The sequence below is a fragment of the Zingiber officinale genome, chromosome 5B (genome assembly GCF_018446385.1).
Source record: "Zingiber officinale cultivar Zhangliang chromosome 5B, Zo_v1.1, whole genome shotgun sequence".
Taxonomy (NCBI): Eukaryota; Viridiplantae; Streptophyta; class Magnoliopsida; order Zingiberales; family Zingiberaceae; genus Zingiber; species Zingiber officinale.
The window spans coordinates 25,367,225-25,439,313 of NC_055995.1; the positions used below are offsets into that span (position 1 = coordinate 25,367,225).

At 39.1% G+C, this 72,089-nt stretch overlaps 1 protein-coding gene across 1 annotated transcript; it reads right to left on the minus strand.

Annotated features, from left to right (window-relative positions):
- Positions 1 to 24,129: 24,129 nt before the first annotated feature.
- Positions 24,130 to 33,800, minus strand: LOC121984258 (dipeptidyl aminopeptidase 4-like). Its single transcript, XM_042537104.1, has 5 exons — positions 33,221 to 33,800; positions 32,825 to 33,019; positions 27,988 to 28,017; positions 26,786 to 27,895; positions 24,130 to 25,002 (listed from the first exon to the last, which is right to left on the minus strand). The coding sequence occupies exons 1-5, from the start codon at positions 33,674 to 33,676 to the stop codon at positions 24,451 to 24,453; spliced, it is 2,343 nt and encodes a 780-aa protein (XP_042393038.1). The 5' UTR covers positions 33,677 to 33,800; the 3' UTR covers positions 24,130 to 24,450.
- Positions 33,801 to 72,089: the final 38,289 nt, after the last annotated feature.

Below are 72,089 nucleotides of genomic sequence, written 5' to 3' on the forward strand. Positions count from 1 at the left end.
CGAATTCAAATTGCTTAAATTACTCATACATGTGTACAAGAGTCACATACTCTTAACGGGTGATGCTTTGGCTAAAGACTTTGAGTAATAATCCTAACGAGTGGTCATAGGGTATACGTCTCCTCGCAGGAGCGATGAATCCTCTACAGGTTATCCAAACATCTTCGGACACTTCAACTTATACCCAATCATCTCCAGTCCACACCTCAAAGGAGATGCTTGCTTAAAATGTCAAAGTGTAAGCCTCCATGACCAAGGTGACGTGTATACCTCAAGTCTAAGGAAACTTGCACTCAAACTGCAGTAAGAACTTCATAGACATATCCATATATATATATAAAGAACCATATGAAGTCTTACAGTAGGTTACTCCAATGCACTAGTTATTATAACTAGCATATGTTGGCGCAGCAGACCAGCAAGAGGGGAGGGGTGAATTGCCTGAAACAGAAAGAGATACCCTCCTCGTTCTTTCAACTCTTCTTAAAGTGCAACAACAATAATAAAATAAAAATGACAAAACTGAGGAAGAGACTCGGGATTGACTTGGTTACAACCTAGGTAGTTGTTAATCCAAGGTGGTTGCAAAGTTCACTAAGAATCTCCTTTCTCTGAAGGCGGAGAAGCATTTTACACACAATGAAAGCTCGAACAGTTGCTACGAAGTTAATACAAAAGTTGATGTTTTATTCCCTAGCTCCAAGGTCCTTTTTATAGCTCATGGAAACTCTATCCACAGCTTGAGGGCGCCTCCCAAGGGCATGGAGGGAGTCTCCAGCGTGGCAGCAGTGGATAAGGTTTTATCCACTACAACGGCTAAAAAACTGGGTCGAGGGCACCCTCAATAAGCATGGAGGGCGCCCTCTATACATCATGGAGGGCGCCCTCTATACATCATAGAGGGCACCCTCAATATCATGGAGGGCGCCCTCAATATCATGGAGGGCGCCCTCCACCTGCAGCATATAAATAGCTCTAGCTTTCCTTTGGATCTTCCGTTGCTCCGTTCGCTTGGGTGATTGTGGCCAACCGAAATAAGGCTCACCCGAACCTAATTTTTGGTCTTCTCCTCAAGATGGCTTCCACTCTGGCTTCTTGTCCCTCGAACATCGCGTATGTTCTTCTTGTCCACCAGTGTACTCTTCGGCAACCCTTTCGTCCCTCGGATGCACCGAGCTAGTCGGCTCCCTTCCCGTGTCATCCTTCTCGCTAGTTACGTCTTCCGCTCGACTTCCTGCTCTCCTAAGCTCCTGCACACTTAGACACAGGGATCAAAATTCAAACAGGACCTAACCTAACTTAGTTGATCACATCAAAATAACCACGGGGTCCAACAGCATCCACGTTTAACTTTCGACATCTCAATGCCTCCAACTAGTGAAAAATAGTTGCTTGGCCTAACTAAGGAGTATAACCTGTGCTATTCTTACAAAATTGATGATGTCCAAATGCACCAATTCAAGGATTAGGAAAATTCTAATGCGTTCATAATTACACATGTAGAGATAATCACAAGTTGTGATCCAATCACAAATTCTCTCATGCTATGAATTATATTACAGACATTCAGTAAATGAGTTTAAGACTATTCAAACATATAATATGTACTCAAATAGTGAATCTATATTTATCAAATAAATAGTAAAATCATAAGATAATAATTACTTTATGGCATCTCTCAAAATCTAACACTCCCACTTAGCTTAATATCAATTAACACGGTGTCCTAAACCTAAGCACAGAGGTGACTCTCAAGCTTTCTTTATAGTAGAGTCTTTGTCAAAGAATCCGCTAGGTTCCTTTCAGTGGAAATTTTCTTAAGTTTTATTTCTTTCCTACTAATGATCTCCTTGATTACATTATAGCAGCGAAGCACCTGTTTGGTTTGCTTATGAGACCTAGGTTCCTTTGCTTGTGCAATGGCTCCAATGTTGTTACAGTAAACAGATAATGCTTCAATAGTGGATGGAACTACACCAAATTCTGTAATGGACTTCTCAATCCAAACTGCTTCTTTTGTTGCTTCTAAAGTTGCAATGTATTTCGCCTCACAGATAGAATCTACAATAGTGTCTTGCTAGGAACTCTTCCAAATAACTGCACCTCTATTTAATATGAATATAAATCCAGACTAGGACTTAGAGTTATCTTTGTTCATCTGGAAACTGGCATCCGTATACCCGCTATGATCGTATCACCATTTTCATATACCAAGAACATATCCTTAGTTCTTTTCAAGTACTTAAGGATTGTATTGATAGTCACCCAAAGATCCATTTCTAAATTTGATTGGTATCTGCTCGTAACACTCAGAGCATATGATACATCGAGCCTTGTACATAACATAACATACATGATAGATCCTATTACAGACACATAAGGTATCTTATCTATGAAAATCCTCTCATCTTTTGTACATAAGCACATAGACTTTGAAAGGTTAATTTAATGCCACATAGGTATGAAACCTTTCTTGAATTCAGACATGCTAAATCATTTTAGCACTCTATTTATATATGTCGACTGTGAAAGACCAAACAACCTTTTTAGTTTATCTCTATAGATCTTCATCCCTAGGATGTAAATTGCTTCTCCCATGTCTTTCATGGAGAATGTCGTGGACAACCAAACTTTAACTGATTATAGAACTGGCACATCATTTCCTATAAGTAATATGTCATCAACATATATTATTAGGAATACGACCACACTCCCACTAACCTTTTGATACACACAAGGTCTGTCTGGATTTTATGATAAATCAAACTCTTTGATTGCCTCATCAAAATGGATATTTCAACTCCTGGATGCTTGTTTTAGTCCATAAATGAACTGTTTAAGCTTGCATACTTTATTCTTGTTAACAGATGTGAAACCTTCGGATTATATCATATACACGTCCTTGAGCAAGTTTTCATTAAGGAAAGCTATTTTCACATCCATTTACCATATCTCATAATCATTATAAGCTAATATAGCTAGGAGTATTTGAATAGATTTAAGCATGGCTACAGGTAAGAAGGTTTCGTCATAGTCAATACCTTACCTTTGACGATAGTCTTTCACTACCAACCTTACCTTATAGGTAATTACATTATCATCCATGTCAATTTTTTTCTTGAAAACTCACTTGCACCTTATAGGCGTAATGCCTTTAGGTGGGTCCACGAAATTTTAAACTTAGTTTTCATACATGGAATATATTTCCGACTTTATGGATGTAAGTCACTTGTCATTCTCTGAACTATTTAGAGTTTCTTCATAATCAATAGGTTCCTCATCCACAATGAGTAACACGTCATTCGATTCTCTTACAAGAGATCCACATCTCTCAAGAATATTGCGTGTCCTACTTGATCTATGAGAAAATTGTGTCATAATCGACTGCGATTCTTGGCTAGACATCTCATTAGTGTTGGGGTTGCGAGGTTGTAAATATAGTCCCACATTGGAAACACATGGGAAAGATCATGGGTTTATAAGAAAAAGATATCTCCATTGATATGAGACCTTTTAGGTAGAGCCCAAGAGAAAAACCATGAGGGCTTAAGCCTAAAGTGAATAATAGCATACTATTATGGAGATATCTGAATTCTTTTGGTCCTAACAATTGGTATCAGAGTGAGGTCACTCTTCGTCGGACTAACCGTCGGAAGAAGTACGAGCTAGAGCAATGATTCAAAATTGAATCATGTGGGTGAAACCTTGAACAAAGTAGGGGAGGCCCTGAGCAGGTCAGTGACCAGATGCCTGAGGGAGGCCCTGAGCAGGTCAAGAGTGACCCAATGCTTGAGGGGAGGCCTTGAGCAGGTCAAAAGTGACCCGATGCTTAAGGGGAGCCCTGAGCTGGTCAAAAGTAACCCGATTCTTGAGGGGGACCTTGTGGTCCTTTGTTTGAGGGGGATTATTGGAGTTGTAAGGTTGCGAACATAGTCCCATATTGAAAACATATGGGAAAGATCATGGGTTTATAAGAAAAAGATATCTCCATTGGTATAAGGCCTTTTGGGTAGAGCCCAATAGCAAAACCATGAGGGCTTTGGCCCAAAGTGGACAATATCATATTATTGTGGAGATATCTAAATTCTTTTGGTCCTAACAATTAGTGTCTATTGGAGTCTCTTAAACTTCATTAAGTTCAACTATACTCTTACTTGCTTCCTACAAGAGAAATTCTTTCTTTAGGAATGAAGCATGCCTTGAAACAAACATCTTTTATTCTAAGGGGTAATAGAATTGGTAACTCTTAGTTTCCTTAAGGTATCCAATAAATAAAAACTTATCAGAATTAGCGTCCAACTTATCTGATACAGACCTCTTCACATAAGTAGTACATCCCCATATTTTTAAATAAGATATGAGGGGTTTTTTACTAGTCCATACCTCATATGGAGTAGTTGAGATTGCCTTCGTCGGGACTCTATTTAGTAAGTAAATAGTTGTCATGAGTGCATAACCCCAAAAGATTTTGGAAAGATTTTCACGATCCATCATTGACCTAACCATGTCCAACAGGATTCGGTTACGTCTTTCAGATACACCATTGTGTTGTGGCATATATGCCGGAGTCCATTGAGACAATATACCATTTACCCTTTGATAATCTTGAAACTTTTGGCTTAAATACTCACCACCTCGATCGGATCAAAGTATCTTAAGACTTTTACCAAGTTGTTTTCCTACTTTATTTCTGAATCCTCTAAACTTTTCAAATGCTTCAAACTTATGTTTCATTAGATACACATATCCATAATGAGAGTGATTATCAATTAAAGTAATGAAGTAGGAATAACCTCCTAGTGCATGAGTTGGCATTGGTCAACATACATCGAGTATGTATGAGCCCAAGTAAATCATCAACTCGTTCATCCTTTCCAGAAAAAGGTAACTTTGTCATCTTGCCTTTTAAATATGAATCACATGTATCAAATATATCTAATTTAAATGATTCAAGAACTGCAATATTTTACAATTCGGACATGTGTTTCTTGCTTATATGGCCAAGGCGACAATGTCACTAGTAAGAGGTTACTTGATTATCTATTCGAGCGTGTTTATTGCTCATTTCGATATTGAATACGTTACCAGATATATCTAATGCATAGATGTCATTACATAAAGTTCTAGTATCAAAAAGAACATCCTTCAAAGTTATATAACAACAATTGTTACTAAAAGTCAAATGGAAACCTTTTCTATTTAAGCAAGAAATAGAAATAATATTCTTTATTAATATAGGAACAAAATAACAATTATTCAGTTCTAGGACAAGTCCACTAGGAAGCTTTAACAAGTATGTTCTAATGGTGACTGTAGCAACCTTTGTTCCATTTCCAACTCGAAGACTTGATTCTCCCTTGACGAGTCTTCTGTTATTACTTAGTCCCTATATGTCATTATATATATGTGAGTTACACCCAGTATCCAATATCCAAGTGTCTGAGAAATAGCATGACAATCAATAACAAAAATACCTAAAGAGGTTGGGGCATTGGATGTCTTATTCTTCTTCACGAACTTAAGATAAATCTTGTAATTTTTTCGCCAGTATCTCATCTTGTCACAATGATGGCATGGACCCTTTTGTGCTCATTCTACTATCTTAGCCTTTTTGTTCTTCCCCTTAGCTTGATGTTTTAGCTTCCTTTTAGAACTTTTCTTGGAGGAGTCTACTAACATCATAGTTTTCTATTCACCTTTAACAGAAGACTCCACAGTCTTGAGAATATTAATCATCTCGGGGATAGTCGATTCTAAATTGTTTATCTGATAGTTCATCATAAATTGTGAATGAATTTTTGGCAAACTATGTAGATACTTAACTCATGATCCATCGCAAAATTGAGTGATGTTAAACGCTCTATGTAGCTGTTCATCTTTAGTACAAATTGTACTGCAGACAAACTCTCCTACATCTTTGAGCAAAAGAGAAGCCTGGAGACCTCAATACCTTTCGGATCTAGCTTGCTCATCAAGCAACCCACCAAGATGATAGATAATATCATAAGCATCCAAATGCTCATGCTATTTTTATAGTTCAGGAGTCATAGCGGCTAGCATGATGCAACTTGTAATTACAGAATCATCCTTATATTTCTAATGGGCCAACAATTGGTCTGCAATTACATCGGCATCAAGACTTGTGGGAAGAGGCTCTTCAAGGATATAAGCTAGCTTCTTAGCTTTGAGAACAATTCTTAAACTTTGAAACCAGTTTAAGAAGTTATGTCCAGTCAGTTTGTTCGAGTCCAAAATTGAACGCAGATTAACAAAAGTTATAATTAAATGATTACCCTAAAAAATATAAAAATGAGAATGTATTAGAGACATGATTTTATTTATGTAAATAATTTCCATGTAATAAATGTTTGCTTATTTATTAAATTGAAATACCCTTATTTTGAATTCGAGGGATGATAGATTTTCTCCAAGTGGCTTGATATCCACTATAAATAAAAATAACTTTGACTTTGGCCAACAAGCCATTATTAGCTATAACGGTAGGTAATAAGTTTACCGATTGCATATCGCTTATATGCAACAATCACATTATGCTAGAAACTAATTAATTTTTATATAAACATCGGGTTGTTAACACATTAACAAGTATACATCAAATACATATTACCCAACTTCACCTCTATCCATATTGATTATGGCTTTGGCACAACAAATCAACGCTTTAAGTTTAAAATCAACCCGTTAATTATGAGATTACATCTCCATGGTTTGAACATATTTAATTTCAAGTTGAGCTTGACTTTGTCCAACAACTCAAACAAAAATTTAAACTCTAGTTCTTACTATATTAACGGAATGTGTAGGTTTTAATATTGTGTAAGAGATTTGTCTCATCTACATCATGTAAATATTCTATCTACATAACAGTATATGCAAGGCATAAATGATCACATAACACATCACATATATGACATAGATGATGGGACATTACATATTGCATGCATGACATAGCATGGCACATCACACATATGACAAGATCTAATCACATTACACACATGACAAAATCTAATCATGCCATAATTAATGTATCTATATGGCATATAATATGACATGAATATGACATAAATTTAAATATGTTATAATTCTATTTTGAAAATAAAAAAAGTTATAAATTTGATTTTTAATAAATCAATATTTATTTAATCAAATTAGAAAATTAATTTCTAAATTTAATTAACATATCTCATCTAGAATCTTTCTATCAATCAAGAATATTTAATTATTTTAGAAATAAATTTATAAATTAATTTTCTAATAATTTAGGAAATAAATAATTAATATTTCTTAATATATTATAGAATAATTTGAATCTATATTTTTTTATGATTTTTTAAATCTTTCCAAATTTAGTATTTCCTAACAACTTAGGAAACTTTCAAAAAATAGAATATTTTTAATAAATCTGAAAATTCAAAAAAAAACTATTCCTATAATTTAATTCAGATTATCTCAAATTTATATTTTTAAAGAATTTTATAATCTTTCCAAATTTGGTATGACCTAATGAATTAAGAAATTTTCTAAAAATGACATATTTCTTAAAATTCCAGAAAATTATAAAAATATTAATTTCTAAATTAATAAAATATTTCTAAATTTAATTTTCTAAAATTATTTTAGAAACTATCTAAAAGTGTAATTTCCTAATAATTTAGGAAACTTCTAAAAATAGAAAATTCTTAATAATTCTAGAAAAATTCTAAAAATTAATTACAACACTAATTACGAACTATAAAATAATTTTATGATCATATAGAAGCATGATCGGGTTCTGATACCACTATTGCGATATGGATGAAGCAGTGTATGCTAAAAACATGTTTTGTAAATATGCACAGCGGAAGATTTAATAATAACACACACATGCAAGATATAATTGTTGGGATGTATACTATAAGCCTAGCTTTTGTATGAACATCTGTTTTGAAATATTTTGAAATGAGAATCACTTTGGTCAAATGTTTGTATTTTATATTTATATATAGGTCAATGCAGTTGTCCATTTAATTTATATTGTAGATAACATGGTGTGTGGTGCCACATAGAAGATCATGTTATCGGTTCCTTATAAATTATAAATAGTCGCTCACAACCAAGATGGATTGGGACAAACCATTGGAACGATTGTAGTATAATTTGGTATTAGTCTGTCTTGACTATAAAATTACACTAGTACACTATGTGTGTATTGAGCATGACCGTTTGAGGTTGTTTGATTTATACTGACTACATAAAAGAACAGAACATCTGTTATTATGGATGTGCATCCTCTTAATCCCTATATAATAACAAGCATGTATACTTAGTATTTATTTCTTTAACTTATCAATGGGTGAGATTTATTCGTTAAATCAATAGACCCGATGAGTTGAGAAATAGTACTGTTTATATGATGTGTTGTTGATTATAGAAGGAATCTGTGTGCTAATTATTTAGGTTGATGATGTCCCCTTGAGGAACTCATAAGGATTATCATGTAAACCTTGCAGGTGGACTTAGTCCGGCATGATAATAAAGTTGAGTGGTACTACTTTGGAATCAGATGTTAATTAATTGAGTTATCAGTAACTCATTTAATTAACGGACATACAATATCTTAAACACAGGGAGAATAAAGCACTCATGATAAGAAGGAGCCCATATTGTAATATGGGATTGGTGCGGTAGTTCAATAATAACCCTTTAGTGGTATGGGTTATTATTGATGGACTTGAGTTGGGTGTTCGGGCCGAACACAGGAAGCCCAAGCCCATCAGGAGGCCTAAACCAATTCCTCCTCTAGGTCCCTGTTGTAGCCTCTATATAAAGCCTCGCATCCACCCATCCACAACATGGTTTTGGTTTGGTTTTTCTCTTACCTTCCTAGGGTTGGCGACAAGCTTATAAAAGGAGTAGGTGGTTCCCCCTAAAACCTAATTTTCCACAACTCTCTTCTCCTCCTTGTGGTCGGCGCCCCTCCCCTTCTTCCCTTGCTTAGGGTCGGTGCCCCTCCCCTCCTCCTTGCTTAGGGTCGGCGGCCTTCCTCTCCTCCTTGCTAGGGTCGACGCCTCCTTGCTAGGGTCGGTGCCCCTCCTTGCTAGGTTCTCTTGGTGGGCGACGGATTGGAGAAGAGGAAGAAGAGGAGAAGGAAAAAGATTAGAAGGTGCCTATTCTAGAGCCTCATTTTATGGCTGACGGTTTGGAAACAAAGAAGAGAAGAAGGGTGGTTTTGTCTTGGTAGATCGTCACCCACACGACGTCCAAGAAGAGGAGAAGAATACGACAGAAGATCAAGAGGTCTTTAGCTACAAAGGAAAGGTACAACTAGTTCTTTAATTCCACTGCGTAATTAGTTTAGTTTTCTTTGTATCAATTTTGAATACCAACATAAGAGGCCAGCAATCTTGTACTTCGATCAAGGTGTGCTTTGATCCGTCAAGAACTTGCTTGATTGATCAAACACATATCTGATCGAACATGCGGGTTGCTAGGAAAAGTTGTGTACTTATATAATTTCTTTGTACAGGGAAATTGAAACAGAACGGAATTCCAGCGCCTTCAACAATCGCGTAGACAAAATCATATAACAAAAAAAATTGAATAACAATTATTCTAGGTATACCTTACGAATGATCTATAACGAGAAGGGTATCAATCTTTTACGACATTATCGAACCTTGCCTCTATTCATATCCACGCAAAGCTCTTCAAGATAATTCCAAGAAAATAAGCTTCACTTTTGAAAGGTACTAGCTACGAGCGAAGGTGAAGGATCAAGAAGAGAAAGAAGAAGCAAAAGGAAAATCTTCTTCCTTTGGGTGGCTCATGGCAAGAGAGAGGGAGAGGGAGAGAGGTATTGGGTTTAGGTTTCCTAAACCTAATTAAGCCAATAATGAATTGTGTGTTAATTCTCTCTTAACCATATCAATATATAGTCCTCTTTAATAAGTTGGATTAAAAATCTCAAATCTGACCCATTATGTCTTAACCAAAAATTAGCTCATTAACCCTTTGATTTGGTTCATAACTAAATCAAATTAGTTCATGACTAAACTAAATAGGGTCCAACTCTTTCAGAAAAGACGTGGTCCATCCGCGCTTCCATTCTGACAAATATTTTCATGTTTATCTTATGTATGGTCCAACCAAACATTTATCTCTTGATTTGAGAATCATATTCTCTAACTTATTTTACGTCTTTTAGTAACTCGTAGTGCGTATGACCCAATAAGTTCCCGGTTTATCTTGGTCACCCATAATTAACTACTTTGGAATGATCATGAGTGGCACTTATTAGTACATCATGATCCCTAATTAATCAAAAAATCACAGTTGATCTCAAAACTAATTATGAACCTTTGGCTCCTTTCACTCGTCTTATACCCACTTGGTTCAAATCTGTGTCTGCCCCCACTAGATTGACTATGTCACACTTAGGCCAAGTAATACTTCCTCTTTTTGCATATTCAAATTACTCATACATGTGTACAAGAGTCTCATACTCTTAACATGTGATGCTTTGGCCAAAGACTTTGAGTAATAATCCTAACGAGTGGCTATAAGGTATACGTCTCCTCGCAAGAAGTGATGTATCCTGTGTGGGCTATCCAAACACCTTCAGGCACTTCGACTTATACTCAATCATGTTAGGTTTATACCTCCAAGGAGATGCTTGCTTAAGATGTTAATTTATTAGTCTTCATGACCAAGATGACTTGTATACCTCAAGTTGAAGGAAACTTGCACTTGAGCTACAGTAAGAACTTCATAGACATATACATATATGTAGAGAACCATATGAAGTTGTACAACAAGTCACTCCAATGAACTAGTTATCATAACTAACATCCACGTTTAACTCTCGACATCCCAATGTCTCCAGCTAGTGAGAAATAGCTGCTTAGCTGAACCAAGAAATATAACCCGTGCTAGTCTTACAGATTTGATGATGTCTAAATGGACCAATTTGACAAATAAGAAAATTCTAATATGTTCATAATTACACATATAGAGATAATCACAAGTTGTGATTCAATCACAAATTCTCTCATGTTATGAATAGTATTGCAGACATTCATTAAATGAGTTTAAGACTATTCAAATATATAATATGTACTCAAATAGTGAATCTATATTTATCAAATAAATAGTAAAATTATAAGGCGATTATCTTAGGACAACCCTTGAAATCTAATAAAATTTGTATTATTAAATGGACAAATTAAAGAAGAGGTGTATGTAAGTCAAGCACCAGAATTTGAAGACTTAGAACATCCAAACCATGTCTTTAAACTAAAAAAGACACTATACGGATTAAAATAAGCACCTGGGGCTTGGTATGAGAGACTGTCTAGTTTCCAAATTCAAAAGGGTTTAAAGAAGGTCAAATTAACCCTACACTTTTTATAAAAACCCTTGACTCAAACATATTTATAACCCAAGTATACATAGATGACACCTAGTTTCCTAAATTCAAAAGGGTTTAAAGAATAAAACTTTTGAACGATTATATTAAAAAATGAATATAAAAGAAGGAGAAAAAGATGTTTATAGAATAGATAAAGTGAGAGAAAGGAAGACGAGAGTTCTTATCTAAATAAAATGTATTAAAGATGAATGTAATAGGGTACTAGTAAACAATAGAGAAATGAAAGAGCGGTGGAAGAGGTATTTTCATCAACTTTTTAATGAAGGTTTAGGTAACCAACTTAACTTAATAATTTAAGTAGATCAAATGAGTATAAAAATTTAAATTTTTATCACAAAATCCAAACTTTAGAAGTAGAACAAACTTTAAATGGGATGTACAATAAAAAAAAATTTATTGGACCATATAACATTCCGATAGAGGTATGGAAATGGCATTGAATGACTTACAAAATTATTTAACATGATATTGAAAATAGAAAAAATATCTGATCAATGGAAAGTAAGTACTCTAGTTCTATTATATAAGAATAAGGGAAATATATAAAATTGTACAAATTATAGGGGTCTTAAACTAATGAGTCATACCATAAAATTTTAAAAAAAATAATAGAAAAAAATTAAGGAAATCACGGTGATCGAAAATTAATTTAGGTTCATGCCTAGAAAGTCAACAATAGAAGCTATACATCTTCTTAGACAACTAATTGAAAAATATAGGGAGCAAAAAAAAAGATCTGCACATGGTATTTATTAACTTAGAAAAAATTTATGATAGAGTCCCAAGAGAAATTATATGAAGAATTCTAGAAAAGAGATGTATTAGCATAACATATATTCAACTAATTAAGAATATTTACGAGGATGTAATGACCAGAGTAGAGACTTTAGGTAGAGTAATTGAAGTATTTCTAATAAAGATAGGATTATATCAAGAATCAGCTCTGAGTCCATATCTTTTTACACTAATTATGGACGAACTTACTATACACATTCAAGGCACAATACCGTGGTGTATATTATTTGCAGATGATATTATTTTGATAGATGAAATATATGAAGGAGTAAATGTTAAATTGGAATCTTGGCAGGAAACAGTAGAAGGGAAAGGTTTTAGGCTTAGTAGAATAAAGATAAAATATATAAAATTTAAGTTTAGTAATATTAGACGCAATGAGACAATTATTAAGATAGGAGATAATGAGATGCCTAAAACCGAGAGCTTTAAATATTTAGAATTATTTTTATAAAATCATGGAGGAATTAAGAGATATGTCTTACATAGAATACAACCAGGATGATTGAAATAGAGAAGAGCGTTTGGTGTTTTATGTAACCGTAAAGTACCTCTAAAACTTAAAAGAAAGTTCTATAAAACCGCAGTTAGACCTGTTATGTTATACGGTGTTAGGATCGATTTGTAGCTAGAGGGGGGGTGAATAGCTCTTCGCACTTCGTTGACTTGCTTCGTGATGATAATGTGCAGCGAAAAACACTCAAGCAACACTAACTCTAGGATTTACTTGGTATCCACCTCAAGAAGAGGTGACTAATCCAAAGATCCGGCCCTCACTCACTCATCCACTAATAAAAACACTCCTCGATAACTACCGAAGGCGGAGAAGCTTTGTACTACCTCTCAATACAAGAAGAAAGAAAAACAAGCTTATACAATACAAATCTTACAAGATTTACAAAACCCTAGCTTGCTTCTCCTTGTGTAGAACGCCTCTTGACCTTGGAAGTGTAGCAACAATTTACTCCAAGAAGTTTCAAGATTTGGTGTGAACCTGTGAGAAATTATCGCAAGAAGTGGAGAGGAAGAGATAATAGAATCACTGCGAGGAAGACGGCTTTAAACCCGAAGCTTCTTTCGCAACGGTCATAACCCAATCGATTGACCAATCGATTGGGGAGGCTTGAATTGATCAGTTGATCGATTCAGAGCGCCTCTGTGCTCTGCTGGAGAATCCTGAATCGATCGGTCGATCGATTCAGCATTTATTGCGACTAGCGCAATAAACTCATCCCCAATCGATCGAATGATCAATTGGGCAGCTCTCTGTGCTTGCGACATTTTCTCCCAATCGATCGGCCGATCGATTGGGCTGTTGCTTGTCACAACACTCTCCCAATTGATCGGCTCAATTGGGCTTGGATCAATCAATCAGCCGATCGATTATCCCAACCTTGACTTGCCTAAACTCAAGTCCAAGGTTCTCAAATCCAACATCCGATCAATCATGACCTGTTGGGACTCCTTCTGCCTAGCATCTAGTCAATCTTAACCTGCTGGGACTTCTTCACCAAGTGTCTGGTCAATCCTTTGACCCACTTAGACTTTTCTCCTCGTACCAAGTGTCCGGTCAACCTTAATCCACTTGGACTTACCGTCTCGTGCCAAGTGTCCGGTTCTCCATGACCCACTTGGACTTCCATCAGATGTCCGGTCACCCTTGACCCATCTAGATTTCCCTGTACCAAGTATCCGATCAATCCTTTGACCCACTTGGGCTTCCCAACATCAAGTGTCCAATCAACCTTGACCCACCTGGATCTCCATGTGTCTGGCTTCACTCACCAGGTCTTTCCATCTGTCTGGCTTCACTCACTAGGACTTTCACCTAGTTTCACTCACTAGGTCTTTCACCTAGCTTCACTCACCAGAATTTTTCAACTGTCTAACTTCACTCACTAGGTCTTTCACCTGGCATCACTCACTAGGATTTTTCCTTGCCTAACCTCCAGTTAGGACTTTCCCAATCAAGTATCTAGTCAACTTTGACCTACTTGACTCTTCTTCACATCAAATTGGTCATCCTTTGACCAGAGGGGAATTGCATCAACAATCTCCCCAATCGGGCGATTGCATCTGCAATCTCCATGTATTATCAAACATCGAAACTCAAACATCAAGACTCAAGCTTGAGCTAACTCAGGCTTAGTCAACTAGGTCAACCTTGACCTAGGGATATTGCACCAACAATATCCTCCTTTTTTATGTTTGACAATACCTTTAAGTTAGACTAATCTCATAGCCTCAACTTATTCTTCATGTCAATGCCCTTTGGATAATGAAAGTATAATTTAGATCCTACATTCTCCCCCAAACTTTCCTTGAGGGACAAAGGCCTAACTTAAACCCTACATTTCTCCCCCTATTGCCACATATCAAAAACTCTCCTCCTGAAGAGTTAGATGTTGTTCACAACATCACAATGAAGGTTCCATACCCTTCATTGTCTTCAATGCTCACCCTTGAGCATTAACCAACTTCACACTCACAATAAAGGTCTCATACCCTTCATTATATTCAATGGTCATCCTTGAGCATACTCATTTTCTACAATAAAGATATCCAATCCTCCATTGTTCCCCAATGCTCAATCTTGAGTATTTTTCCAAACGAAGGATTTACCACCTTCAATGGTTTCGGAAAAATATTTCCATGTTTTTAAAGAGTAGCTCCCCCTAAAAATATGTTTCAAACTTCTGTCATTGCACCAACAATAACTTGAAGTTCCCAAATCTTTAGGAATCCCAAAATTTGAAGTTTTGAGATTTGAAAGATTCAATATTGAAACTAACATCATCCTAAACTTCAACCTAGTGTTCTTTAACCATTTCTCCTTGTTTTCACCATGAAAACTCCCCCTATATGTATACAAATGTGTTTCAAGGGGTTAGGAATTGTTAAAGGGGCTAAAAATTACTTGAAGTGCTGAAATCAGACTTCCCCAGCCAAAATCATTCTTTTTAATCGATTGGGTTGGGACTCAATCGATTGACACTTGCTCAATCGATCCATTGATCGATTCAGAGAGGTTCTGTTCGCAGAAACTGCGTCTGAATCGATTGCCTAATCAATCTAGGCATGAATGGATCAATCGACTGATCGATTTTTTGAGCTACTGTTCACGGGAAACACATCCCAATCGATCGGCTAATCGATTGGGGCTCTAATTTCTTGAAACTCAATTTCAGTGAAATTCAAAAATGTCCTAAAAATTCTACAAAATTCTAAAAAATATGAAAATTGTTGTAGACATTATTTAGGGTATATACTATTAAGAAAAAATAGTTTTCTAAGAAAATATATCTTATTTTCAAAGATTGATATAAAATTAAAAACTTGTAAAAACTTCAATGTTTCTTCCAAGTTTGTGTCTAACTTTTTAATGATGATTATTATCAAAAGATAACTTTCACCAAGGTTTTCCAAAGTATATTTAAAATGGTTTTCAAAACTAATTTCCAACCATGTTCTTTGGGCTTAATGGACATGACTTGTACATTAGCTTTCCCAATGATTGGAGTACACATAACTATGTGTTTTGATGAAATCAAAACTCAAATAGATGCACTAAATCAATATCTTGAGTCTTGTTCATCATCCTAACATTTCACTTGTATCTAATGTGCACTAAAACACATACAAGTCAACTTATAGTCTTTGTGAGATGTAGATTTTGGTTTACCCTAAACTAGGGAGCATGCATATCTATCTAGGTATTTTAGGAATTATGAGCAACTACCTAAGATGTCACTTGTTAGTAAATGTCATTGTCCTTAATTGTAAGGAATTAAAATGATGCATAATGAGTTATGGCATACATCAAAAAGAGATAATTTTCAAAAGAAAATATATCAATGCTACATGATGTATGTATGACATGACATGGTATTTTTATATTTTTCATAATAAATATAAATATAAAATATGATGTCATGGCATATGATGGGCAAACAATCATGGCAATTTAGCATAAATAAAATATACCTAGATATTCTATCTAAGTATCCTTAATTCCTTAGCTAAATTAAAATCTAATCCTAGATTACCCATATTTCTTCAAGCAAATGTCAAACCCCAACTTGGCATTTCTTTTGTCTTTCCTTAGTTGTGTCAATTTAAATTATATGTAATTTCTCAAGGTTTGGCACATTTTACTCTTCCAAAGAGTAATTACTTAAATTAAGACTTAAATTTGCCCTTAACTCCTTAAGAAAATACCAAAATCTCAACTTGACATTTCTTATACTTTTCTCAAGTGTGTCAATTTAAATTAAGTTCAATTCCTCAAATTTTGGCACATTTTACTCTTCCAAAGAGTAATCAATTTATCCTCTTCATTTTCAAAGGTTAACAAAAACTTTGAAAATGCTCTCCAAGTGCCAACTACATCAAGGTTGGGTTAACCACCCTTCCAATTTGAGTTGATACTCTCTAACCCTCTAGGGTGTAGAGAATATGCTCCTAGGAACCCAACACATATTGGTGCTCCTTGGATGTTCAAGGTATTCACTAGGGATAACTTCCCTAGATACCTTCCTAATGACCTTTCTAGACTTCTTAGAAGCCTTGGTCACTTCCTCTAGTTCAATTGTAGGGATAGCTTCCTTTGTGACCTTCTTAGTGACTTTCTTTGACTTCTTAGAAGTCTTAGTCACATTGTCTTGGCAAAAATACTTCTAGGGATAACTTCCCTTGTACCTTTGACTTGACCCCTAGACCTAGGGTTGGTTCCATAGTTATATGGAACCCTATGATAAGATGTCACATCCTTCTTAGCCTTAGGTTTGTACCCCAAACCTCTACGGCCATAGGATGGCTCTTGTTTATCTAAACCTAGATTTTGATTCTTGGACCCTTGTGTTTCATTTGTAATTTTTCTAAGAGTCCTCTCTAATTTATCAAGTCTTGACCTCAAGACTTGATTTTCTTTCCATAACTTCTCAACCTTAGATTTTTCACTAAAGCCTTAATTTTTCTTTTTCTTAGGCATATATTTAAAACCCTTAGAATTATTGCTTAATTTTTTATCTACCTTTCTAATCTTAGGTTGAGTGTTTTTAGCATGATAAGCTACATATTTTTCTTTAACACTATCATGCTTCCTATTTTCATGATAAGTAGTATTAAAATTGTTGGAATGTATACTAAAAGCCTAGCTTTTTGTATAAACATTTACTTAGAAATAAGAATCATATTGGTCAAATATCTACATTTATAAGTTTAGTTGTTCGATTAATTTATATTGTAGATAACATGGTGTGTGGTGTCACACATAGAAGATCATGTTATCAATTCCTTATAAATTATAAACAGTAGCTCACGACTGAGATGGAAAGGAACAAACCATTGGAATAGTCGTAGTGTAATTAGGTATTAGTTTATCTTGACTGATAAATTACACTAGTACACTCTAAGTGTATTGAGCAGAACCATTTAAGGTAAGTTCTTTTTATACTAACTTAATAAAAGAATAAGACCTTAGTTATTATGGAAGTGTGTGCTCTTAATCCTAATATAATAACAAGCACATATATATTTAGTATTTATTTCTTTGACTTATCAAAGGGTGAGATTTAGCTCGATAAATCAATAGGCCCGATAAGTTGGGAAATGATATTACTTATAGTGTGTGTTGTTGATTATAAAAGGAAACTGTGTCCTAGTAATCTAGGTTGAAAATGTCCCCAAGAGGAACTCATAAGGATTGTCATGTTAAATCCTGCAGGTGGACTTAGTCCGACACGACAATAAGGTTGAATGGTACTACTCTTAGACCCAGATATTAATTAAAGAGAGTTGTCAGTAACTCATTTAATTAGTGGACATTCGACATCTTAAACACAGGGAGACTAACACACTTATAATAAGAAAGAGCCCAAAATATAATTTGGGATTGGTGCGGTAGTTCAATAATAATTCTTTAGTAGTATGAATTATTATTGATGAAATTAAGTTGGGTGTTCGGGGCGAACACGGGAAGCTTAATTTCATCGGGAGACCAAAACCAATTCCTCCTCTCGGTCCCTATCGTAGCCTCTTGTATATAGAGAACTATACCCATCACATACCCACTTCTTATCCACCTTTATACCCATCCTAAGGTGGTCGGCCAAGCAAGCTTGGAACCCAAGCTTGGGTCGGCCAAGCAAATAGGATGAGTCAAGTTGTATGGCCGGCCCTAGCTTGAACCCAAGCTTGGTGTGGTCGGCCACATCATATTAAAAGAATTTTATTTAAAATCTTTCCTTATGTGGAAGCCATGATTTAAAAGAGAGTTTAAAATTAAATATTTCCTTTTATAAGTTTCTACAAAAGATTAAGAAAAGAATTGATATCTTTCCTTATTTGTAGATTGAAAGGAAGATTTTAATTTTAGAGAAAACTTTCCTTTTTTAGAAATCATCCACATGTTTCAATAAGAGGGATTTTAATTTATAAAATTCCCTTTTATAACCAACCATGAAGGGAAAAATTATTAGAGAAATTTTTATTAAAAATTTTTGGAAACAAATTAGGAAGTTTTAATTCTTATGTTATTAAAACTTTCCTTGTTTGGAGCTATGAGGTGGTCGGCCATATTGTTTAAGAAAAGGAAATTGGTTTTAATCAATTAAAATTTTCCTTTTCATGGCAAAGGAAATAAGGAAGGTTTTATTTAAATTTTCTTTATTTGTCAAGACCAAGGATTATAAAAGAGGGGGTAGGGGTGCCTTCATGATACACAACTCTATTTTATTTTCCTCCCTCTCTTCCTTGGTGGTGGCCAACCCTAGACCTTGCTCTTCTCCTCTTCTCTTCTTCTTTAGTGGCCAATTTTCATCCCTCTCTTGGAGCTCTTGTTGATGGCCGGTTCTAGCTAGGAGAAGAAGGAGAGAAAGAAGGCTTTGTTTCTAGCATCCCTTGGAGCTTGGTGGTGGTGGCCGAAACTCTTCATCTCAAGGAGAGGAGCTTGTCCGAAACTTGCAAGAAGGAAGAAGAAGGGTTTGGGTGGTTCTCATCTCGGTAGATCGTTGCCCACACAACGTCCGAGATAAGAAGAAGAATACGGTAGAAGATCAAGAGGTCGTTGCATACAAAGAAATGTATAACTAGTAATTATTTTCCGCATTATACTAGGTTTCTTTGTATAGTTTTTGAAATACCAAACACAAGAGGCTAGAGATTCTAGATTTTCGGATTTGTAATTCGAAGTTGTGTTTCTTTTATTTTACTTTTTTCGATCTTGTGATTCGATTGTTCTTTTTGGTTAAACCTAGAATTACTATAAGGAAATTAAATATTGAATTTCGTTAAGAGGCTTTGACGAGGTAGTGGTGGATGCTCTCATACCCAAGAAGGTCATGTGTCTCGCCATGTTTGACCTGGGAGCCGATTTCTGAAATAAATATTTAATTGAATTTGTAACATAGGTGGATTTGGATCTATAATGTTAAGTATCATTTGCGATCCAAGTCTAAACCTCTAAGAACAGATAAGTTAAATTTGGAATCAATAATGTTAAGTTCCGTTTACGATTCCGAATTTAATTTCTAAAGAACACAATGTAGGATCGAAAAGAATTTAGATATCTCCACAATGGTATGATATTGTCCACTTTGGGCTTAAGCCCTCATGGTTTTGCTCTTGGGATTTACCCAAAAGGCTTCATTCCAATGGAGATATCTTTTCTCTTATAAACCCATGATCTTTTCCATGTGTTTTCAATGTGGGATTATGTTTGCCCCAATAATCCCCCTCCCCTCAAACAAAGGACCACAGGCTTTCCACGTCCGATCCTCGACCCACCAGGTCTTCCTGCCCCTCGGTCCACCCGACTTACTAGGACTTCCTTGCCTAGCCGCAACTAGGACTTCCTGCCTGGTGTCTGGTCCTCTTGATCCAAACATAGGAGTCCCCCTTTCTTTGTTCAAGGTCAATATTATACCCACATGGCTCAATCAGATCATAGCTCTTGTGCACGGTGGTTAAATCTTCTGGCAGTCCAGGATCTTATACCAATTGTAGGATCGAAAAGAATTTAGATATCTCCATAATGGTATGATATTGTCCACTTTGGGCCTAAGCTCTCATGGTTTTGCTCTTGGATTTTACCCAAAAGGCCTCATTCCAATGGAGATATATTTTCTCTTATAAACTCATGATCTTTTCCATGTGTTTTCAATGTGGGACTATGTTTGCCCCAACACACAATAGGTTGTTAGGAAATGTTCGACACTTGTACAACATTTTTGTACAGTAGAACCGGTACGATATTCCTAGGATCAACCAACAAAAATAATATAAACTATTCCTAGCATGATTTTTTATCATTACTTAAAGGGATAGGCTCAATAAATGATACCTTGGATTTTACCTTGGAAGCTCCCCCTTGACTGACCGATATTCTCCCCTTAGGACATTGACTCCAATAATATCCTTTTTTATTGCAAGAAAAGCACACGATGTGCTCCTTACTCTTCTTTTTTGTGAGGGTGGTCTTCTTGGGCTTCTCCTTGCCCTTAGGTGCCACTTGGCCCTTCTTCTTGGCCAATTTAGGACATTTATTCTTGTAGTGTCCATGTTCCCTACACTCAAAGGATATAATATGATTTTTATTTTTAATTGAACTAATTGTACCTTCACGTGTAGGGATGGCACTCGATCCTCCAATTGATTTCGCTTGACTTGTGGATGTTGCCTCATCCTCGTCTTCTACACTTGACCCGGAAGTAGAAGCCTTTTCTTGCTCCGGTGTCAATGATCTACACTCCCCCTCAATCCTAGAGGTGGAGGCTTCATCATCATCATCCTCATGTACATTAAACAAGGAGTATGCTCCCTCCTTACCTTTTTCTTTGCATTCCTTTGAGGATGGGGGTTCTTGGACTTCTTCTTCGAAAGTTGAGCATCTCTCAACTTCGAAGTCCTCTTCCTCTTGGTATTGCTCCAATGAGTCGCCCTCTTTGGATTTCTCTTGATTTTGTGTGATGGAAGGTTCTTCATGAAACTTGGCCAGTTTGGTCCATAGTTCATTTGCATCCTTGTATTCTCCAATTTTACAAATGATTGTGCTTGACAATAGACTAACCAATAATTTGGTTACCTTATAGTTCGCCTCGCACCTTTGAGTTTGCTCCTTGCTCCATTTGCTTTTCTTGAGAATTTTACCCTTTGAATCTTTTGGAGCTTCAAAATCTTCGATTAGAGCAAACCATTGCTCTATATCCATCATGAGAAATTTTTCGATCCTTGATTTCCAAGAATCGAAGCTCATTGATATGAATGGTGGAGGTACCTTGTGTCGAATCCAAATTCATCTTGGAATTTCATTTGAAGTTGAGCCTTTTAATGAAGTATTCAACTTTTGAACTTGCTTCAACTTCTTCTCCCTCTAGCTCGTTACCTCTTCCGGCGATGATTCCGGTGAAGAGAGACCTCGCTCTAATGCCACTTGTTAGGGTTGATTTATAGCTAGAGGGGGGTGAATAGCTCTTCGTGCTTCGTTGACTTGCTTCGTGATGATGATGTGCAGCGGAAAACACTCAAGCAACGCTAACTCTAGGATTTACTTGGTATCCGCCTCAAGAAGAGGTGACTAATCCAAGGATCCGACCCTCACTCACTCATCCATTAATAAAAATACTCCTTTTCGATAACTACCGAAGGCGGAGAAGCCTTGTACAACCTCTCAATACAAGAAGAAAGAAAAACAAGCTTATACAATACAAATCTTACCAGATTTACAAAACCCTAGCTTGCTTCTCCTTGTGTAGAACGCCTCTTGACTTTGGAAGTGCAGCAACACTTTACTCCAAGAAGCTTCAAGATCTGGCGTGAACCTGTGAGAAATCGTCGCAAGAAGTGGAGAGGAAGAGATAATAGAATCGTTGCAAGGAAGAAGGCTTTAAACTCGACGCTTCCTTCACAACAATCACAACCCAATCGATTGACTAATTGATTGGGGAGGCTTGAATCGATCGACTGATCAATTCAGAGTGTCTTTGTGCTCTGCTGGAGAACCTTGAATCGATCGGATGATCGATTGGGGCAGCTCTCTATGCTCGCGACATTTGCTCCCAATCGATCGGTCGATCGATTGAGCCGTTGCTTGTGGTAGCACTCTCCTAATCGATCGGCTGATCAATTGAGCTTGGGTCAATCGATCAGTCGATCGATTGCCCCAACCTTGACTTGCCTAAACTCATGTCCAAGGTTCTCAAATTCAACATCCTGTCAACTGTGACCTGTTGGGATCCTCCTTCTGCCTAGCATCTGGTCAACTTTGACCTGCTGGGACTTCTTCACCAAGTGTCTGATCAATCTTTTGACCAACTTGGACTTTTCTCCTCGTGTCAAGTGTTCGGTCAACCTTAACCCACTTGGACTTACCATCTCATGCCAAGTGTCCGGTCCTCCATAACCCACTTGGACTTACCGTCCCTGTGCCAAGTATCCAGTCAATCCTTTGACCCACTTGGACTTCCCAACACCAAGTGTCCGATCAACCTTGACTCACCTGGATCTCCATGTGCCTGGCTTCACTCACCAAGTCTTTCCATCTGTCTAACTTCACTCACCAGGACTTTCACCTAGCTTCACTCACTAGGGTTTTCACCTGACTTCACTCACTAGGATTTTCCCACTGCCTGCTTCACTCACCGGGACTTTCACCTGTCTAGCTTCAGTCACTGGGTCTTTCACCTGGCTTCACTCACTAGGATTTTCCCTTGCCTAACCTCTAGTTAGGATTTTCCCAGTCAAGTATCCGGTCAATCTTGACCTACTTGACTCTCTTCACATCAAACTGGTCATCTCTTGACCAGAGGGGAATTGTATCAACAATCTCCCTAATTGGACGATTACATCTGCAATCTCCATGTATTGTCAAATATTGAAACTCAAACATCAAGACTCCATGTATTGTCAAGTATCCGGTCAACCTTGACCTACTTGACTCTTCTTCACATCAAACTGGTCATCCCTTGAACAGAGGAGAATTATATCAATAATCTCCTCAATCAGACGATTGTATCTGTAATCTCCATGTATTGTCAAACATCGAAACCCAAACATCAAGACTTAAGCTTGAGTCAACTCAAGCTTAGTCAACCAGGTCAACCTTGACCTAAGAATATTGCACCAACATATGGAGCTGAATGTTGGATTATAACTCGAGCACATCAGCAGAAAATAAGTGTTGTTGAAATGAGGATATTAAGATGGATGTGTGAACATACGAGAATGAACATAATAAGAAATAAGAGCATTAAAGAGAAAGTCAGTATTGCATATATTGAGGGAAACTCTAAGAGACACATTTAAAATTGTAGGGGTATGTACTTAGACGATAAATAAATACTCCAGTTAAGCGATGTGAAACTATGACAAACACATATATCAAATAAGAAAGAGAAAGATTAAAAAAATTTATTTAGCAATAATAAAGCAAGATAAAATTTATTTAAGTATAGATGATGATATAATAAAAGATAGAACTCAATGGCGTTAAAGAATCTATATAACCGATCTCATCTAATAGGATAAGATTGATATTATTATATTAACATTTATCTTGCAATATATTTTCCTTTAAACTTACTCCCGTAAACAAATAACTATTCAAAAATTATAATAGATTTATAATTAACACATAAATTATATTGTACTATGGTAGGGCCTTGTTGTTTTTTAGCTTTTCAATATATTAACACATAAATTATTGTTTTACATTTACAATTCAATATCCTATAATATTAATCATAAAATAAAAAGACTTATTCCAAGTGTAATCATATACAAAATTAATAACTTAAGTTATTATATCGAAAAATAGTAGTTTGCCAGAGCTTACCTTTCAGCCTTATCAATTTGATCAGGATTGATCACTTTTGGGGACTTATAACTTTGGTTTTATTGGATCGAGGAGCTAAGTTAAATGGATCTTATTCATACATTTCTGTTGTTGAAATACAACTTTCCAACAGAAGCTTTTCGAGAATAAACAGTACATACATGAAAGGACCCTCTCAAACTCCGAAGTCCAGATAACATCAATCCAACTCCCGATATAGCGTATTTTCCATGGAGACCCTGACGAAACGGATCCTCGCTCTTTTTATTTGAGAAAGTCTGGAAGGTTTGGGCCCTTCCTTCCAGGCTTCCACAACAGAATCACCAGGCTAATGATGGTAGAGCTACATGCCATTCAACTCACATTTGACCTGCCAGAGGAAAAATAACATGGCCACTCACAAGTTTCTCTCTATGAATTCCCAAATCCTCTCCTCCATGTAAACTCGATCTCGTAGTCGACGTGGCATGTGTCTTTCGTCTGGAAAGAGAAGAAGCTCGTATGGCTTGCCAGCAGCAATGAGTGCGTTTATGAGTCTGGCTGTGTGCCTATAGTGCACATTCTCATCGATCATTCCATGAACAAGTAGCAGCTTCCCTTTGAGTTTGTGCACGTGGTGCATTATTGATCCACACTCGTAGGCTTCAGGGTTTTCATTGGGCAAGCCCATGTACTTCTCGGTGTAGAATGTGTCGTATCCATCCCATGAAGTCACAGGGGCACCTGATACAGCACAGCAGAAAGTGTTGGGAAACCTTGCCAGGCTCATTGCTGACAGAAAACCCCCATAGCTCCAGCCATATATACCAATATGACCTGATCTGGCAAGACCTTGCCTCACAAGCCACTCTACGCCTGTCACTTGATCTTCGGTATCTACTTGACCGAAGTTGTGTTTCAGATGACCCTCAAACTTCAATCCTCGCCTTGCAGTCCCTCTGTTATCTAGCTGCAATGAAAAAACAATCAATTTCTGATACAGCAACCATATCGAAAATGGAAAAGATAACAAGATCATTGTTGATCGTAACAGAAAAAAGGGGTCAGATGAAATTCGTTGTTTTTTCTTGGAGCATTTAGGACATAAACAGTCGTGCAACTATTTACTATGACACCAGATGGAGATTCATATATACAGTCAACCAAAATTTGAAGTATTTCAATCTACAACCCAAACAACACATTTCATGCCAATATATAAATAAAAGGGTTAATTATATAAACACTGTTGGTAGCTGACTTGTATTAATCCATGTGACTCCTATTTTTCTCTAAAATCTCCACTTCGGTCCATAATGACATAAGTTTATGTATGTTAACTAAATAATTTTTGACTAAATATGATTGTAAACAAACAACATAGAAAAAATAATAAAAACATTCAGATTATATGATATATAAATTAACTAATATTAAATTGGATTCATCTGATAATATTTACACTAAAGCAGAAATTTAAAAGAAAAATGAGGTTTACGTAATATAGATAAACTATAGGTACCTAAGTAAAAAATGCACACAAAAGAAGATAAACTATAACCTATGCTAAACAGTCACATACTTCAGTTATCAGAAAAGCAGGCATACTATCACATGATTGTGGGAATATTACCACAAACAAGTTCTAGATGGGCACATCCAGATTCAGGGAGGTTAAATAAGGCTATAATGAAATCTGGAAATAGATTCCCATAGAATGTACAAGTAACAACAGAGATCATGAAGCTTGGATCTACTAATCGATATTAAAGGAACTAAGCAAGCTCAAGAGACAGATTTGAGTGATTGAGTTTCTACTCCAAATTCTGAGAAGAACTGGTTTATGAGGCAATGGACTAGCTTGCAAAGAGAAGTGAAAGAAAAGATGAATCATGAGGATCAGACTATTTTGTAGCTTGTAGGTGAAGAAAAGAGATAGAACTGTATGCGAATAAACACCATAGAAAGATACAGTAAATGTGAAGTTAAAGAGAAAGGCAAATTGGCTAATAATAGAGTTCATTGGGACTCTTCGATCTCATATTGAGTGATTAGATCATTGGTGCTTCCCATCTATTGGATTTCTGCTCAAAATAGTTTAACTAAAGTACCTGAAAAAAAATATATAAGACATGCACACTAGAGTTAACAGGACAGTATCATCGCAAGCATGCATTTTCTCAAGATAGACAAAATCCAGCCTATCCTAATATTGGTTGTAAACTTGTAATACAAGACACAACATGGATATGATTCATTTTTGCAAACTAAGCTTCCAGGCTGATTTATATATTCTTCAGTGAAGAAAAATATACAGTATAAAATATAAATGTGAATTGCACAACAAAATCTTCACAAACCACAGTTAAATAGTTCACCATATTCAGACTAATGTGATCAAGTCATCAGAGGAAGGTAGTATTAGTATCACATGAATGAACAACTATAAATTTAAAGTAATTTGATTTTGAAGGATCTTTTCTATAAAACCCCACAATTTCAAGAATCCATGAAAAACAAGTCTAAAAAATGACAAACAAAAACAAAAAGAGTTAAATATGTTTTAGAAGTATACATGGTACTAAAGTTCAGCACTGGTAGTACAAACATGGTCCATATTAATCATATCCTGCTATTGAATATGCATCTTTAATATAAATGTACTAGTTAAAAAATAAATCTGATGGTGGAGCATAGACAGTACATTCTAGTCTAGAAATTTTAAAACAAAACACAATAACAAAGGGATTTACCTTCCACACCAAGATTCCCTTACTCCGAAGGTACTGAGCTCTCATGTCAACTGTATTTATCCATGAATCAACCACCAGCTGGACACTAGGGCCACCATAAACACCGACCAATGTTTTATACGGAGGTGGCCCAAACTTTTTTGCATCAGGTTTGTATAAAGCCCCATATAAAGTTGTACCATCTTTAGCAGATATTTGCACAATCTCTGGTGACAGAAGTTGTAACTTTCTGAAACGAGGGACACTAAAAGGCTGCTCATATAAAGGAAGTGTGGCAGTCCCATCATGTAAGGAACAAAGAATTACTCTGGGAGGAGAATTTAGAGAATCGTGGACATCAACAAATCTCTGCATTTGATGATCAAGGATAACTGCATGTCTTCCACTTCCCTGAGTCAACCTCCTTGGTGGTTGTAGAGGAGCATTCTGGTCTGGAAAAAGGCTGGTGCAATATAAGTTAGATTCCAGTGGCCCATCCAAGGTGCCAGTAAAGTAAATAAGACCTGCATTTTCATTTACACCCGCAATTTGCTCAACCATCCAACTACCATGAGTAATGGGTCCTAAGCAAACCCCACTCTTGTCATGAAGGTAGAGATGCCTAAAACCAGTCTTCTCACTTGCCCAAATGAAACCGCCAGAGAAATTATTCACACCTTTATCTAAAGGTGTGAAGCAATCATGCAAGTTTATCCATATATGGTTCTCTTCAACAAGTATGGTTTCCTTTTGCCCAGTCTGAATATCATACTTAAAAATCTCTAATTTGGAATGGTGCCTGTTCAGGACCTGAGCAATAAGAGAATTATCTGGCATCCAATTGACTCTAGCTAGGTATTCTGCATCTCGACCAACTTCACCCGGTAATCCACAATTAAGGTCCATCCAAGTAACTTCTCCACCAGAGGCAGGAACAACCCCAAGTCGAACCTTGACATTAGCAGCTCCTGTAAATGGGTATGCATGGTCTTCCTGTGCATCTGAGCCAACTGAACTTTTCCCTTGGTGCATAATTCTGAAAAGAGGGATCTCAGTTGAATCAACTTCAGCAAATGCAATATACTTGCTATCAAGAGACCACCAGAATCCAGTCTTCCTATCCATCTCTTCCTATGGACAAAGAAATAATCAGTAGAAAAACAATTTGATTTTCAATGGTCTATTGAGCATGTTTATAATTTCAGAGAGGAGAAAAGTTGCACCTGAGCAATGTATTCAGCAAGACCATGAGTCTGAAAACAGAACAGAACAGATCAGATCTGTTAGATGCTCTATATAAAGATGCCAAATACGAGATTCATAAACACACAATAAGTTTCTTAAGAGAAACAGCATGGGTGTGAAAGCAACCATGAATATGTGAGAGCATATAATTCAAGCTTACGGAAGGGGAGCCTTGGCGCAACGGTAAACTTGTTGTCATGTGACCAAAAGGTCACGGGTTCGAATCCTGAAAACGGCCTCTTGCAAAAAGCAAGGTAAGGCTGCGTACAATGGATTCTTCCCCAGGACCCCGCATGGCGAGAGTTTCGTGCACCAGGCTGCCCTTTTTTTTATATAATTCAAACTTCCAGCATATACAATATGCAGATTGCAATTGTGAAATAATCCTAGCTTATAAGAAAATCAGGAAAAGACATTGACAGCTGTACTGCTTTGTGCATGGCGCACCTTAATGCAAAGAGTTGACTCCAAATCAGTTAGCAACATTCAATGTTTCTTCATTAGCATGTCCCAAAGATATAGATATCTTTATCGTTAACATACCTCCCAGCTATCAGCACTTATGCAACTAAATGAACTAGGAGTTTTTCAATGAGTATACTAATGCATCAACAGAAATTCTTGGAGCTTAGGTATTGCCACAATATTTCAATTATCAGTCATCATGGACGAAGCCAAGTGTGAGACTTACTTTTTGATGCATTACAACTTATCTATTATAATTCTTGTTGGACACATGGATTAGCATAAAAATTCTCCTTTCCTGCAAAGGTAGCATGTATAATATGGACCTTACTAATAGCCCAACTTCAACTTGATATTAACAGTGTGTTCATCAAAAACCAACAGAACAAGTATTACAACACGATGAAATTCAACTAAAGGACCAAATCGAGAAGTTCACCAATCCTAGCTTGAATGAATCAAATTTGCTGAACCTACGTGCATTCCATGCACAGTGAGGAGGGAACTACTATACTGAACACGTTCTATGGTATATTTCAGAAAGTAAATGGACCATTTTATAAAATAGAGAGGTGCTTACTGTAATTTACAAAATAATAGGGGTGTTTCCATAAGAATACTGAAGCATTCAATATCATCTCTTTGATTCTTGCTTGTGTCACAATCCCCTCCTCACTGTGATGTAATTGCAACCCCTATCTCCAGTTTCTTTATCTCAGACACTTAAATCAGTATGCATTTAGTTGACCTGTTCAAAGTCGCCTAATGTGTTTCCAAGTCCCAACACTTCCTTGCCTTCTACCCCCTTCAGAGACGGAGCTAACAGGGCAACATGCTCCAGAAAACTTAGACACATGATTTTCTAATTAATTGGTGGCAGTAAGATGTGTCTAACTGGACTTTTTTGCAAACTTATTATAAGTGAGCTTTTGGTCATCAAATTGTGTACTGACCAATCGAGTATTGGTTTGCTTAATGAGAGTGGCCAGTAGAAAAGAAAGTAAAAGAGTTTCATCAATAGTTGAGTTTGTGGCTCCTCTATCGAGAAAAGCATGGAGTGTAAGTTCAATGTCCTTGAATATTTAAAGTACATTGAACTTGAATGTCTATTAAGTGTCAGGAATTACAAATGCTGGGGGGTTTTATGAAAGCCAGAGATAACAATGCATTTTCCTTTACTGAAAGGACCTATGTTGCGAGGGTTGTCTTTAAGACTGACAATATCAGCCTCAAGTAAGTTTATGCGGGTCTCAAGAACTGGTACCCTAGTCTCGAGTAGTACATTTTGAATATTTCCTCTAACAGAGTGAACAGGCGGGATGGTAATATCAAAAATCTGCTTTAGACATAGGTTACAGATTTGTTTCTTACAAAGTTTACAAGTTCCTCTTTTATCTATAGATGAGTAAAATAAACAGATAAAACAAAGAATATTATATGTTCCTTCTTGGAGCATCCAATCATGAGGACAACCCCTTTGGTAAGTCTGTCTGATTTCAGGGAATAAATTGAGAATACATGAAATCAAGATCACTACATTGTATCTGATCTAGCTGATCTTCTAATTCCTTAAAATCATTTACAGATCCACTTATAAGTTTAGGAAGTTCTTTGGAACTCCAGCAAAGAAACATCTTCCGGATCTTAGACCATATAACTAATAGCTTGGTACAGCAAAACTAGATATTAGTTGAGCTTCAGAGGAATCTAGATTATCTTAAAGAAGCTCAAGAATTTTTAAAAAGAACTTTAAGATTAGATAATATTCCTACAAAACAGGGCATACTAGCCCTATCTAAGTTAATTGAAGAAAATAAACCCTGACACTTAGAAACTCAATCTAAAGCCCTCTTACTGCAAATCAAAGGACTGATTACCCGTAATAGGACGCAGATTGACGAAGAACTTACAACTCTTCATAAAATACTTGATGAAATCAAGTATAAATGAACAAAATTCAGTTTGAAAACACTCATTATGAAGCTTTAGAATATACAAAATAATTTTAAAATCAAAGTCACCGATATGATTGAAGCTTTTACTTCAAAAAGAATATATTTCCTTAAACCTAGAAACTTTAATTCAGAAACCTTAGCAGGATTAGAATGGAATATCGACTTAGAAAATGCTGAATCCACACTTCCACCAACAGTTTTCATAATGTATAATGACAGAAATGGAAGCTTAATGGTTAGATTCTCAAGATATCAATCTTCTAATTCACAAAATGAAGAAGAAATAGAAGAAACTGTAAACTTGATGAATGTAGAAGAGAAAACTCCTCTACAATTACTTAAACAATTACATGATAGACACATGAACATAGTAAGACAAACTAAGATTCAACATGCCAATCAAATGGCATATGACTTAATGAATAGGTCAGAAGAAATAACTTCTTTCTTTAAAGATCTAGATAAATATTGGAATGAGGAAGTTGTAACTCCATATTTCTCAACTAACCCATAGGGATTGGAAATAAAGGAATTGACTAGTGTATAGTCAGAAGAAGAGGGAATGTCTTCCATATCTTCAACGGAAATAATAGAGTATATAGAAGATGCATCTAATACATAAGATTGTACTTCTACTAAGTCTAGGTTAGTGCAGCCAACTAATTGGGCTTCTCTAGTATATAAGTTTTTTCACGTTAGGACAGGCAGAACATGTTATTGTGTTTACATAAGTCTATTTGGGGTTTGAATTTCCTAACATGTTTTTCTTTATTTAGATAAGGCCTTTTAGCCTTACTCTTTCTCAAATAATAAGTTGTTTTTGGCTTATGTTTTGGTTTAGGGGTTAACATGGGTCTTCGCCGTCTTCTCTGGTTTAGAGAACCATATAGTGGAGCCACAAACTCCACTATTGATGAAGCTCTTCTACTTTCTTTTCTACCGGCCACTCTCATTTAGCAGACCAATATTCTATTGGTCAGTACACAATTTGATGACCAAAAGCTCATTTGTAATAAGTTTGTAAAAAATATCCGATTACGATTTTATACTAACTGTGGCACTTTTAGCACACCTATTACTCTTAATCAACTTTGGGTTAGACTCCTTAATCATCGCCACATTCATCATATTTTGGGACTCAATTTCTTGGTCCCCCGATCATGCATTACGCCTTATGAAGGACTATGTCATCTTTCTTTCTACACCTATAATCTCCCCTATTCTTTATGAATATCCATCAGAGGTTACTACACATAAGCATGGTGATGCCCCTTCTTCTTCCACTTCTACTTCTACTTCCAATAAAGAAAAATGTCATTGCACATCCTCGAAATGTACTACTCGAGACTAGGGTATCAGTTCTTGAGACCCACATAAACTTGAGGTTGATATTGCCAGTCTTAAAGACAGCCCTAAACCCTCACAGCCTAGATCCTTTCGGTAAAGGAAAAGGCATCGTCATCTCTGAGGATAGGGTTTAGGATACAGATATGGTTTTCATAAAATAACAAACCCAACATTTGTAATTCCGGACACTCATTTCATTCTTTGCTAATATGATTAATAAGAATAGAAGAATCCATATCTACAAATCAGTGGAAATATGGAATAGATCTCAATTCAAGAACCATACTGAAAACAACCTTTATTCTAAATAAACATTGAAGTCAGAACACTAGAAGAAGCAAGAACATTTTCTGCTAACAGATGCAGGATATATGTAAGATATTGAGGGTATAAATGCTAAATGATATAATATGTTATTCATTGATCGTTGGATGCTGAAGAAAAGGGAAATATGTTGTACATCTGTCCTAGAGATGCTCCAAATTAACAAAATGAGAAGATCACTTCAGAAAAAGTATCATTTTGATTTTTAAATACAGACTTGATACCAATCTTTTTATCGAAAAAAAAATTGTATATTTTTTTGGCACCCTACGAGCGAGAAAATCCTAGTTCCACCATTATGAATAGCTGAAATAATGTGCAAGAACCCACATGTTTACCCAAGAACCATCTTGATCTGTAGAATCTTCTGAATGATTTTTGCTGGACATTGAAGAAAGAGAATTTTGAAACAACTCAACAGGTTCCAGTGACCTGCTACATTTTATGATGAGACAACCAAGCTACATAATAAACAGGAGAGAACTTGAAGACTCAACATAAAATTATAATATTCTCCAAGTAACCTTTACCGCCGATTATTTAGCTTACGAGACGGTAACTCGTCCCAACAGTTATGTCAAGTTAGAAGACAATCCCAAGTATTGGAAGTTATCAGAACAAAAAAGACAGTAAGGGATACATACCACTAGCACATGACAAAGAATTTCCAAGTTACAAAAACTATAATCAATCTGCAACACATTAAACAAGAAACGAATCCCACCTTTCTATTTGCAATTGCTCCAAAAGTTAATTGTTTAGGCTCCCCACCAGACGGGTTTAAAACATGGAGTTCATCATCCCTGACATATGCAAGCATGCTTCCATCTGGTGACAGATGCGGGTCAATAATTGGCGAGCCAGCACAACATGTAAGCTTGAGCTCTGGCTCTGAGCCTGATATTTCCTGGAAATATACCTGATGAAACAGATAGTGATCACTTAATATATCATAATCAAAGAAGAAAGTTTAAGATCAACAGGTAGAAAGGCACGCAGAATAGCTACTTGTGATGAAGCATTTTAATGTTCAAAACAGAAATTGCTTCAAATACAATTGACCTATTAGCTGAATGTCAACACTTGCTCATTAAATCAGGAAATAGGGCAGAGCACAGACCCCATTTGGCAATGGCACCATGATAGTGGGTTTCCCTGGAGCGGAGCAAGAAGAGGACCTCGATTTCCACTCGTACCTCGTGACTCCCAATCCCCTCTCCCTTGACCTCTCTCGCCTCAGCTTCTCTTCAGCCGAGAGATTACTCTCATCGAGGCCGCCTCCGTCAGGCGGGCAAAACACAAGCTCCTGCCGCCGTGAGGAAACGTCAAAGGCGAAGACTTTACGGTGGAGGGTACCATCTGGGCTGAAGAGATAGGAGATCAAGCGCCCATCGGGGCTGAAGCTGATGGAAGAGGGAGCGACGTATCCCGGAAGAGGGTACTGGACGATCTCCTCCACGGGAAAGAGGAAAGAGTCTTCCTCGGAATCAGTAAGGGGCATCTCGGCTTCGCAGTGGCGCGGCTTCTTCGAAAAAGTCTCCTTCTCGCCGTCCTCCGCGGCCGCCTTGTCCTGCATCAAGAATGGAAGATACGCAGGGGGAGAGGAAGGGCCGGAGAGGCCGCCGGAACAAGAAGGAGCCGCCGGACGTCGAACCCTAGGAGTTCGGATGGCGATCGGATCGGGGAAACGAGGGGATCTAGCTCTCACTTCACTAATATAGTAATGGTGCTAGGCACCTTGTCTTTTAAACATTTGTCCCATTTATTTTTCTGGGATCTAAATTAACGCCCTGGAAATGTCACTTTGCCCGTTGTCCGTTGCAATACTACTCGAGAATGATCCTCACTTAGCTTTACTTGTGGGCGGGCATTTGGATTAAAATTATAGATATAGATGATAATTTTATCTGAATTTGACGGAGGATTTGACATCCGACTCGAATGAAGGAGGGTATGAAGGAACTATCAATATTTGATACCCGACCCGAATATCTGATTAAATAATATATATACATATATTAAAGAAAAAAAATTTTTCTAAAATCAATTTACTATTTCTTTTGTTGATATTAGTAGGCCTATATAAATGTTTAATCCATTTTTTTTAATTATATATATATATATATTAATAGGATATTAATTTTAATATATTTTTGTTGAATGATAATAACTCAATAGAAAGAAAAAAAATTACACGAATAGAATATATTCGATCCTTTAATAGGTATGGGTGTACCCATTGGATATCCTATACCCAATGAATATGGGTACGGAGGATATAGGATCTAACCCGAATCCGACTCATTGCCATCCTTATTTGTAGAGGACAAGTTCAATTGTGAATAACATAAAATGAAGGTGAAAGGTGTTAATTTGATGACTTAAAAGAAAAATCTCATTTAAAAGAAAAATATATACAAGTGGTAAAATAGGATTACGTTTGTCCCAATGCTTCCATTAATTTATCGGACCAATATAAAAGAAATAAATAAAAGATAATGATAATATTTCATATATTAATCACTGGATCGTTGCAAGAGGATAAGAGGATAAGAAAAATGTATACAAATACATTATGTAAATGTCTAAATGACAATATGACATCCTGATGTTGCACCGCAGCGCCGAGTAGAGCGAATTTAGATTGTCAATTTGATGACTTAGTGGACGCATGTTGGATTCTTGTTCGTGTTCCACGTGGAGAAGGGCAGGCAAGCTTTTTTATTTATTTTTTATATCTTTTTTTATTATTTTTATTTTTTTCGAGGAATTGGCACATTTAAAGTTTTCAAAATTCCTAAAAAGCGCACCGTATTTTAATTTTTATCAAAAAGACACACTCACTTTCAAAAATACTATTTTGGTCTTTTAGCTTTAAATAAAAATTAAAAAAACCAATTCAATTAAATTAAACTAAACCAAATCCAACAAAATCCAACCCAAACCAAATCAAATCTAAGAATTTTATATAAAAATATACCTAAAATTTTAAAAAAAATAAAAATACATCATTGAATTCATGATTATGTCTAAATTTATTCATATTTTTTAAAAAAAATAGAATTTAAATAAAAAAGTTAATAAAAATTATAAAATTAAATAAACATTAATAAAAGTAATATATAAAATATATTTTGTTTTATCTTTTTAATTGCTAATTGATCCTGTCCGAAAATAAAAAGATGGAAAATTAGATATATGGTGACTTCGCTGATCGACTGTAGACCTCATTCCGCTTTGCAAAACAAGTAACGTCAGTGTTGAGTCAGGAAAGAGATCCCCGGCATTAGCCCTCTAACGCTCAAGTCAATTACCGGAAGTGGAGAAGAAGTGGAACAACAATAAAACTAGCATCAAACAGTAATCACGCGTACCTCCACCGGTGATGGACCCCCCTTATATAGAACCCTGGTGGGCGACGTGCGCATTTCTTGAGGCATGGGCATGCTCTCCAATATGTCCTATGAAAGAATCTGTTAGGAAAGTACTTCTGACAACATACCTTAACAAGGCATGCATATTTCTGACAAAACAGTAGAAGCTTCCGCCGTACAATCCGTCTGTCGACCGTGCCTCGTGTCAGCGACACTACCTCCCAAAAGGATGTCGAGAGATACTACAATGGTCCCTTCGCTTGGGCGAGCGAGGTAGCCGCTCAACCGGGACCCTTCTCCTTTCCTTACGCCCCTTCGGCTGAACGTGTAACAACCCGCCTCCTACTGTCTAGTGCGTAAGGCTGGATCGTCACATTATGCTGTGCTAAACTATAAGGTGCGGAATACTGATCTGATTTAAAATTTTGCTAACTACTACTATTTCTTCTGCTGATTGCTATTAGATCTGAAATTCATGTTTAAACTACATCTTGAATGTTGTTCCTATGCTAAAGGAAGTAATCTAGACTTCACATATGAACAGGGACTGAAATAAGGGGTTTCCAGCTGTTATCAGGCCTCCCAATCGATCGGTGGATCGATTGGAGTGGCCTGATCGATCCTTGGATCGATTCAGCGTGCTACTGTGCACGGAAGAATTTATAGATCGATCGGTTGATCGATCCAGCTACATCAATCGATCCACTGATCGATTCAGCGTGCTACTATGCATGGAGGTCCCGTTAGGATCGATCGGTTGATCGATCCGGTCTGGCCGATCGATCCAGTGATCGATCCCAGAGCTCTCTGTTCTTGACAGAATGCGTCCAGATCGATCGGCTGATCGATCCAGGGACTTACTGTTCGCAGAACAAGTTGCCCAATCGATCCGCTGATCGATTGAGGAGCCTCCAATCGATCGGTTGATCGATTGGGGTTTCTGATTTCGTACCAGGAGTCTGATTTCAGCACTGTTTCGTGCCCAAATCACATGTATCAACTCTAGAAGCATAAAACAAAACTACTAGTCATAACATTACTCATAGGGTGCTATATAATATCAAATTTAATGCATACTACACAATTCGTGTTACTCAAACATTCTAAAATGTAGGAAAGTAACTAAAATCAGAAATGCTAAGTTCAGGTTTGCTAGTTTCTCCAAGGATCTTTATTCCAAATTCCTGCCCACACACATCTTCGTAGCATTGTCCTCCAGCCTCCGCTAGTCCATCATTCCTTTACCTTTATCTGCAGTATAAGGAAAAGAAGTATCTGTAAGCTTACGCTTAGTAAGAAACCATCTACCTCACAAAACATGCATACGATGCAATTTATGCTTTTCAAACATGCTATTTGAAATATATGTTGAACATTGCTAAACATGGATTCTAAAACATGGCATAATCACATACAATACATGACATTCAAAACTAAGCAGAGAACTATCATGTGAATCCATAAGAAAACTAAACTGAAATGAAAGCTGAGCTGAACTAATATCAAACTAATGCTAAAGCTGCACTGCATTCACATAACTAATTTGTGAAGTTTGAAAACTATTTATCATAAATAGATAAAAATACATAATCATGTTGCTGATAGGCCCGACAACTGTACTTGCTGTGCGCGCATCCCTAACTAAACCCGGGGTTGCAAATTTCGAATCTAGTAGAGTTTACTAGGTTATCTAAACCTAGGGACGACTATGGGAGCCCAACCTAATGGACATCTAGTCCAATACAGTGCCACTGCTGAAAATAAAATACTGGTTATAGCTGAATTTTTCTTATCTTGCTATTTCTAGGTTATCTGAACCTAGAGCTAGGTTGTCTGAACCTAGAGGCGACTGTGGGAGCCCACCCATTGGACCGTAGTCCCATAGAAGCTGAAACGAGACTGAACATGCTGTAAAAATGCTTCTATTGCATTTACTGAGTTATTAAAATGCCTATGGCGGCATTTAACTGAGCTACACATTTTATCAAACATATGGTGTGCACTAGTTCACACCCTACATCCTAAAATTCTGTATACGACTAAACTAATGCGTAAAACCTTGAAAAGAGCTACTTATACTGCAAGTGAGGGGTTTCTTACCTCCTGCTCGAAGTTTCTTACAAATCTAAACGCTAGGTTTCCGGTGGAGAAGATCCCTTCGTTGATCTCCTCGCGTCTACGTGTTCCTCTCGCGGAGAAGAGCGTTCTCGTGCTGAAGTCGTCGCCGGAAGGTGCTCCTATGGCCCTTGGAACGGAACCCTAGGTTCCTTGGACTTGGGCGCCGAGAGGGTGAGGGAGAGGGGTCGGCTGGTGTGTGAGGGTTTGAGGGAAAAGTTTTCTCGTTTAAGAAAATAACAATTCCTCACTTAAATTCCCTATTTATATTAAGTGGGTAATTCGGTCCAACTCAAATATAAATATAATTGTTCCCCTTTCTTTTCAGCACGGCCCTACTGGGTTCACTTGGTTACTAAAGTTATCTAAAGGTTATCGGACCCGATAGGTCCCGGGTTCGATTCCCGCTTAAGCTATTTTGCGTTTCTATTTATTTTTGTTATTTCCGCTATTCCAAAAATTCTATAAAAATACTCTAAAATTCCAGAAAAATCATAGAATATTCCTAAAATTGATTTGAGAATTTTCGGGTGTTACAATCCCCCATACCTTATAAAAAGTTCATCCTCGAACTTAGAATAACTCTGGGTACTTCTGTCTCATACTGGCTTTTGTCTCCCAAGTTGCCTCTTCTGCTGTGTGACTTTGCCAAATAACTTTTACTAAGGGTACTTCTTTATTCCGCAATTTCTTAACTGCTCGGTCTATTATCTGAATAGGCCGATTATCATAGCTGAGGTCTTCGCGGACTTGTACCGACTAGAGCTCAAACACCTGGGTGGCATCTGGGATATGCTTCTTCAGCATAGAGACATGAAATACATTGTGGATAGGTGACATCTCCTGAGGTAGCTCTAGCTCATAGGCTACCTTGCCAACTCTTCTGGTAATAAGGTAGGGTCCCACATATCTGGGACTTAGTTTGCCCTTCTTCCCAAAACGCATTACTCCCTTCATGGGAGCTACTCTGAGGAATACTGTATCCCCAACTGAAAATTCTAAGGGTCTGCGCCGTGTATCAGCATAGCTTTTCTGGCGGCTCTGAGCTGTCTCTATCCTCTGGCGGATCTGCTGTATAGCTGTCGTGGTGTCTGCTACTAAATCTGTCTGAAGCTCTAGTTCTTTCTGTTCACCACTCTCATACCAGCAGATTGGAGATCTACACCTCCGTCCATAGAGAGCCTCATAGGGTACTATACCGATAGTGGCCTGATAGCTGTTGTTGTATGCAAATTCTGCTAAACTCAGATATTTGCACCAACTTCCCTTGAAGTCTAGGGCACATGCTCGAAGCATATCTTCGAGTACCTAATTTACTCGCTCCGTCTGACCGTCTGTCTGAGGATGGAAAGTTGTGCTAAATTTTAACTTGGTGCCCAATGCTGACTGTACACACTCCCAAAAGTGTGATGTGAATCTACTGTCTCTGTCTGAAATAATGGTTCGTGGGACTCCATGCAGTCTAACGATCTCCTTGAGATACAACTGAGCTAGCTGTTCCATGGAGTAGGATATCCTGATAGCTAAGAAGTGGGCTGATTTAGTTAACCTGTCAACTATTACCCAGATGGTATCAAAACCATTCATGGTTCTGGGTAGTCCCACTATGAAGTCCATAGAAATGTCTTCCCACTTCCATTCTGGGATCTGGATAGGCTGTAGAACTCCTCCTGGTCTCTGGTGTTCTGCCTTGACTCTCTGGCAAGTTAGACAGGTGCTAACATATCTAGCGATGTCTCTTTTCATCCCAGGCCATCAAAAATGTTTCTTTACATCTTGATACATCTTGGTGGAACCCGGATGCATCGCATAGGGAGTTCCGTGAGCCTCGTCTAAGATCTTCCTCCGTAGTTCCTCCTGATCTGGAACACAAAGTCTATCACCAAAATATAATGCCCCACTATTTGATACTCTGAACTCTCCACTTTCTGATTTTGCTAACCCTTGCTTGATTTTCTGAATTTCAGGATCCTGTCCCTGAGATGTCTGGATGTCACCAAGCAAGGTGGATTCTAATGTCATAGTAGAGAGTTGTCCCACTATAAGTTCGAGGCTGAAATCTGTGATCTCCTTCTGTAGGGGCGGTGACATGGCTGCTAGTGATAGTAAGGTGGCGCTGGACTTCCTGCTAAGTGCGTCTGCCACCTTATTGGCTTTTCCTGGATGGTAGAGGATGTCTACATCATAATCTTTGACCAGTTCGAGTCATCTACGCTGTCGCATATTCAGATCCTTCTGAGTAAAGAAGTACTTCAGACTTTGATGATCTGTATACACTCTACACTGAGCTCCATACAGGTAATGTCTCCAAATTTTGAGGGCGAACACGACTGCTGCAAGCTCGAGGTCACGAGTAGGATAGTTCCTCTCATAATCCTTGAGTTTTCTGGAGGCATAGGCGATCACCTTACCTTCTTGCATCAGTACTGCTCCTAGTCCCAATTTAGAGGCGTCACTGTAAATATTAAAGCTATCTGTGTTTCCTGGTAGAGTCAGAATAGGTGCGCTGGTCAATCTCCTTTTTAACTCGCTGAAGCTGTTCTTACAGTCCTCTGTCCACTGAAATTTTCGGTTCTTCCTGGTAAGAGCTGTCAGTGGGGAGGCTATCCTGGAGAAGTCCTCTACAAACTTCCTGTAATATCCTGCTAGTCCCAAAAAGCTTCTGATCTCACTGGCGTTCTTGGGTCTTTTCCAGTTACTCACCGCTTCTATTTTACTGGGGTCTACCATAATACCATCCTTGGAGATAATGTGACCCAGGAAGGCTACCTGATCGAGCCAGAATTCACATTTCGTGAACTTGGCGTACAGCTGGTTCTACTGAAGGGTCTGCAATACTATCTTCAGGTGCTCTGCGTGTTCTTCCTGAGTTCTGGAATAGATAAGGATGTCATCGATGAATACGATAACGAACTTATCTAAGTATTCTCTGAATACCCTGTTCATGAGATCCATGAAGGTAGCTGGAGCATTTGTCATGCCAAAGGGCATGACTACAAACTCATAATGTCCGTATATGGTCCTGAAGGCTGTCTTAGGTATATCACTTTCTTTAACTCTAACTTGGTGATATCTTGATCTGAGATCTATTTTAGAGAACACTGCTGCCCCCTTTAGCGGATCGAACAAGTCATCTATTCTGGGAAGAGGATACCTGTTCTTAATCGTGACTTGGTTTAGTGCTCTGTAATCTATACACAGGCGCATGCTCCCGTCCTTCTTCTTCACGAACAGTACAGGCACTCCCCATAGTGAGTGACTAGGACGTATGAAGCCCTTGTCAAGCAGCTCCTGTAGTTGCTCCTGAAGTTCCTTCAGTTCTGCTGGAGCCATGCGGTAGGGTGCTTTGGAGATGAGATTTGTTCCGAGAATAAGTTCTATCTCAAATTCTATTTCCTTGTCTGGTGCTAGGCCTGGTAACTCCTCAGGAAAGACTGCTGGGTAGTCACATACGACTCGGACCTCCTCTAGTTTTCGGTCCTTGTCCTGGCTGGTACTGACTACATGTGCTAAAAATCCCATACATCCTGAATCCAATAGTTTATGTGCTTTCAGAGCTGAGAGAAACTTCTTGGCTCTTCTCTTTGGCTCTCCGCTGTACTCAAACTGCACTCCTGCTTCGGGTTGGAATATAACCTTCTGTTTACGGCACTCTATGGAAGCACCGTACTTGATCAGAAAGTCCATTCCCATGATGACATCGTAGTCAGCCATATCTAGCACTATCAGATCGCCAAAAAGCTCTATGTCTGCTATAATGACTGGAACTGCTCTAAGCCAGTGTGTATATGCCATAATTTCTCCCAAAGGTAGTGTCGTCAGAAACTGACCACTGAATACCTCTGGGGGTACTGTTAAGTTTTCGGCGAATGCCCTGGATATATAAGAATGGGTTGCCCCAGTATCGAATAAGACAGTTGCACTTTGCTGTAAAATACTAATCTGACCTGTAACAACTGTCTAGGCATTCGCTACATCCTCTCTGGTGAGTGAATAGATCCTTGCGTTCGTCGTGGCTGAGGGGGCTTCTAGTCTGCCCTGGCTGATGGATGGACCGTCTAAAGCAGCCTGCATCTGGTGTAACTGGGCTGGCTGGCCTCCATGCTGAATTGGCTGTGGTTGAGGAAAACCGGTCTTGTTCGGGCACTACTTAGCCATATGCCCCTCTTGTCCACATTCGAAGCATCCCCGTGTGCCCTTGCGACAAACTCCTGGGTGGAATCTCCCACAAGTGGAACACTTGGGATAGCTGGGCTGTTTACTAGCTGGTCCTCCTTTTGGGTAACTCCCTGGTTTGTGTTTGTTGCTGGAGTTCCCTTTCCAATTAGAGTCGTGGGAGCTGTGGCCCTAGTGTTTCTGAGTACCTGAGCCTCCCTGACCTTTGGACTCTGAGAGAACTTGCTTCTGCTGTCTGATATTGTTCTGGTAGTGCTCGGTGGTCAAAGCACTGCTTACTAGTTCTTCAGTGGTTTGCGGCCTGTGGACGCCGCTGGTCACGTTCATTGCTATTTCCGGCCTTAGCATCTTGAGCATCAACCGGACTCGTTCTTTTTCAGTGCTGACTAATTCAGGGCATAGACGAGCCAATCTGTTGAATTTCTTCACGGCTTCCTCCATTGAAAGGTTGTCCTGACGAAATTCAGTGAACTCATCGTAGTGGCGGTTTGTAACCCGCATGTGAAAGAACTCTTCAAAGAATTCTCTCTCGAAGTCAGCCCATGTCATCTGGTTCACTGGGCACTTCGCTTTAATTCTCTCCCACCACATACATGCATCCCCTGACAGGCAGAAAGAGGCACATTTCACCTTCTCATATTCTGGCCAGTCCAGAAGCTCCATCGTACTCTCCAGTGTTTTGAACCAGGCTTGAGCATCCCATGGTTCACTGGTGCCTGAGAAATTCTCCGGCTTGATCTTCTGCCACTAGATCAAATAGGCTTCCCTCATTGCCCCTGCTGCTGGGGCTACTGGTGCTGCAGGTTGGACTGGTGGAACCTCTATTACTGCTGGGGTTGCCAAGTTAGGTTCCGGAGTGACAGTGGGAGTGTTCTGCTGACTAGCCCTTAAGGTGGCTAACTCCTGCTGTTGTTCAGCTAGCTATTTCTGTAACTAAGCCACTACTGCGGTAAGGTCTGGGGGAGGCATTGAGTTGCCTGCATCATGCTGGGGCTCAGTAGCTGGTGTCTTTCTAGCTGGGCGTCCTCGTACCATTTTCTAAAGAATAGAGGACATATATAACTAACAGAATCATATTGCATAACTATTGTTATCATGTTAGGCACTATCATACATATATAAGCATGCTTTAGTTATCTAGGAACATGAAAACAAACAAACATAAATGAAGTGAGAGATGTTCTTACTTGGAAGCTGCAGGTTCAATGCTGATGTGTGTGTGAGGAAGTATGGAACTTTTGCTCTGATACCACTCTGTAACGACCCGCCTCCTACTGTCTAGTGCGTAAGGTCGGATCGTCACATTATGCTGTGCTAAACTATAAGGTGCGGAATACTGATCTGATTTAAAATTTTGCTAACTACTACTATTTCTTCTGCTGATTGCTATTAGATCTGAAATTCATGTTTAAACTACATCTTGAATGTTGTTCCTATGCTAAAGGAAGTAATCTAGACTTCACATATGAACAGGGACTGAAATAAGGGGTTTCTAGCTGTTATCAGGCCTCCCAATCGATCGGTGGATCGATTGGAGTGGCATGATCGATCCCTGGATCGATTCAGCGTGCTACTGTGCACGAAAGAATTTATGGATCGATCGGTTGATCGATCCAGCTACATCAATCGATCCACTGATCGATTCAGCGTGCTACTGTGCACGGAGGTCCCGTTTGGATCGATCGGCTGATCGATCCGGTCTGGCCGATCGATCCAGTGATCGATCCCAGAGCTCTCTGTTCTTGACAGAATGCGTCCAGATCGATCGGCTGATCGATCCAGGGACTTACTGTTCGCAGAACAAGTTGCCCAATCGATCCGCTGATCGATTGAGGAGCCTCCAATCGATCGGCTGATCGATTGGGGTTTCTGATTTCGTACCAGGAGTCTAATTTCAGCACTGTTTCGTGCCCAAATTACATGTATCAACTCTAGAAGCATAAAACAAAACTACTAGTCATAACATTACTCATAGGGTGCTATATAATATCAAATTTAATGCATACTACACAATTCGTGTTACTCAAACATTCTAAAATGTAGGAAAGTAACTAAAATCAGAAATGCTAAGTTCAGGTTTGCTAGTTTCTCCAAGGATCTTTATTCCAAATTCCTGCCCACACACATCTTCGTAGCATTGTTCTCCAGCCTCCGCTAGTCCATCCTTCCTTTACCTTTATCTGCAGTATAAGGAAAAGAAGTATCTGTAAGCTTACGCTTAGTAAGAAACCATCTACCTCACAAAATATGCATACGATGCAATTTATGCTTTTCAAACATGCTATTTGAAATATATGCTGAACATTGCTAAACATGGATTCTAAAACATGGCATAATCACATACAATACATGACATTCAAAACTAAGCAGAGAACTATCATGCGAATCCATAAGAAAACTAAACTGAAATGAAAGCTGAGCTGAACTAATATCAAACTAATGCTAAAGCTGCACTGCATTCACATAACTAATTTGTGAAGTTTGAAAACTATTTATCATAAATAGATGAAAATACATAATCATGCTGCTGATAGGCCCGACAACTGTACTTGCTGTGCGCGCATCCCTAACTAAATCCGGGGTTGTAAATTCCGAATCTAGTAGGGTTTACTAGGTTATCTAAACCTATGGACGACTATGGGAGTCCAACCCAATGGAGATCTAGTCCAGTACAGTGCCACTGCTGAAAATAAAATACTTGTTATAGCTGAATTTTTCTTATCTTGCTATTTCTAGGTTATCTGAACCTAGAGCTAGGTTGTCTGAACCTAGAGGCGACTGTGGGAGCCCACCCATTGGACCGTAGTCCCATAGAAGCTGAAACGAGACTGAACATGCTGTAAAAATGCTTCTATTGCATTTACTGAGTTATTAAAATGCATATGGCGACATTTAACTGAGCTACACATTTTATCAAACATATGGTGTGCACTTGTTCACACCCTACATCCTAAAATTCTGTATACGACTAAACTAATGCGTAAAACCTTGAAAAGAGCTACTTATACTGCAGGTGAGGGGTTTCTTACCTCCTGCTCGAAGTTTCTTACAAATCTAAACGCTAGGTTTCCGGTGGAGAAGATCCCTTCGTTGATCTCCTCGCGTCTACGTGTTCCTCTCGCGGAGAAGAGCGTTCTCGTGCTGAAGTCGTCGTCGGAAGGTGCTCCTATGGCCCTTGGAACGGAACCCTAGGTTCCTTGGACTTGGGCGCCGAGAGGGTTAGGGAGAGGGGTCGGCGGGTGTGTGAAGGTTTGAGGGAAAAGTTTTCTCGTTTAAGAAAATAACAATTCCTCACTTAAATTCCCTATTTATATTAAGTGGGTAATTCGGCCCAACTCAAATATAAATATAATTGTTCCCCTTTCCTTTCAGCACGGCCCTGCTGGGTTCACTTGGTTACTAAAGCTATCTAAAGGTTATCGGACCCGATAGGTCCCGGGTTCGATTCCCGCTTAAGCTATTTTACGTTTCTATTTATTTTTGTTATTTTCGCTATTCCAAAAATTCTATAAAAATACTCTTAAATGCCAGAAAAATCATAGAATATTCCTAAAATTGATTTGAGAATTTTCGGGCATTATTGAATGTCCTGACGTTATCCAGATTTCTTGAAGACCGTGTAAATCTCTGATCAATATGGTCGAACATGCGGTCATACCTTTTAATTAAGTCTCATTAATGACTCCCGGTGATTGAGCGCCACATGTCCTCTTTTTGCCTCCGCATGTTTGACGTGACAGGCAGATATTTGCTAGCGATGTGACAGGCGTCTTTTCGAATTCAACAGCTAGATCGTCTCCTAGTTTTTCATAACCCTAGATCAGACGACTCTGGTTGATCGGTCGTGAGATTTATAAACCTTACGTGTATCATCGTCTTCTTCATTTCGCGTGTCTTCGTCTTCAAGCTCCTCCACGACGATTCACCTTCTCTTCTTCTTCGGTAACACTTTCCTGTAAGCTCCCTCTCTTTTTCTTGTTCGAATATGTTCGTTGTTCGTCGAGTCTATTTTTAATGGTCAGTTCTTGGCAACCTCCCTTCACTATCCTTGGGCTCTGGTATACTTCCATCGAGTCCAGGTTTGATGGGGGCGATGTTGAGAGCCTAACCTCTACCTACCAATTTCCTCCCGGCTACCAAATTAGCGTTCCTTCTGCCTTTGATCGGCTGCATGAACCACCACCGGATTTTTTATGTTTCTTTAGAGACCAGTTCACCGTCGGTCTGTGGTCCTTATCCACCCTTTTTTCTCTGTAGTCTGTAAATATTTCTGTATTTCCCTTAATCAATTAGTGTTGAACTCCTTTCGGCTACTGTGTGAGATAGTAGTTTTGTTCCACCTGCACGACATTCCTTTGACTCTTCGGCTCTTTCATTACGTTTATTATCCGAAATTGTCCGAGCCGGGGACTTTTCTATTCCAAGCCCGAATGAGCTTGGTCTTCTTGGATAAAATGTCATCCTCCAACAAGAATTGAAGATACCACTACTTCTTTGTTCACTTTCCCAAGCGGCTAGAGTTTTTGACCAACTGGCAGCTAGAAGTGGCGAACCCACCACCGCTCAAGAATTACAAAAGCCGATCGGGCTATCTCCGGGTAGTTCAAGCTTGGTCGGTTAGAAGTACCACATCCATAAGTTACTGCTGGAGGGCGTCCTCTACGTGTTTGGCTTGAGTCCGATCCGCACTTAGGTATACTTTTTCTTTCCCCAATCTTTGAATCTAACTGATTTTTTTCTCCTCTTTTGCAGCTTGAATCATGTTACGAGCACGTCTGGCCAACAAGTGTAAGCTCACGGACATAGAGATCAATGCTACGGAAGTGGCCGAGCTGGAGGGTCGTGGCCTGCAACCGGTTGGCTCCCACGAGGATCTGCTCTGCGACGAGGAGGGAACGCAAGCGCTAGGGAGCGGAAAGGGAGCCAGCCAGATGACTGCTATTGGAGCGGTAGCTACAACGGACCTTCCGCCTGAATGACTAGCGATGATTCCAATCGTGGTCGCCTCGGAGTCAGCTACTTCCGGCGAACCCCTGCGACAACACAAGAGACGTCGCGCCGAAGCGTCCTCCCGTTCTGTGACTTCTGCCTTGCAGACCCCAACACCTACCATCTCTCGACCCTCCTCCAAGTGGGGAGAGACCTCCATTCCTCCTCTCGAGCAGGGAGTCACAGATCTTTCGACTTCCATGTCCTCTGATCGGACACCCTCATTGTCCGTGTTGCCTTAAGAGACAATTTATGCGCTGTCGGTCACCTTCATGCTACCATCATTGCTGGCGGCCCAAGTGTCCCGCATTTGACCAGTTCCAACATCCCGGTCTTTGAGTAGGGTGACTTTAGATCCCTCTAGCATGAACAGTCAGAGGTAAATAACTGTGATTATCTATTTGCCGACTGACAAGTATCGTAGTGTGGACGACTCGACGTCCCTCACCCCTGAGCACCAAATAAGGATTCAAGGGCCACTCGTATAGATATGGGTTAATGCCCGGGCCCATGCGGCGGGCATCTCTCCGGGGGAGCTCACCAACAGTCACAATCAGATATCCACTGGGTATGTACGCTGCTTTTGTATTTACTTTTTATTCGTTCGACACTTACAATTTTTTTGTTGCTACAGTTCTGGGTCGAGAGCCTGGACATGTGCCACAGGCTTGCCTATTTAGAGCACGAAGTCCAATAGTTGCGTGCTTTAAGCGGCCAATTGTCTGCTTCACAGGCACGCTTGGAGCAGATGAGCGCCGAAGCGGCCCAATTAAGGGGCAACCTACAGCGGAGCTCTGAGCTGCTGGAGGCAGAGAAGGGCAAGTGTGCTGAGCAGACAATGCAACTGGCAAGGCTCAACAAGCAGGTCACCTCCTTCGAAGCGAAGATCCACTCGACTAATACCAGGAAGCTCTGCGCTATCGAGGATTTGGAAATAAAAAATAAAGAGTTTCGGGTGTTGGCTTAGAACTTGAAGGAGGCGAAGGCCAGGCTGAATTCCGAGCGCTCCACTGCGAAGACCCAGCTTGTCGCAAAGGATGAGGAGCTGGCCAAGTTGTAGGTGGACCTGGAAGCATCCCAAGCAGCCCTCGAGGCTTATCAGGGTGCTGAGTCCAGTCGGTTCGAGCTCATGAAGTGGGACTACCTCCGCTCAAACGCCTTCAATGACCAGCTCACCGACTGGGCGCTCCGTCTCTTCAACCTTGCCATCGATGGAATGCTCAACTAGCTGAGGGGCGACAGCTATATCCCGACCACTCTGACAGACAAGGCCATCAGCAGGGACAAGATGATCAAGTCATTGTCCAATGATGTGCTGGATTACCTCGAGTGAACTTGCTCCTGTGAATCTTGTCTCATTTTGCATTGCTCCTTGTAAAAATTCTAAGTGCTAATAGAAGATCGCCTGTTCGGCGTGCTTTTCCTTTCATGCATTGATCTCCACTCTGCTCAACCAGGGCTACGAACAACTTTTTTGCGAAAAATTTCTTAAGTGTGGCTCCATGGACTATCAATCGGTGACGTTATTATTGTCGATCATCTTCATTCGTAGTAGGCTTAGCTTTAGAGCGGTCAATCAACCATTTTTTGTTGTAGCCTTGGGTTTAAAGTCACCCCTCAACTGTGGACGAAGACCGGGTTTAACGTCATCGCTCGATGGTTGAAATGCGTAGGCACGAGTTTAAGGTTGTCGCTCGATCGTTGACATAGACGAGGGCTTAAGGTCGCCGCTCGACCGCTGACGTAGATGAGGGTTTAAGATCGTCGCTCGACCTTGACGTAGATGAGGGTTTAAGGTCGCCACTTAACCGCTGACGTAGATGAGGGTTTAAGGTCGTCGCTCGACCGTTGACGTAGATGAGGGTTTAAGATCGTCCCTCGACAGCTGACGTAGATGAGGGTTAAAGGTCACTGCTCGACCATCGGTGAAGACTAGGGTTTATAGTCGCCGCTCGACTTTTAACTTGGCTGATTGACTCAAGAGTCTGGAACACTTTGTTGGTGCAATATTCCCTAGGTCAAAGTTGACTTGGTTGACTAAACTTGAGTTGGCTCAAGCTTAAGTCTTGATGTTTGGATTTCGATGTTTAACAATACATTGAGACAATACATGGAGACTGACAGGTCGTAGAGATTGCAGGTGCAATCGTCCTGGTGAGTGAAGCTAGGCAGATGAAAATCCTAGTGAGTGAAGCTAGGTGAAAGTCCCGGTGAATGAAGTCGGGCAGTTGAGAAGTCCTAGTGAGTGAAGCTAGGTGAAACTCCTGATGAGTAAAGCCGGGCAGTTGGGAAAGTCCTGGTGAGTGAAGCCAGGCAGGTAGAAGTCCTGGTGAGTGAAGCCAGGCAAGTGAAAGTCCTGGTGAGTGAAGCTAGGTAGGGGAAAGTCCCGGTGAGTGAAGCGGGGCAATGGAAAGACCTGGTGAGTGAAGCCAGGCACGAGGAAATCCAGATGAGTCAAGGGTAACCGAACATCTGGTAGAAGGAAGTCCAAGTGGGTCATGGAGGACCGGACACTTGGCACGAGATGATAAGTCCAAGTGGGTCAAGGTTGACCGAACACTTGGCACAAGGAGAAAGTCTAGATGAGTCAAAAGTTGACCGAACTCTTAGCGGTCGTAAGTCCAATAGGGAGTTGGCATGGAACTAGGAAGTTCGGACGTAGTGAGCTTCCGAAGGCCATAACTTTTGACTCGGATATCGGAATGAGGTGATCTTGGATGCGAAACAAAGCTAATTTCAAGCTCTATCCAGTTTTATACTTTCTAATCGATTGGCCAATCGATTAGGGGGCTCAATCGATTGAGTGACATGAATTCACATAGAAATGGGCTGAATCGATTGGTTAATCGATTGAAACTTCCCCAATCGATTGGTCAATCGATCGGAAGAGTTTTTGAGCGAACAGTGAGCTTCTGAATTGATCCGTTGATCGATTGAAATCTCCAATCGATCGGGCAATCAATTGAGAGGCTAGGAATGTGCGCGACAGTGCTGGAAAACACGCGAGACGTGCTGGATCGATTGGGCAATCGATCCAGGCAATTCCCAGGAGCACAAAGACACTCTGGATCGATCGGCCGATCGATCCAAAGCCTCCCCAATCGATTGGGAGCAATCCAATTGATTGAGATTCGACCATTGCCGTCATTTTTAGCTGTTGGCGTGCGTTCATCTTCGATAGTTCTTCCTCGATTCTTCTCCAGCGACACAGCAGCTCTCCACAGTTTCTTCTCCACTCTACCACCAGTTCTTGAGGGGTTCTTGGAGCAAGGTTTGCTGGTGATCCAAGATCAAGAGGCGGGCTACAACAAGAAGTTAGGGTTAGGGTTTTCAGTGCATATCTTGTAAGTTTTTGCTTGTATTTTGTTTTCCCTTTCCTTACTTCTTTTATTGAGAGTGTTGTAAGGCTTCTCCACCTTCGGTAGTTACCGTAAAGGAGTGTTTTCATAGTGGAGGGTGCGTGAGTGTGTGGATCCTTGGATTAGTCACCTCTTGTTGAGGTGGATACCAAGTAAATCCTAGAGTTAGTGTTATGTGTTTGTTTCTTTGTATTTTCCGCTGCATATCTTTGAAGAAACAAGTAACGATGAGCATGAGATCGCGCTGAGCTATTCACCCCCCCCCTCTAGCTCCATTTTCGGTCCCAACAAGTGGTATCAAAGCGAGGTCGCTCTTCACCGGAATCATCACCGGAAGGGGGAAAAAGCTAGAGGGTGAAGAGGTTGGAGCAAGTCTACAAGTCGAATACTTCATAAAAAAGGCTCAACTTCAAGATGGAATTCTGAGATGGACTCGAATTCGACACAAGGGTGCCTCCACCATATGTATCCACGAGTTTTGATTCTTGGAAATCAAGAATTTTAAATTTTCTTATGATGGAGATAGAGCAATGATTTACTCTAATGGAAGGCTTCGAAGCTCCAAAGAACTCAAAGGGCAAAATTCTCAAGAGGAGCAAGTGGAGCCAAGAACAAATCCAAAGGTGTGAGGCTAATGACAAAGTGACCAAGCTTTTGGTTAATCTATTGCCGAGCAACATCTTGGAGAAAATTGGAGAATTTGAAGATGCCAAAGAGTTATGGAGCAAATTGGCAAAACTTCATGAAGAACCCTCCACTGTACCAATCCAAGAAAAATCAAATGAGGGTGATTCATTGAATCAAGACCAAAAAGAAGAAGAAGAGGACTCCGAGGTTGAGAAGTGCTCAACACCGGAGGAAGAAGAAGAAAGTCCATCCTCAATAGAGCACGAAGGTAAAGCCAAAAGAGTTTACTCCTTTTTTCATGTGCATGATGATTCGGAAGTTGAGAGATGTTCAACATCCGAGGATGAAGAGGAAGAAGCCTCCACCTCTAGGATTGAGGGGGAGCGTGGATCATTATTGCCGGATCAAGAAGAAGTCTCTACATCCGGATCAAAAGGAGAAGATGTCATCCCTACACATGAAGGTATAAATATTTCAATTAAGAATAAAAATCATATTATATGTTTTGAGTGTAGGGAACATGGGCACTACAAGAGTAAGTGCCCCAAATTGGCCAAGAAGAAGGGTCAAGTGGCACTAAAGGACAAGGTGAAGCCCAAGGAGACCGTCCCCACAACAAAGAAGAGCAAGGAGCACATTGTGTGCTTCTCTTGCAATCAAAAAGGACATTACCGGAGCCAATATCCTAAGGGGAAGAAAGCGGTCAAAGCTAAAGGAGGAAGCATGGATCAAGGGGGAGCCTCCAAGATAAAACGAAAGGTATCATTTATTGAGTCTATCCCCTTAAATAATGGTAAAAAGCATGCTAATTCCAATTTTTATCATTTTAATGCTATTTACCATAAAAATAGGAAGTATGATAGCATTAAGGAAAAACATGTAGCTCTTCATGCAAAAACTACCACACCTAGGTCTAGGAAGGTAGATAAAAATTTAGACAAGAATTCTAAAGATTTTAGTTACAAGCCTAAAAATAAAAATGCTCAAGGATTAAATGAAAAACTAAAAACTAAGGATTTAATGAGAGAAAATCAAGTCTTGAGGTCAAGACTTGATAAATTAGAAAAGACCCTAAAAAGGATGGAAAATATCCTAAAAGGAAAAAAATGAGCAAAATCTAGGTTTAGGACAACAAGGGTCATCCAAAGGTAATAGAGGTTTGGGATACAAACCTAAAATCAAAAAGGATGTGCCTTCTTACCATAGGGTTCCGTATAGCTATTGAACTAACCCTAGGACTAGTAGTCAAGTCAAAAATACAAGAAAAATTATCCCTAAGAGTATTTTTACAACAAATGTGACTAAAACTTCTAAGAAGTCTAAGAAAGTCACTAAGAAGGTCACAAGGAAAGAAATCCCTAGAGTTGACCTAGAAAATGTGACCAAGGCTTCTAAGAAGCCAAACAAGGTCACTAGGAAGGTGTCTAGAGAAGTTATCCCTAGTGAGTACCTAGAGCATCCAAGGAGCGCCAATAGATTTTGGGTACCTAGGAGCATTTTCTCTACCCCTTAGATGGGTTAGAGAGTGTCAACTCAAATTGGGAGGGTAGTTAACCCAACTTTGATGAAGTTGACACTCGGAGAGTATTTTCAAGGTTATTATCAACCTTTGAAAATGAAGTGGAGTTTCATTTACTCTTTGGAAGACTAAAATGTGCAATAATTTGAAAGTTCAATTTTAAATTAAATCGGCACAATTGGGAAATCATAAAGAACTATCAAGTTGGGATTTTGGTATGTTCTTAAGGAGTAAGGGCAAAAATTTAGAACTTAATCTCGATGATTACTCTTTGAAGGAGAAAATTGTGCCAAAATTTGAAAAATATGCTTAATTTGAATTGGCACAAATTAAGAAAAGCAAAAGAAATATCAAAATTAGACTTTGGCATTCTCTTGGGAAATAGTGGGCAATCTAGGGTTCAAATTTGTTAAAGTTAGCTAAGGTTAAGGATACTTAAATAGGTAATCTAGGTATTGTATGTATGCTAATTTGTCATGTCTTGTTTGCCCGTCAAATGTCATGACATCATAATTATTTATTTGTTTTTGTATTCATGTTTTATTATGAAAAATTCAAAAATATCATGTCACGTCATACATACATCATGTAGTTATAGGAAATTTTCTTTTGAAAATTATTTATCTTTTATGTATGCCATAACATTTTCATGCATCAGTTTATTTCTTGCAATTAAGGACTAATGGAATTCACTAACAAGTAATATCCTGAGTGGATGTTCATAGTTTCAAAAATGCCTAAGTAGATATGCATGATCCCTAGTTTAGGGCAAAACCAAGATTTTACATCTCGCCAAAGAACTATAAGGTGACTTGTATGTGGTTTCGTACACATTAAATACAAGTGAAATGTTAGGATGATGAACAAAACTCAAGATGTTGGTTTAGTGCATTCTTTTGAGTTTTAAGTTCATCAAAACACATAGTTATGTGTTTTCCAATCATTGGGAAAGCTAATGTACAAGTCATGTGCATTAAGCCCAAGGAACATGGTTGGATATTGATTTTGAAAATAATTTTAAAATACTTTTGGAAAACCTTGGTGAAGGCTATCTTTTGATAGTAATCATCATTAAATAGTTAGGCACAAACTTGGAAGAAAACATTAAAGTTTTTACAAGTTTTCAAGTCTGTGTTAAGCTTTAAAAATATGAAATATTTTCTTAGAAAACTATTTTTTCCATGATAATATATGCCCTAAATAATGTCTACAACGATTTTCATGATTTTTAGAATTTTATAGAATTTTCTAGAGGGTTTCTGAAGTTGACTGAAATGAACTTTCTGCTACTTCAGACCTTCAATCGATCACCCGATCGATTGAAGGGTCTCAATCAATCGGGTGATCGATTGAGGGTGTGTTTCTCGCAAGCAGAAGCTTGCTGGATCGATCCACCGATCGATCCGCATGGTTTAAATCGATCCATTGATCGATTGAATCACTGATTTCAGCTGGGAAAGCTTGTTTTCAGTGATTTAAACCATTTGTGGTCTAGGTAATCATTTCTAACCCCTTGAAATACATTTGCACTCATTTAGGGGGAGTTTTTATGATGAAAACTAGGATGGATTAGTTGAGGAAGACTAAGTAGAGGTTTAGATTGAGGTTTGGTTTCAATATTGAATTTTTGAACCTCAAAACTTCTAAATTTGGGTTTTCTAAAGATTTAGGAGTTCCAAGTCATTGTTGGTGCAATGATAGAAGTTACGGTCATGTCTTTAGGGGGAGTTATTCTTTAAGGACATGAAAATTTATTTTGCATACACCTTGGAAGGTGGTTAACCTTCTTTCGCATAAATGCTCAAGGTTGGGCATTTGAATACAATGGAGAGTGGATATCTTCATTGTTCAAGTGGTATATGCTCAAGGATGAGCATTTGATGAAAATGAAGGTATGAGACCTTTATTTGAATCGTGTGTGAACATACCAAGTGGTATATGCTCAAGGATGAGCATTAAGAATAATGAAGGGTATGGGACCTTCGTTATTGAGTTGTGAACAACGTTGGGTAACTCTTCAGGGGGAGAGTTTTTGATGTATGCCAATAGGTGGAGAATGTGTGGTTAAGTTAGGTCTTCATTACCTAAAGAGGAAGTTTGTGCCCTCTAGGAAAGGGGAAGAATGAAGGGAACCATCAATGTGTAGTTAAGTTAGGCCTTCATTACCTAAAGAGGAAGTTTCTGCCCTCTAGGAAAGGGGAAGAATGAAGGGAACCCTTATTCATACATTGGCATGGGATTAGCCTAACTTAAAGGTATTATCAAACATCAAAAAGGGGGAGATTGTTGGTGCAATATTCCCTAGGTCAAGGTTGACCTGGTTGACTAAACTTGAGTTGGCTCAAGCTTGAGTCTTGATGTTTGGATTTCAATGTTTGACAATACATTGAGACAATACATGGAGACTGACAGGTCGTGGAGATTGCAGGTGCAATCGTCCGTGTGGGAAGTCCTGGTGAGTGAAGCCAGACAGATGAAAATCCTAGTGAGTGAAGCTAGGTGAAAGTCCCGGTGAATGAAGTCGGGCAGTTGAGAAGTCCTAGTGAGTGAAGCTAGGTGAAACTCCCGATGAGTAAAGTCGGGCAGTTGGGAAAGTCCTGGTGAGTGAAGCCAGGCAGGTAGAAGTCCTGGTGAATGAAGCCAGTTAAGTGAAAGTCCTGGTGAGTGAAGCCAGGTAGGGGAAAGTCCCGGTGAGTGAAGCTGGGCAATGGAAAGACCTGGTGAGTGAAGCCAGGCACGAGGAAATCCAGATGAGTCAAGGGTGACCGGACATCTGGCAGAAGGAAGTCCAAGTGAGTCACAGAGGACCGGACACTTGGCACGAGATGATAAGTCTAAGTGGGTCAAGGTTAACCGAACACTTGGCACAAGGAGAAAGTCTAGATGAGTCAAAAGTTGACCGAACTCTTAGCGGTCGTAAGCCCAATAGGAAGTTGGCATGGAACTAGGAAGTTCGGACGTAGTGAGCTTCCGAAGGCCATAACTTTGACTCAGATATCAGAATAAGGTGATCTCGGATGCAAAACGAAACTAATTTCAAGCTCTATCTAGTTTTCTGCTTTCCAATTGATTGGCCAATCGATTGGGGGGTTCAATCGATTGGTTAATCGATTGGGTGATGTGAATTCGCACAAAAATGGGCTGAATCGATTGGTTAATCGATTGAAACTTCCCCAATCAATTGGTCAATCGATCGGAAGAGTTTTTGAGTGAATAGTGAGCTTCTGAATCGATCCGTTGATCGATTAAAACCTCCAATCGATCGGGCAATCGATTGAGAGGCTGGGAATGTGCGCGATAACGCTGGAAAACACGCAAGACGTGCTAGATCGATCGGTCGATCGATCCAAAGCCTCCCCAATCGATTGGGAGCAATCTAATCGATTGGGATTCGACCGTTGTTGGCGTGCGTTCGTCTTCGATAGTTCTTCCTCGATTCTTCTCCAGCGACACAGCAGCTCTCCACAGTTTCTTCTCCACTCTACCACCAGTTCTTGAGGGGTTTTTGGAGCAAGGTTTGCTGGTGATCCAAGATCAAGAGGCGGGCTACAACAAGAAATTAGGGTTAGGGTTTTCAGTGCATATCTTGTAAGCTTTTGCTTGTATTTTGTTTTCTCTTTCCTTACTTCTTGTATTGAGAGTGTTGTAAGGCTTCTCCGTCTTCGGTAGTTACCGTAAAGGAGTGTTTTCATAGTGGAGGGTGCATGAGTGTGTGGATCCTTGGATTAGTCACCTCTTGTTGAGGTGGATACCAAGTAAATCCTAGAGTTAGCATTGTGTGTTTGTTTCTTTGTATTTTCCACTGCATATCTTTGAAGAAACAAGCAACGATGAGCACGAGATCGCGCTGAGCTATTCACCCCCCCTCTAGCTCCATTTTCGGTCCCAATACACTTTTGATTTTATTCATACTTATCTTGCATCCAGAAGTCATACATACACTTATACATGTACATTTATATTTATTCATGCACCTCTCACCCAGCCCTGTAGGGTTAGAGTGGTTCGCGCTCTCTGGTCGCTCGAGCTGTCTTTGGTCTTCGTCCTCCAGATAGTAGGCTCCCGGGCGAAGCTTCTACACAACCTTGTATGGTTCCCACCCATAGGACTTAGAGTTGGTGACGTCGCTAACCGGCTTTATTCTCTTCCACACCAGATCACCGCCCTAGAAGGACCTCAGGATCACCTTCCGGTTGTAGTTCTGGTTCATCTGCTGCCGGTATGCCATCAGCTAAATGATAGCCTTATCCTGCGCCTCGTCCACCAAATTGAGCTTTATAAGTCTTCGCTCGACGTTCCCTCATCGTAAAGCTACACCCAATCAGATTCTACTCCGACTTCCACAGGGACTAACGCTTCATCGTCGTACACCAGATGAAATGGTATTACACTAGTTGCCTCCTTTGGAGTCGTGCGAAGGGCCCATAGGACGTTGGCGAGCTCATCGACCCAGCTGCCTCTTGCGTGGTCGAGCTGAGCTCATAGACCTCTAAGGATCTCCCGATTGGTGACTTCCGCTTGGCCGTTGCTCTCGGGGTAAGCCACAGAGGTAAAGGCTTACTGAATGTCATAACCTTCACACTACTCCCTAAGCCTCCGACCTGCGAATTGCCTCCCATTGTCTGAGATTAACTGTCGAGGGATGTCGAACCCGCATAATGTTTTGCCAGATGAATGTGATTATCATCTGCTCGGTTATCTTTGCTAACGGCTCGAATTCCACCCATTTTGAAAAATAATCTACGGCGATGAGCAGGAAGCTTCGCTGAGAGTTGCCATTAGAAATGGTCCAACGATGTTTATGCTCCATTGGTCAAACGGGCAAGACATCGTGAATGCCTTCATCTACTTGGTCGGTCAGTGCGGGATGTTATGATATTTTTAGCACAACAGGCAGGTGGCTACTGTTCGAGCAGTGTCTACTTGAAGTGTGGACTAAAAATATCTGGCTAGAAGGATCTTCCGGGCTAATGAGCGACCGCCTGAATGGTTTCCGCAGGAGCCTTGATGCACTTTTTAGAGAATGTATTCAATGTCCTCCGAGCCGACGAACTTAAGCAGCGGCCTTGAGAAATCTCACTTATAAAGCTGGTCTCCGATTAGAGTAAATCGTCCGACCCTCTTCTTTAGTAGGCAAGCGACCTGCTTCTTGATCATCTGGCGTGCTCCCCGATCGGAGGAATTCAATCAACGACGTCCTCCAATTGCTTGAAAAGGCTATTCCCTCCATCCGATCAATGTGCACCACCAATGAGACTTGTTCGGTCGATTGGCTTATCACGATCAACGATAATGAACTGGCTAATTTAGCCAATTCGTCCGCTGCTTGATTGTCTGATCGGGAGATCTTCTGTATAATGACCTCTTGAAAATTTATCCTCATATTCTCGAAGGCTTCTATATATAGCTTGAGTCGGGAGCTACTTATTTCGAACGCCCCTAATAACTGTTGAGCAGCTAACTGAGAGTCTGAGTGAATGTGAACTTTTATAGCTCTGACGTGTTGAGATGCCTGCAGGCCGGCTATCAAGGCTTCAAATTCGGCTTCACTATTTATCGCTCGATAGTCCAGTCAAACGGAAAGTTATATTCAATCCTCCCGTGGTGAAATCAATAGAATATCGATCCCGCTACTTTGTTGAGTGGATGAGCCGTCGATGTACATTTTCCAAGTTGCATCTGGCTCATTGTTTTGGACCTCTATGACTAAATCAGCTAAGGTTTGGGCTTTGATCGCTATCCTAGGCTGATATTAGATGTCAAACTCACTTAGCTCGGTCGTCCACTTGATCAATTGTCCGGATGCCTCTATGTTAAGAAGGACCCTTCCTAGAGTGTTATTGGTCATCATGATGATCGAATGTGCCAAGAAGTACGGACGGAGTCTTCGAACAGCTAGTACCAATGCATACGCTAATTTTTTAAGACAGGTATAGCGAGATTCTGCATCTTTCAATATATGACTTAAAAAATACACAGATTATTGTTTATGATCGTTCTACTTTACTAATGCCGAGCCAACCACGTACTTGGTAGATGACAGGTAGATCTAGAGTGGCTCACCAGCGTTTGGCTTGGCCAATACAGGCAAGGAGTTGAGGTACTCCTTGAGCTCTCTTAGCACTTTGTCGTACTCCGCGTCCCATTGAAATTTTGTAGCTCAGCGCAGCACCTTGAAGAATGGATGGTTTTGGTCAGATGACTTAGAGATTAACCTTGACAAGGAGTGATCTGTCCGATTAACCATTGGGCCTCCTTCAAGTTGCGGGGCGGGGGCATATCCTGCAGTGCTTGTACCTTGTTTGGATTCGCCTCGATCCCCAGCTCGGTGATAATGTATCTAAGGAAGCGGCTGCTCTTTGTGTCGAATAGGCATTTATTTGGATTCAGCTTTATTCCGTAGACCCTCAAGGTCCGGCAGGTCTCCTCGACGTCTGCACAAAGTCAGCAGCTCGGAAGGATTTTATTAATATGTCATCAACATATACCACCATATTACGGCCAATCTGCCGACGGGACACTTTATTCATCAGCCTTTGGTAGGTGGCGTAAGCGTTCTTCAATCCGAATGGCTTCATGCTATAGCAATACGTTCCATCGACCATGATGAAGCTAACCTTCTCCTGATTCTTCTGAGTGAGCGACACTTGGTGGTACTCTTGGTACGTGTTGAGCATGTAGATCAGCTCGCAGCTTATCGTAGAGTCCACCATCTGATTGATCCTTAGCAGTGGGTAAAAATTCTTCTGGCACGCATTATTCAAGTCACAAAGTTGATACAGACCCTCCATTTATTGCCCGGCTTAGAGACCAGCACAACATTAGTAAGCCAACTCGGGAATTGGACTTTCCGAATGTGTCCGATGTTGGGTTTTTCAGGCCGTGAAAATCGCTTTTTCGCGTCACGAAAACCCCGAAGCCCCAAGCCACCGAATCCGTGCGAAGTAGAAATAAAACAAAAATACGAGTACGAGTTTCTAATCTAGATCTACACTAGATTTACAAGAGGAAACCTTTTATACCTTCGATGCGTGCCCTTTTTCGTATCCCGCTCGTCCAAAATTCACCGGATCTCGAGAGTATCAAAATAGATACTCCTCTATACGTATCCACACGAACACACTAGGTGGAGAAGACCAAACAAAGGTGTGCTAGCACCTAGGTTGTTCGGCCAAGAGAGGAGGAGAGGGAGAGCTTGAGGAGGAAGAAGATGTAAATGACACTTGAATGAAAAATGAATTCATTCCCTTCACAAAAGTGGCCGGCCACTTTCACAAAAGTGTAACCCCCATTTTACATTAAGTGTGGCCATTAAAGAGATTTGTAACCTCCATGAGGTGTCACACACATGTGCTAAACATGATGATGTGGCACCTCATCATTGGCCACTTAATGCCAAGTCACAAATGATGTGGCATAAAGTCAAGTCAAACTTGACTCTTCCTCTTCCTCTCAAGTCAAGTCAAACTTGACTTAATCTCTCTCATGGTTTATCTAATCCAACCATTTAATTCAAACCAATTTCATATAATGAATCTAATTCATTTAATTAAATTGATTCAATGAGTCATAATCTAAATTAGACTCATTGAACACATGAATCAACTTGAGTCCAACTCAATTAGCCCAATTAGGATTACTCTTAATCCAATTTTATTCATCAAATGAATCTAATCCTCTTGGTTCATCATATGAACCTAATCTCCATCTAATTGTCCTTAGTATGTGACCTTATAGGTTCTTGTAACGTTGGCAATGCCCCTAAGCCCATTTAGGAGCATAAGTAATGAGCGGTATCTAGCAACACATCATTACTACCCAAGTTACAAGAATATTGAGATCCAACATCACCTTATGACTACTAATTGTGACTTCTCACAATATATGACAAGTGTCCTTCTATCCTAGACATCTAGATTGATCAATGTGAGACATAGACTGTTGGTGCGGGAAGCATCCGACGATCGAACTCGTGTTTTGATAATGGCAAAGAATTCAAAGTTAAGATGTTTTGTATTCTAACAAGTCTACTTGAGGATTTCAAGAAAGTCTTAACTGCGGTTAGGCAAAGGAATGAAACCCTAGGGGGTGGTAACCCTAGGTCATAGGTGGTGGTAACCCTATGCGGAAAGTCTTGGCAGGTCGATGACTTCAGGCAAAAAGTCCTAGGGGGTGGTAACCTTAGGTGGAAAGTCCTGGTGTCGCGAGCCAGGTGAAAAACTGGACTAGCCGGGAAGCGGATGTCCAGCAGAAAGTCCGGAAGTATCGAGTGCTGAGCAAAAGTCCAGTCGATCTGGAGGATCGTACTGGCAACAGGTAAATCTCCTGAGTGGAGTAGGTGAGGACGCGTTCCTCGTAGAGGGAACAATAGGCGTCGGGTCGACCTAGGGTTTCCGGTTGGAAATCCGAAGTTAGACCCGGACAGTCCGGAGACTGTCTTAAATATTCTTTATTATCCATGATGTTATTTTGTGCTAACTTTGTGTTGCAGGATGTTGTTTGGGACTAACATATCTTGCAGGTACAAAATAACGATGATTTTCCTCGGATGAACAATGTCCGAGGCGCCTCTATGGGGCTTGGAGGCGCCTCGGGTTTAAAATCCTGAGCTGGCGCGAGGAGCAGGCTTAAGACGCCTCGGAGGGGTTTAAGGCGCCATAGACAGCTTGGAGGCGCCTTGAATGGGTTTAAGGCGCCTTCAGTTCGCGGCAGTCAAAAGATTATCCCAGCGAGCAGATCGGGATAAAATTTAGGTTTAAGGCGCCTTGGAGCTTGTTTAAGGCGCCTTGAACATTATTTATAAAGGGGGTTCGACCAGCAGCTCAATCCAACGTGTTCCAAGTCTTCTTTACTCAACGTGCTACTCCGATAGACTCCCGGAAGTGCTGCTACAAGTCTTCGATGACCCAGAGCTCCGAGATTTCTCGTTTTCGTCGTCGGTATAGATTTATTTTATCGCATCTCTTGTAATACTTAGTTTGTAATAATCGAGCTTATAGTTGTTGCTCACCGGAAGCGATCAAGGATCGCGGGCCTTCGAGTAGGAGTCGTCTTAGGCTCCGAACGAAGTAAAATCGACCTGTGTTCTTGTGTGCTTGCTTATTTTTTCCGCTGCTTTAATTACTCTAACGTTGTTTTCGATTCCGATACGTACGAAATAGCTGCGAGCGCTATTCACCCCCCCTCTAGCGCGTCTCGATCCAACAATTGGTATCAGAGCGGGGTTGTTTTGAACTGGTGCAACCACCATTCAAAACATTTTTTTCGTGGTATTTTATTTCGGAGTCATTAGAAATTAGCTAATTAGCTAAAGTTCTAATTTTTTTTTATCAGTGTTGCTCAAAGTTGGTCAATACCACTTGAGCTCGTTATTTTTTTTCCCGCACTACTAATCCAAGACACAGTCTTGGAATAGATCTTTTTGTTTTTGCTTATTTAGGTCTAAAATGACTCAACAAGAAGGATATAGCACTGTTCGTCCCCCACTATTTTCTGGAGAAGACTTCGGATATTGGAAGGGGCGAATGGAGATATATCTGAGATCCAATTCGACACCTGGATGATCGTCAAGACAGGACTGCAACTACCAACTGATACGGACGGTAAGCCTACATCCTGTGAGAACTGGGAACCATCCTTCATCAAAAAGGTGGAAGCCGATGCCAAAGCTACCTGCACCATCCAGTGCGGTCTTACCAAGGAGGAACTCAACAGAGTCGGTCCCTTTTCAACCGCAAAGGAACTCTGGGAGAAATTGATCGAACTTCACGAGGGCACCTCGGAAACCAAGGTAAGTAAGCGTGATTTATTATTTAATAAATTATATAATTTAAAAATGCAGGAAGGTGAGACGGCGAGCCAGCTGCACGCACGCATCAAGGACATTCTTAACTCTCTTCATGCAATAGGACAGAAAGTCGAAAACCGGGACGTCATAAGGTATGCATTAAATTCGTTTCCAAGGAGTACATTGTGGGCATCAATGGTAGATGCCTACAAGGTCTCCAAAGACTTATCTTCTTTAAAATTAGACGAGTTATTTTCTGAATTTGAACTTCATGAACAAACTAATGCACAGCCATCCGACAAGGGTATTGCTTTGGTTGCAGGTACGAGTCGAACACGGGAATCAAGAGTACGGCGAAAAATTGAATCGGAATCAGAAGACGAATCCGACTCAGAAGATTCAGAGGATGAACTGACCAGCGAACTTGTGAATCTTGTGAAGAAGCTCTACAAGAAGAAGAAGGGCTTCAACAAGAAAGATCTGAAGAAGGCAGTTCAGTCCAGGGAGGCCCAACCGAACTCAAAGCCAAAATTCGAAGTCACTTGTTACGGGTGCAACCAGAAAGGGCATATCAAAGCCAACTGTCCTAACCAAAAGGAGGCCAAAAAGCAAAGAATAAAGAAGGCCCTGAAAGCAACCTGGGACGAATCTTCTTCAGAGGACGACAATAATGAACTTGATCAAACAAGTCTACTCGTACTGATGGCCCGGGACCAGATCATCGAGAGCGAGTCAGAAGCCGAGCCCGAGCAAAGCCACGGATCCGCATCCGTTTCAGAAGGGCCAGAATCCAATGTAAGTATTCCAAGGCTTAACAATTTAGTTAATTACTTACTTCGCAAACTAGCTAAATCAAACCTTAGGATTAAATCACTTCTAAAGGAAGTAGTTGTCCTTAAAGAAGTGTCAAACACTAATTCTTTACCTAATCAAGTTCAAACTGGAAACTCTACTCAAGTTCAAAAACTTGAGGAAGAAAACTCTAGTTTGAAAAATCAGGTAAAAGATTTAAAAATTACTTTAGAAAAGTTTTCTCTGGGCTCCAAGAATTTGGATCTAATTCTTGGGACACAAAGAGCCATTTACAACAAAATTGGGCTGGGATATAAAAGTAAAAAGAAATATAGATTTTATCTATCCTTAATAAACAAATAAAATAGTAAATCAGTCCAAGCATGGGTCCCCAAGTCCAAATTGATCAATCAAGTTGGACTTGGCCAATACTGGGTTCCGAAGGATCAAATATACTACCTCGATAAACCATACCGAGGATATGATCCAGGGAAAGCTAAAAGAAAAACTATCTTGAAGTTCTAAATTCAAAATTCAAAATTCAAAAATTCGAAATTAAATTCTAAATTCAAGATTAAAAAATTCGAAATTAAATTCTAAATTCAAAAATTTGAAATTAAATTCTAAATTCTAAATTCTAAATTCAAAATCAAATTCTAAATTCAAGATTCAAAATTAATTTCTAAATTCAAGATTCAAAAATTCGAAATTAAATTCTAAATTCAAGATTCAAAATCGAAATTAAAAATTCAAAAATAGATGGTGGATCCAAACTAGCTGGCACCTTCAACTGAACTACCCGACAGGGTAACTGAACCTAATTTACCCGAAATGGGTAAAACAAGAGTAGATTACCCGGCAGGGTAATTAAGGCTAGTTTAAAAAGAGCTGAGTTTAACTTGAACCACAGTACCGGTGAAGTTTTTGGATGATAGTACGTTAGGGAAACTTGGGCATCGCATGTCTAGGAAGATATGGCTTCGACCTGGTGCATTTGGCCAAGTGGAACTGACCAAAGCTACCCTTAAATGGATCCTAACTAATTAGACCAAGGATTAGTATTAAGTTCAATGGGTAGGACTATTTGGAAAACCTCGAAGGCAAGGTTACTTTAATGAGCTCCATGTGACTCACCATAGCCCAGAAGTTTATCCAAAAAATGCTTACTTGTTGAACCCAAAGCTAAACCTGAATCTAACACAAAGTTAAACCAGACCCTTAATTCAACAATAATTCATCTCACAACAATTATAGGATTCCCTGATTGACAACCTAGATCAGGTGAGATGACTAAGAAATTAAAGTTATTTTAATTTCAAAATTATTTTAAAATCTTAAATTTCAAAATTATTTTTAACCTTAAATTTCAAAATTATTTTTAAAACTTAAATTTCAAAATTATTTTAAAAACTTAAATTTCAAAATTATTTTTAAAAACTTAAATTTCAAAATTATTTTAAAAACTTAAATTTCAAAATTATTTTAAAAAACTTAAATTTCAAAATTGTTTTAGAATCTTAAATTTCAAAATTATTTTTAAACTTAAATTTCAAAATTATTTTAAAAACTTAAATTTTAAAAACTTAAATTTCAAAATTGTTTTAAAAACTTAAATTTCAAAATTGTTTTAAAAACATAAATTTCAAAATTGTTTTTAACCTTAAATTTCAAAATTATTTTAAAAAAAAACTTAAATTTTAAAATTATTTTAAAAAACTTAAATTTTAAAATTATTTTAAAAACTTAAATTTCAAAATTGTTTTAAAAACTTAAATTTCAAAATTGTTTTAAAATCTTAAATTTCAAAATTGTTTTAAGAATTTCAAAATTGGTTAAAAAAACTTAAATTTCAAAAATTATTTTATAAACCTAAAATGAAACTCAATAAACATAAATGTTTGCTAAATTACCTTGAATACAATAGAATAAAATAGAAAATCTAAGGAGTCTACTTCAATTACGCTATCTTTAAATCCATTAAAAAGAAACTAATTCAACTACTTCATGTGTAGGAATTGGATCAATGGATGTTGGATAGTGGATGCTCCAGACATATGACTGGAGATAAGTTGAAGTTTACCAAACTCAAGTCTAGGATCAGTTGCATTCGGCAACAACGGTAAACTTAAAGTAATCGGAAAAGGTAATATTGAACTTAGTTCCGATTTCATTATTCGAAATGTTTTATTGGTTGAAAATTTTAACTTTAATTTACTAAGTATAAGTCAATTGTGTGACAGCGGATACCTAGTCAATTTTGATAAATCTGGATGTCTAGTTAAAAATATTGAAAACCTAGAAATTAAACTTAAAGGACTTAGGAAAAATAACATCTACACAATTGACTTATCAATATCCTCAATAAAGTGTCTCCTTACACAACAAGAGGAAACTCAACTGTGGCACAGAAGGCTGGGTCACACTCACACTAGACTCATTTCAAAAATGAGTCAAAATGGTCTGGTTAGAGGTTTGCCCAAATTAAAATTTATTGAAAACTCAATCTGTGATGCATGTCAAAAAGGAAAACAAACCAAGTCAACCAACCTAGAAAGATCCAACACCATACTTGAGCTCCTTCACCTTGATCTATTTGATTCACATGGAGCCAAATCACTAAGCAAGAACCAATATTGCTTAGTAATAATTGATGACTACTCTAGGTACACTTGGGTAAAATTTCTAAAAACAAAAGATGAAACCTATGAAATATTTAGTAATTTTTGCAACTTAACGGAAAATGAAAAAGATACTAAAATCAAAAGAATAAGAAGTGATCACGGAGGGGAATTTGAAAATCATAGGTTCACCGAATTTTGTAAAATAAACGGATACCAACATGAATTTTCATGTCCCAAGACCCCTCAACAAAATGGACTAGTGGAACGTAAAAATAGAACATTACAAGAAGCAGCTAGGACTATATTAAACGAATATCACTTAAATCATCAATTTTGGGCTGAAACAATAAATACTGCATATTATATTCAAAACAGAATTTTAATTAATAAATTTCACAATAAGACACCATATGAACTCTATTATCATAAAATTCCCAATCTAAACTATCTAAAAGTATTTGGGTGTAAAGTTCACATTTTAAATACTAAAGATTACTTAGGAAAATTTACACCCAAATCTAACCAAGGAATATTCTTAGGATACTCCTCTACCAGTAGGGCCTTTAGAGTATATAATCAAAATACCTCGAAAGTTGAAGAAACAACTAATGTAATATTTGATGAAGAAAATAGTTTACCTTATATAAATGAAAATATCGACATTAATCCAAGAGCTCTAGATGATGAAGAAATCCAACCTAATCTTAATGAGTCAGAAGAACCAGTTTCTGGCTCACAGATAAGACCAACTAGAGTAAGTACCTCTCACCCACCTGACCAAATTTTGGGTGACCCAAACCTAGGGGTCAGAACTAGATCATCCTATAGAAACCTTAGTCAGATTGCCCTAATCTCTAAAATTGAACCTAAGACTATAGAAGAAGCCCTGCCTGATCCAGACTGGATCCTTGCAATGCAAGAAGAATTAGCCTAATTTGAGAGAAACCAAGTCTGGGACCTTGTACCTAAACCCATAGATAAATCAATAATAGATACCAAATGGGTTTTTAGGAACAAGTTGGATGATCATGGTGATATAATAAGAAACAAAGCAAGGTTAGTAGCCAAAGGGTTTAGTCAAGTCGAAGGCTTAGACTATGATGAAACCTATGCTCCAGTAGCTAGACTCGAGTCCATTAGGATGCTATTAGCCTATGCAGCAAATAAAGGATTCAAATTGTACCAAATGGATGTTAAGTCAGCCTTTTTAAATGATTTTATCAAGGAAGAGATCTACGTAAGCCAACCTCCAGGGTTTGAAGACATAGACTACCCTAATCACGTATTTAAATTAAAAAAGGCACTATATGGACTAAAACAAGCCCCTAGAGAATGGTATGAAAGATTATCTAATTACTTAATATCCAAAGAATTTAACCAAGGACAAATCGATCCGACTTTGTTCGTGAAAACTATAGGAAAAGACATATTTATAGCCCAAATCTATCTTGACGACATAATCTTTGGCTCAACTAATTCAAAATTCTTAAAAGAATTTGTCAAATTAATGGAAAGTGAATTTGAAATGAGTATGGTTGGAGAACTTAATTTCTTCTTAGGCTTACAAATTAAACAAACTAAAGATGGAATCTACATTTATCAAACTAAATATGCTAAAGAGTTAATTAAAAAATTCTCTATGGAAAATTCAAAAATTATAAATACTCCAATGGCAACCAACATAAACATTGACTCTGACCCTGAAGGAAAATCAGTTGACCCAAAATACTATAGGAGTGTCATAGGTAGCTTACTCTACCTAACTGCAAGTCGACCCGACATATTGTTTGCAGTAGGTATGTGCGCAAGATACCAATCCTGTGCAAAAGAGTCACACCTATCATACGTTAAAAGAATACTTAGGTATATTAAAGGAACTCTAAATGTAGGACTTTGGCATCCAAGAACTTGCACCTTTGACCTTTACGGCTATTCTGATTCAGACTATGCCGGGTGCAAGTTAGACAGAAAAAGTACAAGTGGTAGCTGCCAGATTCTAGGTTAGTGCCTAGTAAGTTGGTCAAGCAGAAAGAAACATTGTGTTGCTCTATCCACCACAGAAGCTGAATACATAGCTCTAGGAGAATGTGCATCTCAACTGCTGTGGATGATGCATACTTTAAAAGACTATCAACTAGAGTATAAAAATACACAAATCTTTATTGCTAATATCAGCTCAATTAATCTCACCAAGAATCCTATTCACCACTCCAGGACTAAACACATAGAGGTAAAACACCACTTTGTAAGGGACTATGTAGCTAAAGGTGAAATTGCACTCAACCACGTTGAGTCCAAATCAAACCTAGCTGACATCTTTACAAAATCCTTACCTGAACTTGAGTTCAGTGCACTCAGAAGGCAAATAGGAATGTGTTGGGTAGAGTAGGGGTCTCATTTTGTTGTTTTTTTTTTAAAAAAAAAATCTAGGAAAAATCATTTTCAAAATTTCTAATTTCCTAGATTTTTCAAAATTCTAGATTTACTTATCATTTTTTCAAATTCTAGGAAAAATAATTTTCAAAATTCCCAATTTCCTAGATTGTTCAAAAAATTGAAATAGCCTAGGTTTTCCCCCTAGAAATCATGTTCCCCTAGAATTAAGCCAGAGCATCTCACAAGCACCTAGGTATACCTTGATTGTGATTGAAAAACATAGAACGGCGTGAGATGCATAGGGTATAGCCTGGACTCAAGAATGCTTATATCTGTGCATCAATATGAGTCTGGGCGTTAAATACGCAATATACATTAATCAAGTTAAGTCCTCCAGCTCTAGTCAAGTCTATCTAGACCAAAGTAACTTAACTTGACTAACCAAGTGAAAGCTACTGTCCTGTAGACAATCAGCAAGTAACTAAAGGTTAGACAGTTGATAAAGGATACTCAATTTTTTTTAGTTAAGAATGTTTTGAACTTCAGGGCTCTGATACCTAGTAAGTTAAGTGATTATAACTCATGCTTGGACTTAAGGACCAACTGAATTTGAACCTAAACCAAATTTAAAATATTATCCAAACTTAAGTTTACTATCAATACTTCCATCTATGCAACATTACAATCTTAATATTCACATCCTTACTGAGCCTAGCTAACTTTAAAATCTATCTTTGCACTTAACTAAGAAATATCTAGTCTATTGTTTTTTTTTATATATGGCAAAGGGGGAGAGTAGTAAAATTCAACAGTTAAGAGGGAGCAGCAGTTAAGGGGGAGCAACAGTTAAGGGGGAGCATAGAGTTTTAGCAAAATTTGTAATTAGCAAATTTGCCTGTATTAAATGGTGATTTATTTTTTGTAATTAGCAAATTTGCCTGTATTAAATGGTGATTTATTTTTTGGATTACTTAACTTTGAATTTGAGTTGCCATAATCAAAAAGGGAGAGATTGTTGGTGCGGGAAGCATCCGACGATCGAACTCGTGTTTTGATAATGGCAAAGAATTCAAAGTTAAGATGTTTTGTATTCTAACAAGTCTACTTGAGGATTTCAAGAAAGTCCTAACTGCGGTTAGGCAAAGGAATAAAACCCTAGGGGGTGGTAACCCTAGGTCATAGGGGGTGGTAACCCTATGCGGAAAGTCTTGGCAGGTCGATGACTTCAGGCAAAAAGTCCTAGGGGGTGGTAGCCCTAGGTGGAAAGTCTCGGCTGGTCGAGTGAAAGACTGGACTAGCCGGGAAGCGGATGTCCAGCAGAAAGTCCGGAAGTATCGAGTGCTGAGCAAAAGTCCAGTCGATTTGGAGGATCGTACTGGCAACAGGTAAATCTCCTGAGTGGAGTAGGTGAGGACGCGTTCCTCGTAGAGGGAACAATAGGCGTCGGGTCGACCTAGGGTTTCCGGTTGGAAATTCGAAGTCAGACCCGGACAGTCCGGAGACTGTCTTAAATATTCTTTATTATCCATGATGTTATTTTGTGCTAACTTTGTGTTACAGGATGTTGTTTGGGACTAACATATCTTAAAGGTACAAAATAATGATGATTTTCCTCGGATGAACAGTGTCCGAGGCGCCTCCATGGGGCTTGGAGGCGCCTCGGGTTCAAAATCCTGAGCTGGCGCGAGGAGCAGGCTTAAGGCACCTCGGAGGGGTTTAAGGTGCCTTAGACAGCTTGGAGGCGCCTTGAATGGGTTTAAGGCGCCTTCAGTTCGCGGCAGTCAAAAGATTATCCCAGCGAGCAGATCGGGATAAAATTCAGGTTTAAGGCGTCTTGGAGCTTGTTTAAGGCGCCTTGAACACTATTTATAAAGGGGGTTCGACCAGCAGCTCAATCCAACGTGTTCCAAGTCTTCTTTACTCAATGTGCTACTCCGAAAGACTCCCGAAAGTGCTGCTACAAGTCTCCGACGACCCAGAGCTCCGAGATTTCTCGTTTTTGTCGTCGGTATAGATTTCTTTTATCGCATCTCTTGTAATACTTAGTTTGTAATAATCGAGCTTATAGTTGTTGCTCACCGGAAGCGATCAAGGATCGCGGGCCTTCGAGTAGGAGTCGCCTTAGGCTCCGAACGAAGTAAAATCGACCTGTGTTCTTGTGTGCTTGCTTATTTTTTCCGCTGCTTTAATTACTCTAACGCTGTTTTCGATTCCGATACGTACGAAATAGCCGTGAGCGCTATTCACCCCCCCTCTAGCGCGTCTCGATCCAACATAGACCATGTCATCTTCTGACCAATCTAAATCTTGAACTCCAAGTAGACTCACTCGATCAAATGAGCTCAATATCTCATATTGACTCATTTGGGCATGGCCATGCACTTCGTGGTCTCACTCTATCAAGAGTATCGATGTCGCTCCCGTCATATAGGAGGGATAGATCCCATCTACATCACTCACATCCCTCTGCATAATTCGTTACATACCCAGTAATCGCCTTTATAGTCCACCCAGTTACGGGTGACGTTTGACGAAACCAAAGTACATAACTCCTTATGTAGGGATCCATGGTGACTTCAGGTCCAAGGACTAGTAGTCATACTAATAGCCACATGAGAAAGTATATGACACTCATAAAACGATCCATGATATTTTCTCATGGCGGGTCATTTAGTATACATTCTCCAATGCATACCCATGTGTCAACTTGATATCTCTATATCCATGACTTGTGAGATCAAGTCATCGAGTTGACCTACATGCTAGTCTTATTGCATTAACATTGTCCCTGAATGTTAATACTCGACTAGGAATGATTAAGAGTAGTGTTCCCAATATCATCTCACTATCGGTTCAACTAACCGATTGATATAGGCGAGCACCTTCTACTCAAGGACGTTATTATACTTAGTTTATTTGACACCAATACAAGTAAGTATAATAATCAAAATAAATGCCTTTATTTATATAAGAATATTATACAATAAGTCCATAATACAATCATCAAATGATTGGCTCTAGGACTCTAACTAACAATCTCCCACTAGCACTAGTGCCAATCAGTATAGGCTCTAAGCCCCAATGACCTAGTGTGACCATCATGCTTTCTCTGTGCCAAAGCCTTGGTCAAGGGATCTGCGATGTTAGCCTCTGTAGGTACTCTGCAAATCTTCACATCTCCTCTCTCGATAATCTCTCGAATGAGATGGAAGCGTCGTAGTATGTGTTTGGTCCGCTGGTGTGAGCGAGGTTCCTTCGCCTGTGCTATAGCTCCATTGTTGTCACAATAGATCTCAATAGGGGCAGCGATACTGGGAACCACCCCAAGTTTAGTGATGAACTTGCGGATCCAAACTACCTCCTTTGCTGCCTCTGATGCAGTAATGTACTCGGCCTCTGTCGTAGAATCAGCTACTGTGTCCTGCTTCGAACTCTTCCAGCTCAAAGCACCACCATTTATGCTAAATACGAACCTTGACTGCGATCGATAATCATCCTGATCGGTTTGGAAGCTGGCATCACTGTAACCCTTTACAGCTAGCTCATCATTGCCTCCATATATCAAGAAATATTCTTTAGTCCTTCTTAAGTACTTAAGAATATTCTTGACCGCTATCCAGTGACTTTCACCTGGATCTGACTGGTATCTGCTCATCATGCTCAAAGCATACGAGACATCAAGTCAAGTACATAGCATGACGTACATGATAGATCCTATGGCTGAGGCATAAGGGATCTGATCCATGCGGTCTCTCTCCTCCCTAAAAGAGGGACCTTGAGTCTTCGAAAGACTCACGCCATGTGACATCGGCAAAAATCCCTTCTTGGAGTTCTGCATGGCAAACCGAAGGAGTACCTTGTCAATGTATGTACTCTGACTTAGGCAATCAATCTCTTAGATCTATCTCTATAGATCTGTATCCCTAGAATGCGGGATGCCTCACCTAAGTCCTTCATTGAGAAGCAACTCCCTAGCCAGGTCTTGACAGACTAAAGCAAAGGGATGTCCTTCCCAATGAGTAGTATGTCATCCACATACAATATGAGGAAGACAACTATATCCCCTACAACTTTCTTGTAGACACAAGGCTCATCTTCATTCTTGATGAAACCAAACTGTTTGATTGCATCATCGAATCGAAGATTCCAGCTCTGAGAAGCTTGTTTTAGTCCATATATGGACCTATACAGCTTGCATACTCTGCTAGTATGCTGTGGATCTACAAAACCCTTAGGTTGTGTCATGTACACATC

Bases quoted from the DNA above. Each gene is read 5' to 3' on its own strand.
- LOC121984258 (XM_042537104.1), bottom strand. From the start codon at position 33,676: ATGCAGGACAAGGCGGCCGCGGAGGACGGCGAGAAGGAGACTTTTTCG. The intron at 33,020-33,220 runs GTCTGTGCTCTG...CTGTTTCATCAG, and splicing joins TGGTGCCATTGCCAAATGGG to GTATATTTCCAGGAAATATC. The intron at 27,896-27,987 runs GTGCAACTTTTC...CTTTGTCCATAG, and splicing joins TTGCTGAATACATTGCTCAG to GAAGAGATGGATAGGAAGAC.